We start from the raw sequence: 70,282 nt of genomic DNA, 5'->3' as shown, positions 1-70,282 counted from the left end.
TGGTGATTTTCCTCAATAGCAGCCCTCATTCTGAGAGACCAAAGCAGCAGCTGCACCTACAGACACAATCCCTGCAGCTCAGCGCTGGGGTGAGGACGGGCCTGGGGTGGGCTGTCCAGGGATCCCGGAACTTGTACACACCATGCTGAGAGCTACCCCCCTGCCCATGCGCTCCCACAATTTTCTGGATTCAACACAGCTCTACCCTGAAACCCACCGCAATGTCCCTCACTCCCCCGCCCTACGGAATCACGGGGAGCTGGAAGAGTGGCTGACCCTGTGCAGGCGCGGAGAACACTTGACCTCAGAGCAGAACCATTTCTCGGGAACAGCTATTGTTTCCTTGTAAACTCCAGAGGAGAGAAGCCTTGTTCATTGGAAGGGTGCTGGCAGCAGGTCCGGCCCAGGGTGAGGCATCTGGCTGCACACACCCAGGTCAGAGCAGCTGTTATCACTGCGGGAGCAGAGACCGACCCCTCCCCACCCCAGATCCTTGCCCTGTCTAGGGCAGCCCCCAAGACAGAGCCTCGGGCCAGCCCCACCTGCTGACCATCTAGGAGGGAACGCTGAACAGGCAAGCAGCACAAAGCGCTTGGCACGCCACGGGCTCCTCCACACCATCTGGGGCGACGCGGGGCCCAGAGAAGCTGCAGAAACTGCAGGCTCGGTTGCTGGGTTGGGGCAGAGGCGACTCTGGCCTCAAGAGGGTTAAAAACCCACTCTTTGTCCATGGCTCTGTTCCAAAGGGTCTCCGTTAACACCAGAGGTCTCCTGATATCTCACGCGCTTTAATAGATTTTTCCCATTGACGTCTCAGTTTATTGACTATCATTTCCTTTTCTGCAGGGGAGCTATTTTCTGGGTCACTGATCCAACCAACTTAAAAGGGGTTGCATTGATTAGGTTTTATTGGCGGTGACTTGCACAGAGACTGAGCCAACTTGCTCCTACCTGCTAAGGGCTCTTTTTTTTTCCCACCATCCCCACCCCCACCCCCACCGGTTCTATTGACTTATGGGAGGAACAAAGTTGGAGCACTTAGGTGCTGGGCGTTATGGAGTGATGGAGAACTTCTGGCTGCATGACCTCACACTCCTGGTAGCATTGGGATGAAGGCCCTTAGACACACACAGACACACACACACAAGGGAATTAACATTAGCTGAGTTCAAGTAAACATAGAGGTAAATCTATGAGTGTTTACTGAGACCCCACTGCATGAGATCATCACAAACAACTCTACCTTAACACTGACAGGTTGCAAAACCCTTTTGAATGTATTTTCATGCTCACATCTCTGAGAGATCAGAAGACTGTAGTATCCCTAGTTCAAGGAGGAACCAGCGGCTTCTAAAAGAACCTGCCCTAAATCACACAATTAGCTAGTGGCGGACTCAAAAATTAAAACCTTCCTTTGTCGGGCTCCCTAGGTGGCGCAGTAGTTAAGAATCTGCCTGCCAATGCAGGGAACACGGGTTCGATCCCTGCTCCAGGAAGATCCCACATGCCGCAGAGCAACTCAGCCCATGCGCCACAATTACTGAGCCTGTGCTTTAGAGCCCGTGAGCCACAACTATTGAGCCCATGTGCTGCAACTACTGAAGCCCACTCACCTAGAGCCCATGCTCCGCAACAAGAGAAGCCACGGCAATGAGGAGCCCACGCACCACAAAGAAAAATAGCCCCCACTCACCACAACTAAAGAAAGCCCGCGCACAGCAAAAAAGACCCAACACAGCCAATAAAATAAATAAATAAATTTATTTTAAAAAAAACCTTCCCTTGTCTGTCTCTGGAGTCTCCATCCTCCTATGCTGAGAGCCCAAAGGGATACCAAGAAGGAAAAGGCAAAATTAATCCTTAATGTCAGTGTATGATTATTTATGTCTATGCAGTGCATGTACCACGAATCGACAGAGAGGAGAGTGAGGCAGGAGCAGAACTGCAAAGTCTCCCGTAGTTCCACACCCTCACTTTCCAGGTGAGAAAACATGAGTCCCAAGGATGTAAAATCACGTGTCCAATTCAGACAGTGAATTCTTTCATTCATTCGTTTTCCATGCCAAGTGCTCGTCTGTTTTCTCCCTAGAGCTTCCGTGGCGAGCAAGCCCGTGAGTGCAGAGGGACAGCCGGTGCCTGTGGGGACGCTCAACCATGGAGAGATAGCATCTGTCCAGTCAGCCTTTGATCCTTCTCTTTTCTGGGTCACTGATCTAATCCTTTTCCCCACAAGCCTTCCTACCCCAGCCTGTGACCGCGTGCAGAGCAGCCCGATTCCGGCCAGGCTCCCAAAGCACCACGTCCTCCGACTTGGTCTTGCTCCCACGTCGGAACGCCCCACCAGTCCCACCTTTCACCCTCACCTTGTGCTGTTTTAGACTCAGGTAGACCTTGTCCGAAAGGACAGCTGCTGCTACCCAGAGCCCTTCTGAAAGCCAAGGGCCGTGTACAAAACAAGAATTGACTGACACGGGACTTCCCTGCTTCCAATGCAAGTTTGGTCCCTGGTCAGGGAACTAAGATCCCGCATGCCATGTGGCGAGGCCAAAAAGAAAAATAAAAAAGAATTGACCGACACAATTCAACTCAGCGAGTGAGGGATGGGGAATGTGTGTTTGCCCAGCCATGTACATCTGTGTGTTTGCATTTGAGGTCTGTAGAGTTCGTTCAGTTCCCCCACCCCCACCCCACCCGCTTGTGTGCTCATTCATTTGTTCAGGAAGCTTCTATTCACCCAGCATCTCCTCTGTGGCAAGCATTACCCTGGGATCCGGTGATTCAGAGATGAACAAGACACAGTCTCTACCCAGGAGAAACTTGTGGCCGAATGTGGGAGAAAAACACATGTGCAAAGAATTACAGCTGTGTGCGGTAAGCACCAGCGTCGAGATATTTGCAAGGGAGAGGAGACAGAAAAGCGTCTCATAAAAAACCACGTCTGAGCTGAGTTAAGGACAAATAAGGGTTCACCAAGTGGGCTGAGGGTGAAGGAGGATGTTCCAGGCAGTAGAGAGAAACATGCAGGGGCATGGCTTGCTCTTGGAACTAGAAGAGTCAAGTTCAGGGGAGGGAGTGAGAGGTAAGCAGAGGTGGAGCTCAGCGGGCACAGTCTGCTGCTGAAGGCTAGGACTAGGGAACCTCAGTCTGGAGGAGTCCAAAAGGGTGATATTGGTGGAAGGACAGGAATGTTCTTTCTCAAATCTGGTCAACAAGATCAGCTCTTTTTCACAGGAAGGCCCCAAAGACCAATCCTTTTGGTCCAAGTGTGAAACTCCTTCCAAAGGAGAGACGTTCTCTTCCAGCTCTAGCTGGAATCACCATGTATTAATCTTCTCCATCCCTCCCTCTCTCCTTCAGGCCCCTCTAATGCAAAATCTGTGTTTTACGCCCTGTGATTGAGAGAATTTAATCATCTGAATTAAATAAATTAAATCAATTTCTTCTCCTAGGCAGGAAGCTTGGCACATTTCAGAGAGAATTCCAGCAAACCCTCCAGAAACAAACAGAGGGCCTGAGATCCACGCATATGAGCAATGGCTAAAAGGGTCAGCCAGTTACCAGAAGTCATTTTCTCTGCATAAACGTGCAGCGTTACAAAAACACATAAAGGCTGTTCACATGAGGAACAGCAGCAGGTGTGTGCCAAGCACTCGCACCCGCGAGATGAGTCCCAGAACCTCCACATGTGGCACGCGCTAAATACATGTATACACGCACCCCTGCTAGGTCCCGTACCCAAACTCCAAAGGGAGAGGAAAGCTTCTGGGGCCCGTTTTGAAGTGGTGCTCACACACACACACAAACACGTCTCACATACTCACACTCACAAGCACAATCACACCCACCCACACTTACACTCCACACTCTCACATACATACTCACACATCTTCTGTGCTCCAGGGAATCAAGACTAGCACCTTATATGTTAAGATGAAAGGTGCGTATGGGCTGGTGAACTTCCGGTCTCATCAGTAGCGTCCTTTGCTGCCCAGCAGAGCAATAAGGCTTGGGTGACACCAGCAATGCCTTCCTGTTCCCGCAACAAGACTCACTGAACGTTTGCTGTTTTTCCCAAGATGCCTTTGGAGCTATTTTCTGTACAGTTGATTGAAGTGGAACATCTGCCCAGAAACGTGCCCAGGTCATAAGTGTAGGTTCGATGCCTTTTCACAAAGATCATTCTCAGATCAAGAGGCAGAACATTTCCTGAACCCCAGAGGCCCCCATGTGCCTCCTGCCAGGGGTAACCGTTCTCCTGGCTTCTAACAGAACAGATAAGCTTTGTCTGGTTTTGAACTTTATGTAAATGGAATCAGAAGTTCACTCTGATGCCACCTAATAGCACCCACATCAAGAAATTCATCACACTGACACCATAGGGCAAAAGAAGACTAGGAAACAGGAGGGTAGAGTAGCGTTTGTCACTCCATTTAGACAAAGGATGACCAAGGACTTTGAAGGGTAAAAATGCACTCCGTGGATACAAGGGTTTCTCCGATTCATCAGGCGAAACGAGCTACCCAGACTGAAGCCAGACTTCTTGCCGCAAGTTGTGGGTCCTGGAAAAAGGGACATAGGTACTACAAGACTCTTCCCTCCTTGAGCATTTTTCTAAGTGGGTTGAAACCACCACTCTGCATGTGGACTTAGGAGATCTGGGTCGGAGTTCCAGCTCTGCCACTAACTCCCCAGTGACCCTGGGAATCCACTTTGCCTCTCCACATCTGCTTTCTCGCCACACAGTGAGGGTAAGAATGGTAATAGCGAAACTTTCCTGAGCACTTGCTGTGTTTCAAGCCCAGCTCCAACACACTCTACTCCTCTAGACCATGGCTCAGCAAACTACAGCCGGTGGGCCAAATCCAGCATGCCCCCCACCCCCGCCACCTGTTTGTGTACAGCCTGCAAGCTAAGAATCATTCTCAAATTCTCAAATGGTTTGGGAAAAAAAGCAAAAGAATGATCTTTTGTGACCCATGAAAGTTATACGATATTTAAATTTCAGCGTCCATAAATAAAGTTTTATTGGAACACAGCCATGTACATTCATTGATATATATGACTGCTTCCCAAGTAGCCGTGACCAAGACCTTATGGGTCACAAAGCTGAAAGTATTTACTATCTGCCTTTCTACATAAAAAGTTTGCTGAGGGAATTCCATGGCGGTCCAGCGGTTAGGACTTGACACTTTCACTGCCTGGGTTCAATCCCTGGTCGGGGAACTAAGATCCCGCAAACCATGCAGCAGCCCGGCCAAAAAAACCCCACAAAACAACAAACAAACAAAGTTTGCTGAGCCCTGCTCCACACCCTCAACTTGGACCCTCTTTTTATCATCCATGTAACAGATAAGGAAGCTGAGATCCAGAGAGGTTAAGAAACCTGCCAGGGGGGCTCAGCTGGGAGCGGGAGGTCTGGGCTAAGTGCCGATGGGCTGGCCCCAGTCAACCCATCGTGGAGATCTGCCCACCACATGTGAGGTCCTCTCAGGCAGTGCGCATGATGGTGTCACTCAGCAAACAGCAGAGAAGGATAGAAACATGAGACAGGTGTCTCCCTGACCCCCTAGCAGGCATCAGTGCCTGGTTCTACACTCACCCCTCAGACCAAAATGCCCCAATAGCCCACACATCCCACATCCAGCCCAAAGACCTCCTGATTAATTAACTAGTAATTTTCTCTGAAAGTCTACCTCAGAGGCAGAAGGTTAAGTTCACCATACTCTCCTGTTATAATGACCTGTTGTTATAATTAGTCTTTGCAGAGCCCTATTCTTTGTTTCATTCATTCTCCTTTATCCCCACAGCCTATGTCCAAATGATAGAGGCTATCTTTACTTTTGCTGAGTCCTTGCAGGATGGGCAGTGTTGTTTCACATGCATGTGGGGGTTTTATTTACATAAGTGGTATTGTGTCATATCTCCATGTTTCCTACTTTTTTCCCTCAGCAACATTTTTTGCTCTGTACTCTCCTTTTAAGGGATAACATGCATACAGCCAAGTATGTAATGTGTGCTGGTCTGAAGTATAAAACTCAATTTTTTTATCTATGTATACAACCTGTGTAATCACCATCTAGATCAAAAGATAACACATTTCCAGCACCCTAGAAAGGTTCCCCCTTTGCCTCTTCCCAGTCAATGAACTCTTCCCTTCCCCCTTCTGCTGCCAGGGGTAACCACTATTCCAGCTTCTGTCACTACCCGTTTCTTCAGCTTGTTCTTAAACTTCATCTAAATGGAATCATACAAAGGGGCCTCTTTCATGTCTCGCTTCTTTTGCTCAATTTGTCTGGGAATTCCTCCATGTGGTAAGCGGTCGTGTGCTCTTTTTTTTTACTGCTGTGTAGCACTGAGTTTTTAAGATCTAGCCAGGTGGTTCTGTGTGCACGCAGTCTATTGTTTCTTGCTGCTGCTTTGTGACACATGCATCCTGTTTTACCTTTCCACTCTGCCAGTGAGGGACACGCAGGGTGCCTCAGAGATCATCCTCATTTCGCTGAGATGAATACCTAGGAGCGGAATTGCTGGCACAGGGTCTGGGCAGGCTGAAACTGACAAGTTCTACCAAAGCAGAGGGAGCCAGGAGAAGCTGGAGCTGCTCTGGTGATCCTCTCCTGACCCCATTCTCCCCTCCCCCATTCCTCTCCAGGAAAACCTTTCAGCCCCTCCTCTGTATCTTCTTGCAGGACCCAGCTAAGCATCTCGCTTCCTGAGTGTCGCTGCCTCCGTGGCAGCCCACACCATCCTGCTGCATTATAACAAGACGATAATCAATGAACTGCTAACTCTATTGCAATAAAGAGCGAGCCCAACCTTATATAATTCTTTTTAATTGTTTTCTCACATTACAAGGGTTTTTTTTTTTTTTTTTTTTTGCTAAACTTATTCTGCCATAAGTTACATCGTTTAATTTCTCAAAGTGCTAATAATTTAATTGCTTCCTTCCTGCGCACAAAGTGCCTATACTGTCCTCCCTCCCCGGCACGGAGATTATAAAACGGAGTTGGCAGGAATACCTAAGAAGGGAGTCTTTTTGGCGGTAGGATTTGATGGGAAGCAGCTTTCTCAGAAGTCTGTGTGTGGGACTGGGAACCTGGCTTTGGACTTGAAAGGGGCATGGGGCCCAGCCAAGCCTGCATGCTAGCTAGCTCCTAGGAGTTTATAATAATCACAGGGGAGGAGAGAAGGAGAAGGAGCTGAAATTAGAGGGGCGGGATGAGGTAAGAGAGCACTGAACATTGGAAAGCTGAGATTCATCTACAGCAGGAGGGATTTAGATCAGACTCACAGATGATCCTGACAGCACACAAGATGCTGGCTGGACCCAAGCCAGGGTACTGAGGTGACATCAGATAGCAAGAAATAGCGTTTACTCAGCCCTTACTGACAGCCTGATACTGTGCTCCCCTATATTGTCTCATTTTATCATCACTCCCAGCTCTCTGAGGTCGGTACTATTATTACCACTGATTTACAGATGAGGAAACCGAGGGAAAGAGAGGTTCACTTGCTCAAGTCCCTATAGCTTACTGGTAGTAGAGCAAAATGAGTCACCCTTCCAGGACTGTGCTTTCATCTGCCACAAAGTAATGCCTCTGCCATCTGTCTGGGTTGGACAGCATCACATCTTATGTGGCAAGAATGGAGAGAGGCCTCAGGACAGAATCACAGATGAACTACTCTTGAGGGTCCCTCCCTCCCTCTGCCCAAGGTCTGATGGGTCAGAACTGCTTTAACACCCCTCCCCCTCCACGAGCCCCCTCTAAGAAAGTCTAAGATTGTACCCAAGACAGCTGGCACTTTCCTTGGGAAATGTCTTTCTGGGGTCTGGGGAGCTGGGTAAAATAGAACAATCCAATCTGTTGGGTCCAATTCCCATCAGAAATTTTTGTCATCCTCTCCCCTAACCCCAACTTCAGTTCAGTCTTAGCAAGCATTTACCAAAATAAACTTTGTGCCAAAAGAAGCATGTTCTGCGGGGTCCAGAGGCTCAGAAATGAATTAAGCCCCTGCCCCTGCCCTGAGGAACCCACCATCTAGTGATCGCATTATGGAGGGGGGGGAGGAGCTATATGTCCTCAGTGTTTTTATGCAAATGTCAGAAGGCTGTCTTTCACTGGAGGCAGACTAGGGGTGAAGATCAGTCCTAGAGTTCTGATTCCTTCAAGTCTATCTCTAATGCCATTTCCTCCATGAAATCTTTCCTGCCACATTTATTCTCCCATTACTCTCCTTCAACTTTCTCAACTCAGGTTGCAGAGAACTCTTTTTTTATTATTGGAGTAGAGGTGATTTACAATGTTGTGTTAGTTTCAGGTGTACAGCAAAGCAATTCAGTTATACATAAACATATATCTATCCTTTTTCAAATTATTTTCCCATATAAGTTATTACAGAGTATTGAGTAGAGTTCCCTGTGCTATGCAGTAGGTCCTTGTTGGTTATTTTATATAAAGTGGTGTGTACATGTTAATCCCAACCTCCCAGTTTGTCCCTCCCCCACCCCACCTTTCCCCTTTGGTAATCATAAATTTATTTCTGTTTTGTAAATAAGTTCATTTGTATCATTTTTTTAGATTTCACATAGAAGTGATATCATATGATATTTGTCTCTGTCCGACTTACTTCACTTAGTATGATAATCTCTAGGTCCAGCCATGTTGCTGCAAATGGCATTATTTCATTCTTTTTTCTGGCTAATTAGTATTCCATTGCATATACGTACCACGTCTTCTTCATCCATTCATCTGTCGATGGACATTTAGGTTGCTTCCACGTCTTGGCTGTTATAAATAGTGCTGCAATGAACATTGGGGTTCATGTATCTTTTCAAACTATGGTTTTCTCTGAATATATGCCCAGGAGTGGGATTGCTGGATTATATGGTGACTCTATTTTTAGTTTTTTTAAGGAACCTCCATACCGTTCTCCATAGTGGCTGCACCAATTTACATTCTGCAGAGAATTTGTTTATTCACTGGACAAGGTAAGGTCTCTCTCATGATGCCAATCTTCCTTGACCTTGTATTAGAATCTCCCTTGGACTTGTCTCAGATCCCCCCATTGGATGAGAAGTTCCTTGAGGGCAGGCTGGGCGCCTCACTCCTTTTCTGTGCCCCTGTGATTCTCAGCCCGGCCCCATCCAGCAGCTGAATGGAAGACGCTGCTTTGCGCAGCCCCTAGGACTGAATTGCAGCCAGAGGATGCTCTCCTGGGAGACGTGGAAGGACCAGAGCTTCGAAAACAAGGCTTCAAAAACTATGGCTTGTGGGCCAAGTTGGACCCAATGCCTGTTTTTGTAAAGACGGTAAGCTCCAGAGGGTTCTTACTTTTTTTTCAATGATTGGAAAAAGTCGGCAGAAAAATCATATTTTATGACATATGGATAATATAAGAAATTTAAATTTTAGTGTAAGTTGGATGAATAACTTTATTGGGACATAGTGATGCTTAGTTGTTTGGGTGTTGTCTACGATTGCTTTGTGCTGCAATGGCAGAGCTGCGTAGTCGTGAGTGAGATGGTATAACTCAGAAAGTCTGGTCCTTTACAGAAACAGTCTGCCTAGCCCTGCTCTAACGTGTAGATGGAAGACCTAATTCCCCAGCCGTAGGGAGGTTGGGCAGCCAAGGGAGGGGGCAAAGCATCTCTGAGCAAGTCAGGGGCAGAGGCAGCCCACGACCCATCCTTCCAGCCAGAACCCTGCCCAGGGGGCTGAGAAGGACCTTTGCAGGTCCATCTTCCCCGAGTCAGGAGAGCCAGGAGGTGGAGCAGAGAGTTAGGTGACAAAGAGACAGGGGCTTTGGGGTTTGCTTCCATGTGGCGTGGCCACCTGGCTCCAGTTCCCTGCTGCCTCCCAGAATCCTCCAGGGTGTGGGAAGGGGAGACCTGCACAAGGAGAAGAGGAGCTCCAAATACATCATCCTCTCACCTTCCTGAAGACTGACTTCTTCAGAATGGGATGGAGAAGCAGGTTTGGGAATCCTCAGGGGAGAGCCCTGCGCATCACCACGGACTCTGGACCTGAGGCTGCAGGGTGAGACGTGACAGCTTCTCCCAGGGCAGGGCTCAGCCACGGTGCCACTGGGGTCTGCCCTGGCCCACCCTCCTATGAGGAAGGGGTTCAACCAGTGAGCTTTGTATTCCCCCCTTCCTTCTGCACCCACATGGAGGAGGCCAGACAGCTCAAGACACGTGGGAAACTTGCCTTGAAGAACAGCCAAGAAGCAGAGAGAGGAGCAGAAGACCCTGTGCCTGCGTGGCATTTCCTCAGGACCAAGGAAGGAAGGGTCACTGTCGAGGTCAACCCCAGGAGACCACCTTGAGCAGCACTGACAGCAACTCTGCAAACTCACACCTGTGGTGCTGGCCCAGCCCCTCCGCACTTGTTCATTCATTCAATACGTGTTCACGGGCTTCCTTCTGTGGGTTGAGCTTACTCTCTGGTAGAGAATATTCTCTGCTATGGGGAGCATGCTATAAGTAAAATAGAAATAGCTAACATTGATTGAGAACTTACTAGGTACCAGGCACTATTCTAAGCCTGTATAAAATCAATTAATCCTCTCAAAAACACTGTAGGGGAGGAGAGGTACTGTCATTATCCCCTTACAGTAAGTACCCGACATACGAACGAGTTTCATTCCAAGAGCGCGTTTGTATGTCCAATTTGTTCCTAAGTCCAACAAAGTTAGCCTAGGTACCCAAGTAACACAATCGGCTATATAGTACTGTACTGTAATAGGTTTATAATACTTTGCACACAAATAATATATTAAAAAAAAACAACCACAAAAACTAAACATTTTAATCTTACAGTACCATACCTTGAAAAGTACAGTAGTACAGTACAACAGCTGGCATCCAGGGGCTGGCATCGCGTGAACAGGCAAGAAGAGTTACTGACTGGGGGAGGGAGAGGAGGTGGGAGATGGTAGAGCTGAAGGATCGTCAGCAGTAGGAGACAGAGGGCAAGCTGCAGTTTCACTCACGCCTTACATGATTGGACATGCGAACGCTTTTCACATCTTTGAAAGTTCCCACAACTTGAAGCTTCATATGTAGCGGACTTACTGTATTATAGATGGGAACACACAGGCTCGGTGAGGAGAGGGAACTTGCCTGAGGTCACCCATCCGGGAAGGGGCAGAGCCAGCCTATGAATCTAGTCTTATTTGATTTCGGAAGCCAAAATCCCAACTTGGGTGTTCCAAGGAGAGAGACGCGTGCTCTCTGGGAGGATCAAGGGAGCCTTCTTGGAGGAGGTGGCACTGGAGTTGGCATTGAAGGGGGTAGGATTCAGGTGTGCAGCTGGGGAGAGGGTGTTCCAGACTTCAGGTATATCAGGACCAGCAGCAGGAGCCTGGGAAGCATGAGGCTAAATTAGGAGAAGACTCCGGGGTGGTGTGGAAGGAACTGGGGAAAGTGGGGAAACAAAACCTCTGAGACGTTTGCCTTGGAATTTTCTCTTTGGAATCTTGTCTCTGCGGTCCCAGGCCCGATGTCCACAGCTGGCCATTCACAGAGCTGGGTGAGAAATTGTAAGAAAGAAAGAGAGGCTCCAGTTGGCCCTGACCTTGCCCAAGCCTGCACACACCAGTGACCTTGAACATGTTTCCCAGGGCTCAGGCCTGGTCTGGGGGCCTGGGATTCCCCTGAATGGAGTCTGGGCTTGCTCCCTGACTGAGATTCCAGATCCTACCTGTGAATTTTCCATGGGACCATCACCCCTGGTACTGTGGAGAGGAAAAAAGAGGGAATTGGTTTCCTTTGCAAGCATGCAGCTTGTGGCTTCTCCTTACCAGGCCAGACCCACTACCCTCTTCTAGGTTGACAGTGGGGGAAATTTCACCTTGGGGAATCTGGGAGACCAAACTGGGAGATTTAGCAGCTGACACCCCAAAAGAATGAACCTCAGGCCTCCTAGCTGGGTCCCTGGCACAGACATCAGTGCTCAATAAATGCCTAGGAAGGAGGGAAGAAGGTGCGTGGGTACTGAGGGAAGAGGTTTGTCCAGGGAGGTGTAGAACAGGCCTCTACCTGCCAGAGGCTTCCTGTCTAGTCAGGGAGGTGGGAGAGCGGGGCACTGTAATGTTATAATACTAACATTTTCCATAACTCAAATCTGAGGCACCAAAGGCAATATGGGGGAGGTGTATGTCAACACGGGGGTGGGGGAGACTTTCCCAGAGGGGACTTCCCTAATTCCAGCCTGAAGAGGCTCTGAGCTCCCACTCAGCTCAGCGGTGGCTTTTCCGGGAGGTCCTTCTGAGCTGAGCCCCTCTCACCCAGTGTAGCATCTCAGGCCCTCATTTGGTCTCTGCTGCTCTCTGCCGAGGATGGAGACTCCAGAACCACACTGATGTGTGTGTCCTCCCTGGGACGGAGGGAGGGGGCCTGGGTTACTTTCCACCCCGGCCAAGCCCCTAACCTCTACCCCTACCCCAGGAGTTGTGAAGCTTACTTTCTCTGCTCAGACAGTGGGGAGGGAGTTGTGCTTTTTGCTCAAACCCAGCTTCAGCAACTGCATGTGAAGGGAGAAACGTGGCAGCCCCAAGCCACAGTCATGGGTGCCTTGTCCCATGGGGACCCCCAGGAGGAGGGTATCCGCCCATCCCTCCAAGTCACCCACTCTTCCATGGCCAGGGTAATAGTGGTGGTCCATCCCGCTTCCCTGGTCCCCTCAGAATCTCAAACTCTGGAGACCCCAAGCTCTGACCCTGCCCTGTCAGTCTCCAAGGGCAGGCAGCTATGGCAGGCAAGGGGGACCACCAGAACAACCTCCGTGCAGCTTTACATTACTGAGTCTCGCCCATCTCTACATTTTCATACCACGACCTGGGGATTCAGAGAGATTAAGTGACTTGCCCAAGGTCACACAGCCAGGAATGGCAGTTGGAGCCTGACCTCCTCTGATTCTCTGTCCAGTGCTATTTCATTGTATCAGTGGCCTCAGTAGACTGAGATAAGGAGATACGAGGCTTAGTCCAGACACCCCCATACTGAGGAACAGGGCAAGGAGGCAGAGCATCCCAATTGAGGACTCCTGGTTCCAAATAATAGAGATTGTGACTAAAGGCAAAGAAAGGAAAGTGAAGAGGTGGGGAATGCTGGTGGCGAAGATTTAGGTTCTCCACATCTGGAGACAGGACATCCTGGATGAATATTCACACCTTTGTTTGGTGACTGCTGCTTCAGGATGCCCTCGGAGGCCGGCTCTCTGGGGTGGAGTGGGGTTGGGGACAGGTGTCAATTTTTGTGGAACCCTGGGGGCCCTGCCTTCCAGAGGAAGCACCAGACTAATGGAAACAGCAAACAGATGCCTAAACTTGGAGAAACAGCAGCATCTCTGGGGCTGAGGTGGGGGAGGTGGTAGAATGTAAATGATTAATTAGTTAATCCATTTTATTAATTCATTTATTCATCTACTGCCACATGCCAGGCACTGTGCTAGGAGGTGGGAGTACTTAGTAAGTGACAGGCAAAAATAATAGCAAAACTTTCTTTCAGCCTCCACCATGTGCCAAAGCCAACCGTTTTACATGTGTTACTCATTTATTCCATATCACACACACGTGAGGCTCAGAGAAGTTAAGTAACTTTCCCAAAGTCACAGAGCTAGAAAGTAGCAAGGCGAGAGAGCTGAGTAAGCTCATGCCAACAATGCAAGAGACCAGGTCTCCCTCCAGGAGAGGTGTGCTCTGAGTGTCCTGCGGGATTTGAGAGAGGGCGCTCTGTTTGGAAAAGTGGGGAATAAACATTCCATCTGGGCTTTGTGAGATGTCATCTGTAGGGGAGTAAAAGGAGTTTCAGGTTGAAGAAGTAGAATTTGCAAAGATGCAGAAGCCCGAAAGGAAATATGTGTTCCGGCATGGTAATGAGCTTGGGTGTTAAGCGTGGGGCTGGGGAGTGTGAACATTGTGGACACCACATTTAGGAGCGGGGATTGTATCTTACAGACAGTGGGGAGTCATGGGGCAGGGTGGGGGTGGGGAGGACTCCTTCTGAAGAAATTACTGTAGCCTTCTGACTTCTTGGAAATGAGAAGTGAAGCAGTGACTATTATAGCTTGTGTATGTACACACACACACAAGGACCCACAATCCTGCCTCCCCTGAACTGCCTCTTAATTGGATCCCTACTTCTCTGCCAAAGAAGACAGAACCCCTTGTCCCTGGAAGCATCACATCCCAACAGCCACTGCAGACTAGATCCTGGGGAGCTCAAAGCCTCTTCCCCTAGAAGTCAAATGAACCTGTCCAGGCCTTCCCTGATGGTCCAGTGATAAAGAATCCGCCTTCCAATGCAGGGGACACGGGTTCACCCCCTGATCAGGGACCTAAGATCCCACCTGCAGCGGGGCAACTAAGCCCATGAGCCACAACTACTGAGCTGGCGCACCTCCACTAGAGAGCCCGCATGTCACAAACTATAGCACCCATGCACCCTGCAGCCTGCATGACACAACTAGAGAGAGAAAACCCACATGCCACACCTAGAGAGAAGCAGGTGCCACAGTGAAAGATCCCACGTGCCTCAACGAAGATCCTGCGTGCCACAACTAAGACCTGACCTGACGCGGCCATAAATAAATAAAATAAATATCCAATGAACCTGGCCACCAATACCCAGTAAATGAGAAAGGTCACTGCCTGTAAGCCAGCACACGCAGATCCATGGCCAAGCAGCTGCGGAGGCTTCCCCAGAACAGCAGCGTGGAGGAGATGGAGAGGAAGTGGGGGAATAGTCAGGAGGGCTGAAAAGATTCCCAGCCCCACCCCCCTGCCCCCACCTCACCTGCTTTCTCCTTCTCACCCTGGCAGCGCACCTGCCCAATCTCCCTGAGAGGAGGTCTCAGGTTACTGGGACTCAGCCCCCTCCCCACCATGGGTGCCTTTGACCCCATAGCCCAGCTCTGCCCAGAAGATCTGACACCCCATTCAAACATCAGTCTATACCCTGGGAGCCAGAGAGGCCTAAATGGAGGAGGCAGTGAAGTGAGGGCGCGCTGGGGGAAGGAGGCAGCCAGAGAGACCTTGCACATATATTTACAGAGAGACTGAAAGGGGGCTTGTTCATGTCAACTCAGCATTTTCTATCCATTGTCTCTAGTCCTGAGCCAAGGTAGATCTTATTGTCCCCATTGTACAGACGAGGAAACTGAGTCTCAGAGAGATTAATTGACTTACCCAGATCACAGAGCCAGTCAGAGGCACAACCAGGATTTGTTTGTATCAAAACCCTTGCCAAATAATCAGACTCAGATTGTGCTTAGGGCTCCAGCAAAACAGAGGCACCAAACTATTTTTTTCTTTTAACTACTTTGGTATTGGTAGTCATGATGAAAATCCAATCTTGTCTAGATTCCCTCTAATTTATTCTATAGTTTATTTTGTTTTTAATTTTATGGGCGGTAGGGGAGAGGGGCACAACTGAAACCGTGCACCTCAGATTGGGACTTAAACCCACGTGCTGGAACTTGAACCCAGCCTGAACCCAGACTGGGACTTGAACCTGGCAAAACCCAAGGTTTTCCAACTGAGATCACACACCTGGTTTCAGCATTTAATGAAGCTCAGGTTCTTGGTGTCTCATCGCAGAAAGAATTCAGTGAGAGGCAAAGTGATAGGTAAGAAGTGGATTTATTTAGAGAGAAACAAACTCCACAGACAGAGTGTGGGCCATCTCAGAAGGTGAGAAAGGCCCCAGGGTATGGGGTTGTCAGTTTTTATAGGGTGGGTAATTTCATAGGCTAATGAGTGGGAGGAGTATTCCAGCTATTTTGGGGGGTGGGGGGTGGCTTCCAGGAATTGAGCCACCCCCCCAGTTTTTGATCCTTATGGTCTGGCCTTGGAACTGTCCTGGCAACTGTGGGTGTGTCATTTAGCTTGCTGATATGTTACAATGAGCATGTACTGAGGCTCAAGGTCTAGTGAAAGTTGACTTTTCCGCCATCTTGGATCCATTTGGTTCTAATCAGTTTATGTCATGTCTCCGGGCTGTGTCACTCTTTCAAAGGCTGTGCCCTGCCCCCTTCACGCCTATTTCACAACTATCTTAATAGTACATATAACAACCTCTAGAAGTTCTAGTCCATAATTTTTTTTTATAAATTTATTTATTTATTTATTGGCTGCATTGGGTCGTCATTGCTGCACATGGGCTTTCACTAGTTGCGGCGAGCAGGGGCTACTCTTCATTGTGGTGCATGGGCTCCTCATTGCGGTAGCTTCTCTTGTTGCAGAGCATGGGCTCTAGGTGCTCGGGTTTCAGTAGTTGCAGCACATGGGCTCAGTAGTTGTGGCTCGCGGGCTCTAGAGCACAGGCTCAATAGTTGTGGTGCACGGGCTTAGCTGCTCCTGGCATGTGGGATCTTCCTGGAGCAGGGATCAAACCCGTGTCCCCTGCATTGGCAGGCAGATTCTTAACCACTGCACCACCTAAGAAGTCCTTCTAGTCCATAATTGAATGACTCATTCTCTGGTTAGGCCAGGCTGTCAGGATGAAGTTTCTTTGGCTCTTATACATTCATGCCCTTGTGCTCACAAGTCTATACCATTTGTACAAACAAAGGAGAGGAGATTCAGGCGTGTGTGTGAGGTCTGCAGTTGTTGTGTATATGTGTATTGTTTGCCTTACCAAGAATGCAGAAGAAATTGAACATCGCAGCTGCCTCTAGTAAGGCAAAATGTGTCGCCAGGGGAGAGATTATAAAATTACACCAGAGAACATCATATGACTTTTGAATTTTGTACAAAGTACATGTCTTACCTATTCAAATAAATAATGATTTGCAACATTTACAACCTAATTTTAAGCAAAAACAACATAAAATGTGAATTCAATAGCTTCTGTTTTCAACTCTTCAGATACAACTGGGACAAGAAAAACAAAGGTCTGGTTACTACCTTGAGGAGGCAGAGAGAAATTTACAGAGAACCAAACACAATTTAAAATTGCACCAAATGATCCTGAGGATAAGGATCCAGCCTGGGGAGCCAGGAAAGCCAGAGGCACAGAATTGGGTAGAGAAGTGGTGGGTACCAACTGGGGAGGTGGGGAGAGGGGCTCCAGAAGCCAAGCCCCTCCCAGGAGAAGTTTGCATGGGAGATGGGGATGGGAGGGGAGACATTTAAAGAGAGAGGTGCACAGCCAGGAGATTCCTGCCCTTGAGATACACCAGTAACATAAGTAGGGAAAGAAGGGAGGGCCATGAAGAACAAGCTCCTCACACATCACTGGAAGTTTAGGGGTCCTTTCCCCAATCAAGACTCAGTTTCTTTGTCTATAAAATGAAAGGTTGGCCCAGAAAGATCTCCAGGTGCCTCACAGCTCTAATATTTTCTGATTTCATGGCTGCAGCCTTCTGCAAACGTGCATAAAATAGATTAGTTTTAGCAGTAGTAAAAACAAAACTGAAAATCAGATTTATCATTTTAATTAAATATACTTTACATTCTCAATTTCTAGGGAGCAAAACACTCCGCCCCCCCCATTAGTTTTCCCTTTGTGGGAGACATTCGTGTCTGCTGTGCAATTTAAGAAAATGCCAAACCACCCCCCAAGAAGATACACAATTAACAAGACCCTAACAGGTATTAACAGGAAAGTGGGACTTGTAAGGGGGAAAAAAAGAACATAAAAAGGAAATGTCAGGGAGGGAAGGGTCAGGTGGGTGAGGATATCAGAGGACTGGGAATCAGGCTGGCAGGAACCATAGGCTTTTGTCTCTACCGGGCTCTCAGAAGCAGCTGCCCCTGGAGCTGGGTGGAACATGAACAGGAATCAGGAGATGAGAGTTTGGTCCACTCTCCCATCCCCCCACCCCCCACCCTTGGGTGACAGGCCCATTGCTCGCTGAACTTTAGAGTACTCACTATAAAATGGAACTAAAACTACCTACTTTGAAGAATGCTGGGAAAAGGCAATTAGATAACATATCTGAAAAGGTTTAGGAAAACAATAAAATGTAAAGCACACAAACACATGTGAAAACACCATATTCTGGAAACTCAAATTGGGGTCCAGAATGCCTAGGTCCCATCTGGTAAGGTACTGTGTCCTCTCAGCATGCGTCCCCCTTACATCCTTCCTTTCTGCCAGCCTCTCTCCACCCAGGTGCTTGGTCCCCCGGAGTGAAAAGAAAGCAGCACCTTCACCCAGGAGGAGCATCATCTCCTGGGCTCTGGGTCCCATGGCCGCAGATCATCAATTAACAATCGTGGCTGTAAACTATCAGATAAATCTGGGCTGGGGTTGCCAGCAGGGATAGCTGAGAATCAACGGGAGAGAGAAATCTACAACAGCAGCTCCCCGAGTTGCAGGGAAGCCCTTATGATGCCTCACAGGGCAACAGGGGCCCCGGGGTACAGAAGAGTTTCTGATTTGGGAAGAAAAAAAAAACCAGGGGAGTCAGGGGCCCCAGTATACAGAAGAGTTTTGGGGAAAAAAATCAGTTTCCCCTGATTTGGGGGGAAAAAAAAAAAGCACTCAGAAATAAAACCAGGAATCCCTACCACCACCACTGTTTCCTCCAAAAAGAGTCCAGGAGAAGTCAAGCCCCCAGGCTTCTATCAGCTGTGGGTTCCCTGCCGCTGCCTTAGCCAGCTGGGGCGTCCACTCAGTGGCCCATTATTCGTGATGACATGAGCAAATATAGACACTCTCAGAGAACTGAGGAGAGACTAAGTGGGATAAACGACATTTAATCTTGAAAGAGAGAAACTGCCTCCCCTTGGCAGCGCCCCACCCAGTGGGAGCTATGGCCCCTCATAATTCAAATCCACACTTAATTAAAAAGGGGATCATCCTGGATTCTGCCCAACTGGCACCGATTCCACCCTCATCCTTCAGGCTGCTGACATTTGTCCATTTGTCTCTCGTTGACAGAAAGCGAAAAAAATTCAAAAGGGGAAAAAAGAATGTAAGATCCTGCAGCTTTCAGAGAGGGCCTGTTCTTAAGCTGGACTGCTTTGTCTCGAGGCTGAGGGTTGAAATCTGAACTAATAGGGGACGAGAGAGAGCAAGACAAGAAAGACTTGGTGTTTGGGAGAGTCCTGAGCGGCTGCCGCAGCAAAGAGCAAAAGCTGAAGTCATCAGCACCTTCTAAAAATAAAAATGACTTTCCTTGGGGGCACACTTTGACCTCCCAGACTCTTCCCAGCATTAGCCTCAAACTTTCCTCCCGGGACAAGATTCCAGATGAAAGGAGGACACAGTGGTTTAGCCTTGTTTAAAAATATTGAAATGTTCCTCACTGGGTGTCTGACCAGTTCTTATACGGCTCCCTAAAAGGTGACTCCCCAGGAGCAATCCTGAAATCAGCACCCCCTCCCAGGGACTGGCTTGGCCCCACAGAGGTCACTGTGTCTGTCCCTCTACTCCTGAGAATCTCAGAGCTGTCTACACCCAGATGAGGGGCTCTTGGGGGAAGCAGAACCTCCCATCTCAGATTCCTGACACTGGGCTCTATCTGCTGCACAAGATCTGGCGAGAGTCAGGCTGTGGTGGTCACCTCCTCCTGTTTCTCCCAAGGTTCCTGAGTACATCCCACCCCTACAACACCCGAGGGAAAGAGAGGTCCAGTTTCCACCCATGGCCTCATCTTTAGGACCAGGGCACCCTCCGGAGTTGCACAAGACATCCGTTTTCCCCTACCTTTCCTCTAGCCCGACATGCTTTCTGCCAACTGGCTGGAGGGAGGAGGCCCCCCTTTTCTGTGGGGGTCTCAAGAGAGTTCTCCAGCTAAGTGGAAGGTGGAGAGGAACAAGGGAAGCACTTGCTCCTCCCCCTCCCAAGCAGAGTCTCCAGAAGTGCTGCCTTTCCAACCACTTTTACAATCACATATATTGACAAGATGTTTGTGAAGACATCTAGGATAAAAGACATTCGGGCAGTGGTTCTTAACCTGGGGAGGTGGGGGATCACAGACCCGTCTGTGATGGCTCTGATAAAAGCTCTGGACCCTCTCCTCAGCAAAATGCAGACACGTCTGCATGCACCAATGCAGGCAGTTGGTTTCAGGGTGTAGCACATCCATGGACCCTGGGCTCAGAACCGCTGCAGCTTAGAGGAGGCAATGTGAAAGAGTGGGACTGTGAGACAAGGACAAAAGGAAATCCAAGAGTGGCACTCTTTTTTTGGTGACCCACCAGCCCATGGGGAAGACCCCATGTTCCCCCACCCCCAGGACCTGACCCTATTCTCTGGTTCATTCCCCTAGTGACAGCTGCAGTTTGGGAGACACTAAAGAGACATAGGTTACCACCTGACCCTGTTTATCTCATTCATCTGGCCTTACTGTTAAGCTGGGTTACCCTCTAAATTCTGCCCTTTAAGCCTCTGAGACTTAGCTCTTCCAGACACTGAGGAAGCCAGACCTCTGAAGACATTTCTGTCTTCCCCTCACAGTCGGGCTGGCAGGTCACCCAGCACCCATCACTACACTCTAAAAGGCCACCTAGGAGAGCCTGCTTCTCTGATGGCTTCTGGGCCTCCTGGTCTAATCCAGGTGTCTCCCCCTTCTCATCCCAGTGCTCCAAACTTCCAGCTCTCAGGCAAGTCCCAGGCTGCCTTTGTTGGGCATTTGCATATCTAAAATCCACATTTACATTTTATAATTTAGACTCCTAGAAAACAAGTCAGAGTCCAGCCCCAGGATTTTAGAGAGAAGGATGCATTTACCTGCGCAGCCCCCACCAAACATGTGTTGGGGGTGTCAGGGAGTATGTTGTGTGTGTCCTCCGTGAAGCTGTGTGTCCGGGAGGGGACTTTGAACTTCCTTAATCCTTGTATCCACGTATGGTCTCTGGCTCACGCGTATTCTCCACCTCTCCTGTTGTGTGTTCACTCAAGTGTAGTCTTTGGGCCCATGAGTCTGTCGGGGGTGCCCTCAGTCTGTTGAGCAGATCCTTGAGGTAGATGTGTGTTTACAAGGCCCCAATTTCCTCATTTGTAAAATGAAGATGACGCGTCACAGGACTGCTGTGAAAGTTGCATGAGTAAATACAGGTCAAGTCTTTGCAGCAGGGCATGTCATGTAGAATTTCTCAGTAAATGTTGATTATTGTGATGTGACTGCCAACAGAAAAAAGCTCTGGCCCCTCTCCTCAGCAAATGTGATTTCCAGCCCCTCTATTCCTTCCTCTTCCCAGCTACCTCAAGCCCTGGAAGAGGCTCAAATGTTCACCCTGGAGATGTCACTGCTCTGAGCCTGGATGTTGCATCAGAGGCCAGTGACAGCAGTGGCGACAGCAGCAGTATCTTCTCTTACTGGGCCAGCCTGCTGAGCCAGAGCCAGAGGAGGAGGGCCCCTCAGCCACGACCCTGGTTGAGGAATGAAAAGGAAGCACTTACTCTCCAGGGAGCCTGGGGCCTCCAGAGAAATGGAAGAACTCAGAACCAGAGGAGCACCCCTAAGAGAGCCCTGGACTGGAGTGCCGTCTCCAGGACCTTTCAGAATCTTCTTCATTGTCATGGAAACTACATCAGAGCTGCCTTCCTGGAAGCTGCCTTTCCTCCTCCCCCACTTCTCTTGGCTCAGAGATACAAGCTCCTCCCTAAACCGGTGCCATCCAGCTTAAAGCTGGGATTTGCTTGGGCTTGTCTCTCCTTCCCTGGGCAGGGTTCCTTGCTAAGCTTGATTAGTTTGGTCTTTATTGTACCTACTCACTGAACAAGTATTTCCTGAGACCCTCATACGCATGAAGTAGGCTGGGGGAAGACTTAAAGAGGCAAATGAAATCTTGTCCAGGCCCTGGAAAGCTCCCCATACAAACGTGAGGCAGAAAAAGACATGAGAGCAGAGCTATAGGCAAGAATGTTGTAGGGTCTTTAAGGAACTGATTCAGGCACTCTGGAAGGTTTCCTGGAGAAGAGAGGCAATAGGCATGAGTCTTAAATATTTCTGCAGGAAGAGAGGGAAGTTTATTTTCATTTGCCCAGGACGATCTCCTGAAATGAGCCCTAAACAGGTGTTCGAGGTTTGGTGTTCTAGTTCCAGTTCTGATTCTGACAATTGAAAGAGCTTGCACGTATCATTTCCTTCCTTGAAGCTCCACAGCCTCAGTTGTAAAGTGGGGGCGTCAGATGAGATGAATTTTGAAAGCAGGGCTGAGGTTTGGTCAGTCTCTTGTGTTTATCACAAACTGGCAGGAAACAAAATCAGGTTTTCCTCAAAGGAGGGCATAGACTGTAGATCCAGATTGCCTCAGGAAAAAAAGAAAAAAAAAAAGCCTGCGGGACTTCATGTCCTGTGTGCTCCCATGGCTCCACCCTAAGCAGCACAGCACATCAAGTGTCTGTCTTGTTCACAGCTGCCTGCCTGGCACCCAGCACTGTGTCTGACACAATAAATATTTATTGAATGAATTGGTAAATGAATGAGGTGACAGATTATAAGTAGCTTTTTGGCTAGAACCGAAAGCAGTCCTGCCCCCAGATCATCAGATCCCTTGGAGCTTTTGCTCCCCAACACCCTGTGTTTGCCCTCAGAATAAGAGGAAAGATGGCGGAGAGAGAACTGCACTTTCAGAGTCCATGCCGGGCCTCTAGTTTCTGCTGCAATCAATAGAAAGTGGGTCACAGAACAGCTCTGCAGAGAACAGACCCTTGAGAAAAAGCCTGGATTCCGTGCCAACTTACGTTTATTGAGCGCCTACTGTGTATCAGTTGTTGTCGCATAGCTTTAACTCATTTAACTGTGACCTCAAAGGGCTGTACTGGAGAATTTAGGGGATTGCGGGCTGTAAACCCCAGCCGCGCTGACTGAGTGACCTCCGCCAAGCCACCGCCCCTCTCTGAGTTTTCATTTTCAGTCTCTGTAAAATGGAAACAATAGAACCCCGTCGCCAGCTTATGGGAATGAAATGAGCACGTGGAAGCAGAGCGCTTCATAAATGCTCTTTATTATTGTTCCTCTGGGCATGCAAGTCCGCTCGCCTTCCCCCAGGGCGCACACGCTGATATAGTCACACTCCCACGTACACGCAGATGCACAGAGACGAGTGCAGACGCAGCCGGAGGAGCTAGCCGAGCCCCAAGGGCCACTGCCGAGGCCCGCAAAGAAGCCGTCGAGTCCTTGGCTTCCCTCGATTTCTCTCAGCTCTTTATGAATGAACTCCGGCCGCGAGGAGTTTGTTTTTTTATGAATGGGAGCCCAAGCAGTGAATGAAGCCGGGAACGAGCCCCTGCGTTCTGATTGGCCCCCGCGGCTGGGAAACTCCGCCCCTCCTGCTCGGCCGGGCAAGTCTCGGGATTGGCGGGCGTGCCCGGCCCTGGGGTTTCATTCACAAAAGTCAATGAAACAAAGGGAACAGGGAGGGGGAGAGAGAGCCGAGGCCGAGGCGAAGGAAATGCACCAATCAGCGGCTCCCCCGGGCTCACAACTGTCGGCGGCGCCCGGAAAACAAGCGGGTGCGCGGGGGACCCGGGGCCGGGGCCACCTCGCTCCGGCCTAGCCCCGCGGCCCTCAGTGAGGCCCCGGGGTATGCTCGGGACCCCCCGCGGCTCCAGCACTGACGCCCGGGCCTCAGGTGAGGCTGCGGGAGGGAGAGGGAGGGAGAGCGTCTGTGATTCCCAGCTCGCCTCCAACACACATCACACTCTCACCGCCGCCTCCACAGATTCCAGGGCAGGGGGTGGGAGGCGCTGGGATTCAGGGTTGGAGGGGGCGCAGGAGTTGTGGGCGTGCGAATGGTGCACGCCTCTCCCTCTCCTCCGCGCGCGAGCGCACACACACACACACACACACACACACACACACACTCGTCTTATGTAACCGAGCCTGGGCCAAGCAGGGCTGCAGAAAGCAGCCGAAACGGCGAGCCCGGCTCCTAGGAGCAGGTGGGACCTCCTTTGGCGGGAGGGGAGTGGTGGCGGCGCTAAGCTCGGCAGGCGGAAACCTCCCCATCGCCTGAGTGAGTCGGAGAAGTTTTGCCGTCGGACCCAGAGCCTCGCGACTGCCCCTCCCCGTCGCCCTTACCCACCCCCACCTCGCTGCCTTCCCCAGACGGTGTGCGAACGCAGCTCCCCCTCCCCCCCCGCCCCCAGGTCTCTGCCCCCGCGCGGGGCCCGGGCCGTGTGGCCGGAGGGAGCGGCCGGATGGAGCGGAGGATGAAAGGCGGATACTTGGACCAGCAAGTGCCCTACACCTTCTGCAGCGTGAGCGCCGCGCCGGCCTCCACGCCCGCCCCCTCCCTGCACCCCGCCTCTTACCCACCCCGCGGCCCCAACGGGGTCCAGGGCTGCCCGCCCCAGAGTCACCCCGGGACCCCAGCCCCGCCCCCCAGACCAGGAGGCCTCAGGGTGACTCGGGGGCATTCTTACCCTTCCCCGCAGAAATCGCCCGGAAATGGGAGCTTGCGCGAAGCGCTGATGGTCCCGCAGGGGAAGCTCATGGACCCAGGCTCCCTGCCGCCCCCCGACTCCGAAGGTAAAGAGACGGAGAGACAAACCGGGACCCTCCCCACCTCACACATCCTGAGCGCTGACCTTGGAGCCCCCGCTCCCCCCAAAATAACTCGCCCTCCAAGGGACTCTGGTCATTCTCCGCCCGTACCCCTAAGGGGGAGGTCACCGGCCTCGCTAGGGCTCCCTCTCTCTCACCAGCACCTCCACTTCACCTTCTCCAATTCCATTATTCACCCCTCAGATCTGTTCCAGGATCTAAGTCACTTCCAGGAGACGTGGCTCTCTGAAGGTGAGTAGTTTTGTGACCTTTTCTATTATTGGGGGAGAGGATGCTCTCTACCCCTAGTATTCCAACCTAGTCCACTTCCTCTCTCCCTGGCCTCAAGGGCCTTTCTAAGGCCCCTTCCCCAAGTCCCCTGCCTGTCCGCTCTTTCTAGCACCCAGTGTGGATACTTATATTGATATTTATTTTCTCTGCCCTGAGCCAGGCTTGTGTAACTAGGCCTGGGGATGAATCAGACCATTGTGTGGGGTATTTGCTTATTTGAATGGAACTTGGCCCCAGGCCCGTTTTCCTGGTTGAAATTTTCATTTGCAAAGTTTGTTTGGCACCAGCCGCCAGGCTGGGGTGTGTGTAGGGGTGGCGGAGGGGCGGGGGGGGGGGGGTTGTTTAAGGAACAGGAGAAGGAGGAAAAGGAGCAATGCCTTTGTTACCTATCTTCTGGAATTGCCAAAACATTAATTTTTACTCCTTGGTTTCTCTTCTTCCCAACCCCCAGCGCCAAACAATTTACTGTCTGAGCCAAAAGAACAACAAAAGTTTAAATAATTCTTTTTTGCAGCACTTTGGCAAAGCAGCCCAGGGCTTCTCCCCCAAATAGCCTTGATTGTCATTCTAATGGCAGCTGATCCTCCCTCCTCCTTCCCTCCTGAGTACCTCCCTCGGCGGGCAAATTGCCCCTCCAGTTTGCTGGGGGCCGGGGCAAGGGGTGAGCTGCGAGCTAGCTGGGGTGGGGTCAGTAGCTGTGCCTCCTTTGAGTATGGAGGTGTGTTCTGGGGGTCTTCTGCTTGGATTCCTTGGTGTGTTTGGGTGGGGCCTGAGGTGTTGCCAGTGGAGCTGCAGGTAGGAGGCTTATGATGTTAAGACAGTCTCTGAGAGGGAAGGGTTAACACCCCCATCTGAGAGTCCTTTCATTGTAACACTGAAAACCAAGAAACTGAAGCACTAGGAACCCCATCTGGAGGGCTTTTCTCTTCTTTGGGGTCTCCCCACGCCTCCACCTGGGTATCTGATGATTTTTTTAAAACTCAAACCCAGCTCCTCTAGAACCGTCTTGAAAAGCTTGGGGTAGAAGGGAAAGACTCCTGACTAGATGATACTAGATCTGTCTTGACCACTATAGGATCCCCCAAATATGTACGTTAACAGACTACTTAGCATACACCAGGCACTCAAGACTTTTTGTGGAATTGAGGCTGAGTGGCCTCCTGGATGCTGGAGGGATCTGGGGGTTCTGGGGGATTGTGCACGTCTCGTCTTCCCCGATTCTGCAAGCCCTGTGTGCCCAGCTGTGAGTTATAAGCAGAGCTATGCCCAATCCGCCCATCCTCCGCTCAAGGCTGAAGAACGCAGCAGCGGTGTCAGTTTCCACGGTCTCTCAAAGACTTCCTTTCCCAACGCCTGATTTCCGTCTGGGTCGCCAGGCTCCTTGTCTGTCAGCTGAGGGTCCCTAGGCTCCCCAAGTGGGCAGCTCCCTGGTCTGTGATCTAGGGGTAGGCTCAGAGGTTGGCATTTTGGAAGCAGCTGGGTTTGGAATGGAAAGGGGAGGAAAACGTTCTCATCTTCTCTCAACCTTGGAAGCCCCACCCCTTGGCGGCGGGGGTCTAGAAATTGTACTTGTGTCTATCTGCATGTGTCAGTGTGACAGCCAGTGTGTGTGTTTCATGCTGCTGTCCTGGAAGTCCCTGTACATTTAAATCCAGTGGCTGGGGAGGTGGGGGTGGGGATCGCAAGACGGAGGTGGGGGGGCTGCTGGGATCTCCTTGGTTCCCTCTCCTTCCTTCTGAGGGAGCAGCTCAGGTTCCCAGCTGGCGATGGATGGCCAGGCCTGAGGGGGGGATGCTGAGGCCGATTGCTCCTTCTCACTCTCTCTGCGGAGACAGATGCAGCTGCCGGGGCCCTGTCCCCCTGCACCGTCCCAGCACCACCCCAGCCTCCTCTCCTGCCTCTTCCCACCAGGTCAGTGACGCCTGCAGCCCAGAGGGAGCTTTGGGGTGGCAGGGAGGGACGAGCTCCTTTGGAAACTTGCCAGTGGTGGGACGCATAGGACTGGGGACCGGAGCCCAACCGCCCTCAGCCTGGTTTCTCTCTAACGCCCCAATTTGGAGAGAAGCAGTGAGTCGTCCTTGAAGTGTGGGTGGGGCTGTGAAGAATTCAGGGGATACCAGGTTGGATTCTGGCAGCGATGGTTGCGGGTGCAGTGTCTGATGTCCGGGAAACGTTGGGGGTGAGTGTGAGTGGGGCTCTGTAGAGGTAGCTCAGACATCTTTGGGTTGGGGGTTTTCTAGATGGAGAGGGTGGGGGTGAAGTGAGACTAAGAAGGTGTGTCTGTTTTCGGGGTGCCTGGGATCTGTTGAATTGCTGGAGATAGAATCAGGCTACTGCAGGGAAACCCAGGCTCAGACAGGCTGAGCCCAAGCTGTGTCTGATTATGGTCAAAGATGTGCTTCTTCTGGTCGAGGGTTCCTTTCTGGGCTTGTCTGGAGCCCTCAGGAACCCTCAGAGACAATGACTTTGGTCTCTTTGGTGGTAAGGAACGTTGACTCTGGGTCATGTATGTCCTTTGTATGACACGGGGGTCTACAGCGGTGTCTGTGGATTCCCAAGAGCTCTGTGGATAGGTTGCAGGGGTCCTTGAGCCCCCTGATATGTTTATAAAATTGCTGGGGGTGCACCACACACAAAGGAATGTGAATCTTTCTAGGAAGAGAATGGTCCACAGCTTTTATGAGATTCTCAAAGGGGTGGGTCTGTGCTCCCCTTTCCATCAGCATCATTGCTCCCAGCCCCCTTGCCCGTTGATCTTCCCCCATTGTATTTTGAAGTTCAAAAAAGAGAACCTGTGTGGGAAGGGTACGCGTGGAAGATGTGTCTCACCCATGTGCTGCCGTGAAGTAAAAGGCATTAGGGTGTATGTGAATCTGTGTGTGCGCTCGCTGGTGCCTCAGCCTGTCTGTGGGGAGAGATGGGGTTAATCCCCTCCCTGGTCTTTTCTAGCTACAATGCCTCCTTCTATATCTTTCTGTCTCCTCCCCTTCCAGAAGGCTCTTGGGGACAAATGTCCCCTCCATAGATAGAGAACTGGTTCCTTTCAGTACACTGCCAGGGTAGGGGCGGGGTAAGGGTGAGAGACAAGGCCAGTGGTGACACACGGAACAGAAGCTCCCCTCACCCCACCCCCCGCTTTCTCCTGGGGCTCCTTAAGAAGCCCTTTCACCGTGCGATTGGACCCTAGGAGGGGGAGAAGGTGATGGGGCATATATTGTATAGATGGGTGGTTTACCTGAGGTGGGCTTAGCTACTTGGCAGTTTTCACCTCCCAGTTCTCCTGGAGCCCAGCATGGGAGGCCCCGAAGCCCCTTCTCCTCTACTGACCTCCCCCCATTGGAGCAATGTTCCCTAAAATTCTCTCTTTCTGGGCATCATGCTGGCTTGGCACCTTTCCTATCCCCTCCTTAATCATCTGCCATGTTCCTAGACAGATAAACTCCACCTTAGTGCCAGGATGGAGTTGGGAGCAGACCCTGGCACGTTGGCTTGGCAGCCAAAGGTCAACAAACAAAGAAAAGTGGCTGACACTCAAGACCAAACATGGTAATTAGAAATTCTCCTGCTCTCCAGGAACGCGAGGCTCCGTGTTACTGTTCCTGTTTCCATCCTTGACAGTCTCTGAGCGACCGTGGCCACGTCCTGCCCCTTTGGGAGAAGCCAGTGTTCTAGGGAGGGGCCGAGCAGGGACTGGGATTCACAGCCCAGCCCATTCTCGCCTGGGCTGATTTCTCCAGGTCCTGGAATGAGGATGGCGCCACCTCTTTTGAGGGGTGATCAGTGTGCTGGGGTGGCCTCTGGGACTGTGAGGGGTACTGGGGGTTCTGGCCAAACCTTCAGGTCTGAGCCAAGAGGAAAGGCAAGATGGCCCCAGGGCTCTCTCGCATCATGTGACCTGGCCTGTGACGCCAGCAGGAGATGCCCCCATCCCATTACCACAATGGAAACTGGCAATTAATGAATCCCCAGAGGGGGCCCAGAGTGCGTCAGCCTCCCCCGTGTTCTGCACCTCCCCCACCCTCGGGACCCTCCTTGCCCAGGTAGCAGGGAGAGAAATATTGTTCATCTTGCTCCTATCACCCCCGTCCTGCCACTTTGGGGGTCTCACCTACAGTTGGGCCAGAGGGGACAGCAGGGATGGGCTTGGGTCTTGCAGGGATGGGCTTGGGTCTTGCATCCCTGGGCAGCTGAGCAGGCTTTACATCCTTCCCTTTATCCAGTTTTCCAAACCTGCCTAATCTTCAGGGCTACCAGGGGCTTGCGTTAAAATACAGATGCCTGGCCCCCATCCCAGGCCTATGGAATGAGACTCCAGGGAAGGGGATTGGGACTCTGTTACCAATGCCCCAGGATTCTTGATAAGGGCCATTTTGGAAACAGTTGCCTTTGTGCCCTAGTTGCGCTCCTGAAAAGATGTGCTGTGTGGGTTTTTTTTGTTTTTGTTTTTGCCAAGGGATTTCATGCCCTACTGATCTATTTGATCACTTTAGAATTGTTCTATGTTGACTTTTCTTTCATAAGTTCTTTAGCTACTGGTGTTTCCTGATTCTTAAACCCCTCAGCCATTGGGTTCTCTCTATCAAGAAGTTACCTACCTATAAATGTGTATTTTATTTTATTGTATTTTTTTATTAAAGTATAGTTGATTTACAATATTGTGTTAGTTTCAGGTGTATAGCAAACTGATTTGGTTGTACATGTATATATGTGTATACCTATATTCTTTTTTTACTCCTTTCCATTACAGTTTTTTTTTTTAATTAATTATTTTATTGGCTGTGTTGGGTCTTAGTTGCTGCACACGGGCTTTCTCTAGTTGCAGTGAGCGGGGGCTACTCTTCCTTATGGTGTGCGGGCTTCTCATTGTGGTGGCCTCTCTTGCTGCAGAGCACGGGCTCTAGGCATGTGGGCTTCAGTAGTTGCAGCACATGGGCTCAGTAGTTGTGGCTCACGGGCTCTAGAGCGCAGGCTCAACAATTGTGGCACACGGGCTTAGTTGCTCCATGGCATGTGGGATATTCCTGGGGCAGGGATGGAACCTGTGTCCCCTGCATTGGCAGGCAGATTCTTACTCACTGCGCCACCTAGGAAGTCCTCCATTACAGTTTAGTACAAGATATTGAATATAGTTCCCTGCGCTATACCATAAATCCTTGTTATCTATTTTATATATGGTAGTGTGCATCTGTTAATCCCATACTCTCAATTTATCCCTCCCACCTCCCATAAATGTGTATTTTAAAGCACTTGGCACATATTTAAAGTAAGTTGGTGAAGAATCCACTTGCCAAGCAATTGATTACAGCCTAAAGCATCCCTTGTGAGATGTGCTTTCCCCAGGGGACCTTCCTCTAATGTTACCTGGTGGTGGGAGGGAAAGGCTAGTTGGTTAGAATCTCTTTAGTTCTTGCTCCCAGGCTATGTTGCTGGCTCTCACCAGCCTGAGGACAGGGGTCATTGTACGTTTATTCATATAGTCGACAAATAATGCATTGAGTGTCTATCCTGTTTTTTATTTATTTATTTATTGGCTGCTTGGGTCTTCGTTGCTGCACGCAGGCTTTCTCTAGTTCAGCCAGCAGGGGCTACTCTTCATTGTGGTGCGTGGGCTTCTCATTGTGGTGGCTTCTCTTGTTGCAGAGCACGGGCTCTAGGCATGTGGGCTTCAGTAGTTGTGGCAGGTGGGCTCAATAGCTCTGGCTCATGGGCTCTAGAGCACAGGCTCAGTAGTCGGGGCGCACGGGCTTAGTTGCTGCACAGCATGTGGCATCTTCCCAGGCCAGGGATCGAACCCGTGTCCCCTGCATTGGCAGGTGGATTCTTAACCACTACGTCACCAGGGAAGTCCCTGAGTGTCTATTCTGAAAGAGCCTGTTCGAGGGGTGCTGGGGAGTCAGACAAAAAAGGCAGGCAAAGCCCCTGCCCTCAGCAAGCTTAACTTTCTGGTAGAGGAGATGGATGATAAATGATGCATAACTTACATGTACATAGATTAGTAGGTTCAGGCAGTCATATGCGCTAAGGAAAAAATAAAACAGGAATGCGATCGAGAGCCAGGAGGGACCACTTTGGTTTAGGTGGTCAGAGAAGGCCTCTGAGGTACCAAAGTGAGCTAACACCGCAAAGGCCAGAAAAAAAGAGGCCAAGCTGTGGGGAAGAGGGAGCAAGCTGGTCAAGTTTGAGGACCCAAAAGGAGAGCAGAGCTCTGGAGAATGGGCAAGAAGAGGCAGATGAGAAAGGTAAGCAAGGGCCAGAAACTTTGGGGCCACAGAGGCCAAGGGCAAGAGTTTGGGGTTCATGCTTTCAGCAAGGGAGAGAAGTGATTGGATTTCTGTTGTAAAAAGATCCCTCTGATGGTTATGGGGAGCGTGGGTGGTAGGGAGTTCTGATAAGAGGTCATGGCTGAAATCCAAGGAAGAAACGACGGAGCCTTGGCCCAGGAGGGAAGCCACAGAGATTGGGGTGTGTACTTGGATGGACTAGGACCAGTGGCGGCGTTCTCCAGCCATCTCCTTGTATCCCTCACCCTTACCAGTCATTCTCAACAACCCGGTTGTTTTATCCATGAGTTTTCCCATTTTCCAATCCAAGAGCAGTCTCCAGGGAATGAAAGACCCGTCTCTGTAGGTTCCATTGCTTCCTCTTCGAGCCACTCTCTTCCCAGTCTATCAGGGAGTCCTTCTCGGTATCTACCCTTCCTGCTGTGATCTATTTATTCTCGAGAGAGGGTCACAAAGTGGGCAAAGAGTCTGGGGTCAGGAGAGGTACTCAGCCATATCCCACCTGAAGGAGCTGGTGAGGCCAGGATAAGAACCAGAAATCAAAGCCTGGATATCCAGTCTGGAGGCCATGAATGAGCTGCTGTTCTATTTTAGTTTTCCTGCCTAATCCCCAAGCCCAGCTCCACCCACGCTGGCACCCTGGGAGTGCTCCTCAGAGCTCCAGGCTTGGGAAGCCCTTCTCTCTCTCCTAGTTGCACATCAAGGGATAAGGCACCGTGACCTGCCAGTGTCCCCAGCCTCCTCCTCTCCCATCTTCATCCTCTTATCACCTCTCTTGAACCATTCTCTTTCTTCCATTCCATCTCCTTTCCCAGGCTCTAGATTTCTACTTTCACCTGGGGGGTTCTACAAAAGGCAGATTCCTGGGTCCAGCCCAGATTCAGAATCTGCCCATGTGATTCTAAGTCCACAGAATCTCACTCCTTATTGTGCCTGCCCATCCCAGATGTGACTCTGCTGTGAGCTTTGAGGGAACTTTGTAAACTCTGAGGGGCAGGGCTGTCATCACTTCTGAAAAGTTAAGGGAAAAAAGAGAAACACCTAAGGACAAAACTCTGGAATCTGCTCGGACGGGTTCTGAGAACTTGCTGCCTTCCCTCCAGGGTGTTAATGGAGCCCGGAGATGGAGGGCGCTAGGACCTAGGGTGGAGTTGCCTTCGGTCCTAGGAAAGGTGTTTCCCCTTTCGGGCTGGGACTGGTGCTAATCTGCAGGGCTGCAATAATGGTGTCTGCCAGGGGCCGCCATCTAGGGCCCCCACCCCAGACTCACCTCTGACCTCTCTCTGCAGCTCAGGTACCAGACAGCGATGAGCAGTTTGTTCCTGATTTCCATTCGGAAAACTGTGAGTAGAGGGCCCTGGGTAGAGGGAAAGGGGAGTGGGGGAGGGCAGGAAATGAGTCATAGGGATAGAGAATCACAAAAGATCAACTTGTTCTCTCCTCTAGAAAAGGGTGAAGGGCAGGGCTCCCCATTCTTGGGTTTGGACTCAAAGACCAAGCAGTAACTGGGAGATGAAGACCTTGATTCAAATCAGGGCTTGTGCATCCTGGCTTGGAGCAGACACTTCATCTCTCTGATCCTCCATTTCCGTATTTCTGAAACGAGGGACTTGCGCCAGTGCAGCAGGGTCCAGTTCTACCATTCGAAGTTACTTGCACGCAACTAGGGGCGATTTTGCCCCCCAGGAGACATGTGGCAATGTCTGTTGACATTCGGGGTTGTCACAACTGAGGGTGGGGTGCTCTTGGCATCGAGTGGGTAGAGGCCAGGGATGCTGCTAACATCCTACAATGCTCAGAACAGCCCCCATGACAAGGAATTATCTGGCCCAAGTGTCACTAGTGCTCCTGTTGAGAAACCCTGCTTTAATGTCAGATACTTTGCTCTCAACTGTCTTCACCAATGAAATGAAACAGGGCACAAATAATCGACAACAGAGCAGTCGATTGCAGGTTTTGACTCTCTCCACACTTTCTGCCTTGGAACCAATTCTTTGCTGCTCAGCCTGGTGGCTGGAGTTGGCGGACGCAGCAGGGGCCACAGGAAAGGCCAATGTTCTTCACGGATAATTAGGAGCATGTGTATGATGTTAGTCAGCTGACATGCAAGTGGGCTAAGGTCCAGCCTTCACCAGAAAAAGAAAGAGTCTTTATAGCGCCAAATAAGAAAACAGTTTTCTCCCTTGGAATTTTCCAGGGCAGTCAGGAAAACCACAGGCCTCTGGTTGGAGGTGCTTACTCCTACAGAGGTGTTGGGGGGGGTGGGGGAGTTGCATTAAATGTTGAACTTTAGACAGTTTCTTTGGTTCATATTGGACATTACCCTGATGTATAAAACTAGACATGATATAAATAGCCAAACTCTTCTTAAAAATGTCTGACTGTGGTTCTCTGACAACTGAGACCCAGGGACAGGGGATGAGGCTATACCAGCACCCAGATGACCCTTAAAGAGCAGACGGTGTCAGAAGCTCTTCCTGCCTCTTCTGTGACGCTCTCTGGCCTTGCTCTGCCTCCCCCGACCCCCGCAGTAGCTTTCCACAGCCCCACCACCAGGATCAAGAAGGAGCCCCAGAGTCCCCGCACAGACCCGGCCCTGTCCTGCAGCAGGAAGCTGCCCCTCTCCTACCACCATGGCGAGCAGTGCCTTTATTCCAGGTGAGCCCCAGTCCCGCCCTGGGGAAGGGTTGGATGGGAGGGTGGAGGTGGGCACCTGTGAGCAGGAGCAGCAGTCGAGATGCAGGCTAGACAACAAAAAGGATTTCCGAGCTCCTGTAATGGAGTAATACAGCTCAGGATTTCCTGAGTCGTCAGGATGAAAAATGCAGCAGAGGGCTCAAGGGATGTGTGTTAAGACCAGGGCAGAGTGTTTCCACTGGCGAAGCCACTGTCCGACCCAACCCAGTTACTCTGAGCTGGGGAGAGGTGTTACACCCAGATCCAGGATAAAGAAAGGAGAAAAAAAGTTCATTTGGGGCTGAGTGTGGCTCATGCCATTCCTTTCCCAGCACCCTCTACTCTTCTGCCATAATCCCTGTGACCTGACTTCCCAGGGAATGAAGGGTTCAAAGATGCTCGCCCAGCTTCTCTGCCCCCTCACCCCTGTCTCCCCCTCACCTCCAGTGCCTATGACCCCCCTAGACAAATCGCCATCAAGTCCCCCGCCCCTGGTGCCCTTGGACAGTCGCCCCTGCAGCCCTTTCCCCGGGCAGAACAGCGGAATTTCCTGAGATCCTCTGGCACCTCCCAGCCCCACCCTGGCCATGGGTACCTCGGGGAGCATAGGTAAGGAGACAAGAACCAGGTCTCACCAGTTTCTTCTCAGTCCCTAAGTGTTCTTCACTGCCCTTAAGAGACCTGGCATGGGGGGAGGTGGGGAGGAAGGGATGTTGACATCCCCCCACCCCTTCATTCCGCCCTACACTGGAGCCCACTTTGCAAGCTCTGGGAGCGACGGGCATGAGGTGGGCTTCGTTTAATGTTCTCTTCTTTTCTTTCTCCATCCAACCACATCCAGCTCCATCTTCCAGCAGCCCCTGGATGTCTGCCACTCCTTCACACCCTCTCAGGGAGGGGGCCGGGAACCTCTCCCAGCCCCCTACCAACACCAGCTGTCGGAGCCCTGCCCACCCTACCCCCAGCAGAGCTTCAAGCAGGAATACCTTGACCCCCTGTATGAACAGGCCAGCCAGCCCAGCCAGCCGGCAGTGGGCCAGGGTGGAGTCAATGGGCACAGGTACCCAGGGGCGGGGGTGGTGATCAAACAGGAGCAGACGGACTTCTCCTATGACTCAGGTAAGAGATGCTCCTGGGAAGGGGATGGAGGAGTTTTGGTGGGATTTCTGGGTGGGTTGGCTTGTGATCGATTGGACAGTTCCATTAATCCCAGAATGTCTCCCCACAAGTTTGTTTACCTTCCCATCCATTTACCAGTTCCTGTATTTAACCCACCACCTATCAGTTTTTCATAGAGTCAAAAGAACTGTCACTTTTCTCTTTCTCTCTCTTTTTTTTTTTTTTTTTTTGGCTGTTTTGGGTTTTTGTTGTGGTGCACGGGCTTTTCTCTTGTAATGGAGCACAGGCTCTAGGCACACGGGCTTCAGTAGTTGTGGCTTGCAGCTCTAGAGCGCAGGCTCTGTAGTTGTGGCACACAAGCTTAGTTGCTCCGTGGCATGTGGGATCTTCCTGGACCAGGGCTCGAACCCTTGTACCCTGCATTGGCAGGCAGATTCTTAACCACTGCGCCACCAGGGAATTCCCAAGAACTGTCACTTTTCAGTCAGCAAATTTATATTCACATAAGAGATAAGTGAGATGTGCAGGTCCTTGTCCTCAGGTTGCTTGTGACTTAATAGGAAAGTTAAGGCATTTCTTCCTATTTCTATTTAGCAGGTGTTTGGGGGTTTAATTACCTACTGAAACGGAAGTACTGTGCCAGGAGCATGAGTGTGTGCAGTTGGAGGACACAGAGATGAATAGGATGCATCATTGGTCCCTGTCCCCACAGAAGCTTAAAAATGCAAAGGGATTTGGATGAGGAGAAACATGAACTTGAAACTAGCGAGTCTCACAGTTCCCAGTTGGAAGGCAGGGTTCACGTGTGCTTTCCACATCCTGTTAAGAGCCCCCAGGTTGGAATGACCCACCACCCTGGCCAGAGCTGGGGACCGGAAGTAGGGACTGCTTTAAATTCTAGTTCCACCTGACTGTTGACAGGAGTGAGATGCACTTGGCCACCCTGTTCACAGACAGCCACAGCTCAAAACCCCAAGCCCCAGGAAAGGCCCAGAAAACCTTGTTTCCTGTTACAGTGTTACCAGCTCCAAATTTTAGTTTATCTGCAAAGGTGCCTTAGAAAAAATAAAGTCAGAGATTAGAGTAGGCTCAGAGCTGGCTAGAGCTTTTGAATTTCATTTTGCCTGGTGCCCCGTCTTTTAGGAGTGGGGGGTGGGTGGAGTGAGTCCCAGATCTCCCGGTGTGCCTGAGCAAGAACCAGAAGGGAGCAGCTCTCCTCAAGCCCGGGCCCTAAGCCTGAGCGGTGCTGGCAGTGAGATGGAGGAAGGAGGAGGGAGCTGCTCTTGCCACTGACCTTCAAAGGATGTGGACCGGAGGAGATCATTTTACATGCCCTTGAACTCCTGCCCCTCCCCCTTCAGCTTCCTCTGAATGGAGTCAGGAATTCCATTCACAAAATGGAGGCATGAATGAGCCCACCCTCCCGCCTCCTCCCGGAGGTGTCGGGTTTCACCATCTCATTCATAGGTGGGAGTGGAGGGGGTGGGGCGGGAAGGGGCTGGCACTGGAAGAGTTGGCTTTGCACCAAGGCCTCCTCCAGGTAGGGTGAGGAGGTGTCAATCCTGTGGAATGGAATGATATAGAGTGGACGGTCTCTGCTGTCAGACCTGAAAACACATGCCCCCCCCACCGTGTGCCCACTGCCTCTTCCACAAATAGATGCATGGGTGTTTTCTCTCTCTCTCCCCCTCTCCCACCCCCCCCCCTTCCTCCCCATCTCCCTCCCTCACACCCGCACTGGGCTGGAACCTGCCCTGCTGACCGGACGTCAGCCCATTCCAAGGGAATCTGAGGCTGGGACACTGGACCCTTTCCCCGGAGGTTCATCTCTAACCCTCCTCCTCCCCCGAAACTCACAGGAAACAGCTGCTCCCTGGAATCTTGGGCCTTGTGGAGCAGCTCTGCCCAGGCCCAGCTGCTGCCATCCAGGCCCTCTGGCCCAGCCCTCAAGCTGAGGGCTTGGCGACTCACCCCTGGGTGAACTTCCCCTGGGATGTGGGGGTAGGCAGGCCTCTGGGGAAAGAACCGGAAGGCAGGCTGGCAAGAAGATGTTCTCGAATGTGTGCGGGACTGCTGCTCCCAACCCCACCCCAGCGACTATAACATCGCCCTTTTTCTTTCTTCCCCCCTCCAGATGTCCCTGGGTATGCGTCAATGTTCCTTCACACAGAGGGTTTCTCCGGGCCCTCTCCAGGTGATGGGACCCTGGGTAAGGCAGCCTCCTCCCTCCCCTGCCAAGCCTCCAAGTTTGGAGGAGGGAGTCGTGCCATGGGGGAGGGGCTGCTGGCCAGGAGTCCCTCTGGACTCTCTGGGGTCTCGTATCCGTGAACCCCCAGATCTAAGTGACCCCCCCCAACTTCCTCCTCAAGGCTATGGCTATGAGAAACCTCTGAGACCATTCCCAGATGATGTCTGCGTCGTCCCTGAGAAATTTGAAGGTCAGAGAAATGACTGTTCGTGCCCTCTGACAGTGTCCCCCCAGCAATCACATCACATTTCATGAGAAAGTGCCTGGAGAGACCCCTGGGGAGAGCAGACAGGGTTGCTTGGGGGGACCAGAAGGCACAAGCCCTCCACCTCCTGTTTCCCGTGTTTCCCAGGAGACATCAAGCAGGAAGGGGTGGGAGCCTTCAGAGAGGGTCCACCCTACCAGCGCCGGGGTGCCTTGCAGCTGTGGCAGTTTCTGGTGGCCCTGCTGGATGACCCAACGAATGCCCACTTCATCGCCTGGACCGGCCGAGGGATGGAGTTCAAACTAATTGAGCCTGAGGAGGTGGGCCTCTCAGATGTGCCCACCCCTCCTCCCAGCGGTTTTGGGGCCTGGAGATGAGAAGACATGGGAACTGGTGGCATGTGCCTTCACCAGCACCAGTGCTTTGTTTAACCTGAATTCCTGCCAGATGGGTTTGTGGGCTGGTGCTTAGCTGCAGGGCCAGCTGAGCATTTGCACCAAGAATCTCAAGTCCTTTTTCTGAGCTGCCATCACTGTCCCCAAACTCTGTTTCCTGTCCCCAGGTCGCCAGGCTCTGGGGCATCCAGAAGAACCGGCCAGCCATGAATTACGACAAACTGAGCCGTTCACTCCGATACTACTACGAGAAAGGCATCATGCAGAAGGTCAGGGGTTAAGGGTCCAAGGACAAGGGGGTGGGGGCCAGTGGCTGTTGGAAGGTTATGGAGACAGGAGAGCATTTCTCAGCAAGTTTGAAGGAGCAGATTATTGAACCAGGAGGAGAAGTCAAGAAATTGTAGACAACCCCAAGATCTCCCTCTCCCAAAAAAGTGAGACAAACAGTAACCAAAAAGCCTAGAGCATGGAGGATTTGAGATTAGAGAACACAGACTTCTTAGAGGAACCAGCGGGAGGAGAAATGTGTCCCAGGCATCTCTGCTGGAGGTGGGCTGCTCCCCCCACCCCCACACTTACCCAGCCCTCTCTCCCCACAGGTGGCTGGAGAGCGTTATGTGTACAAGTTTGTGTGTGAACCAGAGGCCCTCTTCTCTCTGGCCTTCCCAGACAACCAGCGTCCAGCTATCAAGGCCGAGTTTGACCGGCCGGTCAGTGAGGAGGACACAGTCCCTTTGTCCCACTTGGACGAGAGCCCCGCCTACCTCCCAGAGCTGGCTGGCCCCGCCCAGCCCTTTGGCCCCAAGGGTGGCTACTCTTACTAGCCCCTGGCAGCTTCTCCCCTGCCGCCAGGGGTGATGCCCTGTGTACATAGAGATGAATTTGGTGTCGGGGAAACCCCCACTCTGAAACCCACAGATGTCTTTGGAGCAGATCCCCTCTGCCCATCAGTCACTCTGGCCCAGACGCTGAGCTGCTCCCCAGTCCACGGGAAGGGAAAGTGGAGACACTGCGAGTGTGAAGGTGGTGTCTCAGAAACTCCTCCGGGGGCTCCACCTCTGGCCTCTTCCTAGGTCCTGCTTAGAGGCCAAGCCCCACTCCCTCTCCCCCATCACAGAGAACAAGAGATTGTTCTCTTCTGGGGAGCGGAAAAGGAGCTTCTCCACTTCATCCTGGTGGAAAGGGGGGACATTGAGCTCCTCTGATCTCCCATGGTGGGAAGAAAGCAGCCAGATCCTGCGCTCCACTCCAAGCTGTGGCCCTGGAGGGACCTGCTTGGCAGTTCTTGGTGCTCTGTGTTCCCAGAGGCAGGGGGAGGCTGGAGTGAGGAACCTGGGATAGGGGAGGGCTTGCTGGGTGTAGGCCGGGAGGGCTGGGCTTTGCTCCCGGGACCCTCTGCCTTTTCCTAGGCCCAGGCCTGGGATTTCACCTCCACCTCCACTACATCTGCCAGACCCTAATAAAGGCCCCTGCTTCTCCTGTGAGTTCTCCTTTGTCCTCTTTGCCGATGTGGGAGAAGGGCCTGGGGTTAGAAGCTCTGGCTTTAGGGACACAGAGTTTGGGGCCTGGTCCCGACACCTAACTTTCCGTGTGGGTTTAGGAAAAAACAATTGACCTCTGTTTTTCCTTTTTCCTCTGGAAAATGGGCTCAGTGATAACGGCTTTCTCCCCCTCCCAGGATTATCGTGTGAGGATCGTCTTAAATGATGGACAAAAGGTACTCTGTAATCTGGCCTAGTGCCCACTGGCCACCTGCAGCATGGTTCCTGCAGCAGGTGGGGGAGTGGGGGCCAAGCAGAGTTTTGAGGTCCTCCTGGGACCTTCCTCAGTCAGGCTTTGGCCTGTGGTTTCTGTGATCACAGTTGCTCCCATGACCATGCTACCCACGTGTACCCCAACTGTGTCTCCCCTCCTTCCGTGGCTCCAGGTTGCTGTTTTTGCCGAAGGTGGGGACAGAGCTTGTGTGGAGAGGATCTGTAGAGCGAGGAGAGAAGAAAGGCACCCAGGCAGGAGGGTGCAGGGAGGCTGGGGCAGCCCTGAGCCCTGGGTCCTGGCCAGTGGAGAAAGAACACGCCAGACCTTCACAGGAAAAGGGAAGGGGAAACAACATGGATTCTCCTTGCCCAAATTTGGAGGAAACCAGATCCCTGGGCCGGACTAAAAAAGTGACACCTGGAGAGGAAGTGTGGGCCAGACTAAAAAAGTGACACCTAGAGAGGAAGTGTGACGGCAGGGATGACAAACGGGTGGCTGTGGGTGAGGGAGGGGCAGGATGGGCAGCTCCAGCCCCAGCGTAAACAGCTTCCTAGGATCCAGGCTCAGGTGACAATAGGTGCTCTCCATCCAGTTACATCAGAACCGCAGGGAACCGCAGCTGCACTGAGGCAGGGCCAGCCCAACCCGTTAATGCTTCCTCAGCTCCTGCCCAGTACTTACACTGAGACCGCAAGAAGGGATGCCTCCTGACCCCCACCCACAAATAAAAAGAATGTTATTTTCCCCCAGAAAAAGAAAACGTAATGTGCTTTCACAATTTAAAGCAAGAGACAGAAAATTTTAAGAAAAGTTTTTTAAACTATATGATTTAGTTGTACATGAAAGCCAGGCTATCACAGTGGGAAGAGATGTAAAGGTCAAGTGGAAGCCCTGAGGTCCCCAGTAGGCACAGGCAAGGAGACCGGGGATTTAGGTGAGAACCAGCATCCTGGGAAGGGCTCCATGGACCGAGACACGTGACCTCTGCTCTCTGAGATGCGCATTAACAAGCCACTTCTCACAACTGTTCAAATCCTCACACTTGGAGGGCACTGCTCTGAGGAGAGGAGACAGCTACCAGATCACAACCACAACCACCAGCGAGAATTCTCTGGTGAAGGAGAGACAGCCAAAACCAATTCATGCTCCAGACTGGACGAAGGTGAACCCTGGACCAATGTGCCTGACCCAGCAGGAAAGCTCACACGTGCCCCATGGGGATGGTCAGACTCAGCACATGTGCAGGGGCAGTAAACTCCTGAGCTGGGCTCCCACAGGGGTGGGGTAAACAGCATACTTTAATGACCAAGGAGATTCCAGCTCCCTGCAGGAGACTCACATCCTCTCCTGGGCTGTCACTCAATCTGGGGAAATACTGGTTCAAGGAAGAGAAACAAGGGCCCCCTTGTGTAGGAGCAGCAGGTGAGGCCTCCTTCCCAATTCGGCCGGGAGCCCCCTTCTCCCCCAGGCAGGCACAGCAATACTACCTACGTGCTGTCTGCTGATGGACAGTCAGAGGTCAGATCTCAGCCATGCTGTCATAGCAGAGACGTGACCCCAGCTCTTCGGGGAGATGTTCAACCAACAGCCAGAGCTGGGGTCCTTCTTTTTGCTCACCTAACCCAGAAAGATGATCAGCCTGCTGTGTCTCACCCTTGGCCTGTTAAACATACCCTTTTCAACTTCAGCTTAAAACCCAAACCTCCTTCCTTGGGGGCGATGACTTCAGAGATGCTAATGCCGTCAGTGCTGGTCACCCAGCTGGGACAGGCGGGCTGCCAAGCCCAGAGTTTGTTCCTAAACTGGAGAGACCTGGGCTGGAACTAAGACTGGGGAGTTGGATACCCATCCCCCGCTTCTGCTTCAGTTTCCTCTGTTGGCCCCTGCACTCTCTCCCCATAAGGCCTTAAAGGTTAGCACGTAAAGATCCCCTGCCCTTAACTGCTGGCCTGGGCTTCCTGAGAGGCACACTCAGAATGGTAGGAGCTCACTCAGCTCAGTAAAGGGGCAGGGACCTACAGCCAGCAGACTCTGCTGGGTTGTTTCTGTGTTTAGGGTGGTTGGTTTGCCACCCAATGACAGCCTATGTTGCTTTACATTCCAGTATGTTGTATGGTCTCTTCTAGTATCTAGCATACCACTGAACAGCAGTTTTCGTATTTACATCATTTCAGAACTTGCTAGTGCGGGGACGTAGAAGGCAGTGTGGGCCATCACACAGGATGTGCCCAATCCTCGGGGGCTTCTCTACAAGACCAACTTTCCAGAAGTTCCACAGCCTGGCCCAGCAGCATCTGCCTGATGGTCTTCCGAGTCCAGAGGCTTCTCAAGGAAGTGTGAGAGGGGCACTTGGAGGTGGCCATTCCCCAACCAAATGCTAAGGAGAAAACCACCAAGCACGAGGCTGGGAGCACAGATGTGGGGCCGCACAAACAGGCTCTGAGAGGTGTAATGTTGATTTTCAGTTTGGGGCAGAGGAAGGGAGGCTTTGACCCAAAAACCCTTTGTCAAAGACCTCAGGGGGATAAAAATCAAACCAAAATAAACTGAAAGTTGTGTCATTACTTACATGTTTCAAAAGGAAATAGGACACGCTACATGTTGTGAGCGTGGCGGGCGGGAGAGGGAGCCAAGGAGAGCCTTCTGTACTCAAGATGCAGCATCTGTAACCACTCAGGACCCAGAGCTGAGCAGCTGTGCAGTGGATGTGGTTAATCACGGGGCAGTCCGCACAGAGCTGGACCAGTGCTGGTGCTGAGAGATAAGACTGGAGGTCTGGCTGTGCGTCACCTCCCAGACCAAAGAGGCCCTGGGCTCTGGTTTCAGGGGACTCTTCACTGAAGCCACAGATACTACATCTCCCCACCCGCAGCCCAGGCTAATACCAACCTTTCAGCTGAAAGAAACAGCCACAGAAAACCATTTTTGTTTCCTTAAGAAAATAAATATTTGCAAGAGGTTAAGCAAAAGTACAGGGGCTGGACAGGGAAGGGAAGGGGGGCCAACGCTCTCAGTGAGCGTCACGGCTCCCTCCTCCAGAGCAGCAGCCAGGGCCTCAGAGCCCTCCCCGCGTCCAGGTATCCGATGCGCGTGACCCCCCTCTCCCAGCCTAGGGCTGCAGAAGTTTCCCCTTTCTTGGAGATGATGCAGGGTACCCCCATGTTGGCCGTGAGCCCTGGCTGGCCCAAGTGCCTGGAGGTGGCGGGGCCTGGAGGCTCTGATCAAACCAGGCGTAAATCCCTGTTTCTATTTTACCACCAGGGAAGAAATGAGAGACAAGTTTAGGAAATGCCCAGTTAAGATACTCAGTCACTGGACAGCTGTACCCTCGGGACCAGCTTTTCATCAAGAAGAGCGAGGCCAAGCCCCGGCCCACTGCTACAGGGGAGGCAAACAAGACTCTTGCATCTCAGCGCCGCCGGAAGGCTCGGGATATTCTCCAGGCGTTGGGTTCCTCGTAGCGGTTGTACAAGGGTTCAAGCCGCTGCTGCTTCTTCTGCTTGCTTAGCTTGGTTGGGTCAGAGACCTTGAAGAAGGCTGGAGCAAACTCCACGAGCCACCGAGGGTCGATGGTGGTGACCTCACGCATGTACTCCTTTGTCGTCAGCACCAGCTCGTGGTACACCACCCTGAGGGGGGACAGAGAGAGGGCTCAAGCCTCTGATACAGGCCCCGCTCCACTGTCACTCTGGTCCCTGGTGGGCTTCAGCTGTACTTGCTTTTGACCCTCTGACCCCTCCGTCCTGACCCCTGAGGAGACTGCAGTCTCTGTGTATGACAGCCACATCCCAGTACTCAGGAGCCCACACACCTCTAACCACAGAAAACTGCTGGTTCCAATGATTAAAGTGACACATAGCCAATCACATCGCTTCTCTGGACTTCGGTTTCCTGCTCTGTGAAATGGGTGGTTTTCTGGGCTGTGTTCATAGAACTCTGGGGCCCTGAAGAGGACCTCAGAGGCTGCCACAAGGGGATGGGGAAAGCCAAGTAGGCAAGGCTCTACATCTCCAACCCTCTTCTACCACCATGATGGCACAGTGGTTTTAAATCAGTTTTATGTTAGGGTGGGTGAGATTCCAATTTTTTTTTTAATGCTACTTGAAAAGAAGAATTTTTTTAACCACCTCACTAGATGATCTCTAAGATCCTTCCTAGCTCTCACCCCCATGATTTTATTTCTCTCAAAAGGGCCTGATACTGTGTCTAATTCAGGCTTCTGCTGCTCTAGAAACATAAGCAATGTTAAAATAGGAACTGCTGGGGGTGGGTGAAGACAAGAACACAAACGGCCAGTCGATTCACAAGTCCTCTCTGCCCACCTACCATTCGGGCTGTCTGTTGAAGAGAGCACTGGAAGGATGGATGTAGACCACCTGCTGGTCAATCAGCGTCCGGTAACCCTCCTGCGGGTCTTTCTTGGCAGCGTTCCGGAAGAATCCACTGCAGATGGCCTTCTGCACTCGGACTGTGGACTTACCACAGGAGACCACGTCCAGCTTGTGTCTAGCAGGAGAATAAATCAAGAGAGGACAAAGACGTGAGACTACTCTGCTCTCAGAGGTTCTATCTTCCAGAATGATGGTACCCAACACACCCTTCTTGGGGTCCCCGGAGTTGGCACCAGGACCCTGCCTCCAGGCCTAAGTGTCCTACAGGGGCCACTCTACACAGTGGGCAAGAAGGATGCCATAAGAGCCAAACACTCCACTTAGGTTATAATTCAACCCAGCTAAGAGCGCTGCAGATGCCTGTAAACAAAGAGCATTTTCAACAGCTAATATATCATCTTCCTCTCAGGAACTTTCTGAAGTGAATCTCAGCCACACCCTTTCCTGGGATGGAGCACAAGAAAGGAAAAGCTGGAGGAAGAGAGTTACGTGAGGGGCAAGAGTACAGGTGCCTACCGCTTCACAGGTACACACAGAGACACGCAGACATGGTATTCAAGGAGGTTCACCGTGCACATGAGCAGTCACCGGCTGTTACCTGTCCATGATGCCCAACATCTGCTTGCGAATGTCCTGGGCCCGGCGCAGAGAACGAGCCTGGATAAAGTTCTCATAGCACCACGGGTTGGAGAACTTGTTGTTCTTCCAAGAGTTGTACACGGCCAGCAGGGTGAGGTGGTCCCCTTCGGTTTGGTGGAATTTGGCCTTCTTCTGATCTGCGAGGGCTTGTTTATCCTGCAAGCAGCGGGGAGAGGATCATTTTCCACCCAACGGCTACTAAGTGAACGTCCGCCAGTGCTGGGGAGCCCTCCACGGCCCCATCAAGCGTCCACATGAAGCACTGTGCTGGCAACAGGCTGATTTCACCCAATTTCACCTGACCCCTATCTGAATATGGGCCTGAACGCCCTACCTTGGGCCTGTAGAAGACGTTCTGCACAGACAGCATGGACACGATGGTCAGCATTTCCTCACTGCAGCCCAGATGCACAGACATGATCAGCATTTTGCACAGCATTGGCTCCAGAGGGAACTCTGCCATCTAGAGGGAGAAAAAGAAATTACAATTGCGTCCCTGGGGAAGACCCATCTGGCGTCGCCAGCGTAAAACACTGGTCAGAGTGGGTAACAGACCTCAGGAGGTTTACCCAAGCACGATGGTGTGGGATGCCTGGCTCTAGCAGAAGAGTTTTTTTTTTTTTTTTAATTTCCCAAATAAACCCAACAAAATGTATGTGACCATGAATATAACTACCGCTGGGGTAGATGGGAATTTTGCAGACATCTTTTCAAATTAAGACTAAACTTAATAACATATCATGAAGTAAGATTAACTGAATAAAATTTCTTTTTCTCTAAAGGAAGAGTTTTAAGTGATAGTGGAAAAATCCAGGTTAAAAACAGGCATACAGAATTCTATTCAAAGCTTATCCAGGGCCTCAGAGCTTAATTTCTTACACAGAACAAAGAGTATGGAAGGCTAGCCAGGGAATCTTCCCCAAAGCACCAGAAGTTAGGTCTGTCCCCTACCCTGCGGCCCAGGCGGGTAAGTAGGCCCTCGTCGTCCAGGGCCCCCAGCGTGTACAGCTGCTCCATGGCTGTGATCAAGGTTTCCATTGGCGGGGCGTCCATAAAGTCAAAGGACAGCAGGTCATTGATGCCCATGGCCTAGAACAGAAGGGAAGAAAGTGTGTGACGGAAGGGTCAGCCTCACCAGTGTTAACATGGAGGGAGACTACCTGTCACCTTCTCTCTTATTTCTTCAACTGCAATTAGGAAGCCACCAGCGGGATTAGCAGGAATCTCCAGGGCTGGGCCACACAAAACTCAAGACTGTTAGAAAGCATATACTTTCTCGGGAAACTTTAAAAAACACTCTCTCAGAATGACAGTATATACAGCTCAACAACAAAAAGACAAAAATTCTTAAAAAGGCAAAGGTAGACATTTCTCCAAAGAAGATGTAACCATGGCCAAAAAGCACATGAAAAGATGCTCAATATAACTAGTAACTAGGAAAAGGCAATATCAAAACCACAATGTGATACCACTTCAAACCCACTAGGATGGCTTTAGCTATAGTTGAAAGAAAGGAAGGAAGGAAGGAAGGAAGGAAGAGAAAGAAAGAAAAAGGGAAAGGGAAAGAAAGAAAGGGAGGGAAGGAAGGAAGGAAGGAAGAAAAAGAAAGGGAAAGGGAAAGAAAGAAAGGGAGGGAAGGAAGGAAGGAAAAATAAGTGTTAGCAAGATATGGAGAAAGAGGAATTCTCAAACATTGCTGGTGGGAATGTAAAATGGTGCAGCTGCTGAGGAAAACAATTTGGTGATTCACCAGTAAGTTAAACACAGAATTACCAAATGATACAGGAATTCCACTTTTAGATATACGCTCAAAAAGAACTGAAAACGGACTCGACAAATACTTGTATGTTAAAGTTCATAGCAGCATTATTCAAATAGCTAAAAGGTAGAAACCACCCAAATGTCCACCAAGAGATGAACGGATAAACAAAACACTGTATATATATACAATGGAATATTATTCACTCTTAGAAACAAATGAAATTCTAACACACGCTACAACATGATGAACCTTAAAAACATCATGCTAAAAAAAAAAAAAATCATGCTAAGTAAAAATAAGCCAGATCAAAAGAACTATTACTGTATGATTCCATTTATCTGAGGCACCTAGAATAGGCAGATTCACACAGACAGAAAGTAAAATAATGGTTACCAGTGGCAGGAGGGAGCGGAAAAGGGACAGTTTGGTTCCATGGGTACAGAGTTTCTATTTGGTGTGATCAAAAAGTTCTGGAAACGGATAGTGGTGATGGCTGCACAACACTGTGAAAGTACTTAATGCCACTGAGCTAGACATTTTAAAAAGATTACAATGATAATGTGTTGTGTATTTTATCATAAAGAAAAAAAAGACGACAACCAGCTTGCCCTGTCTCTTGCATACATGATTTCTCCTGTGCCTCTAGGAAGTACCTTGTACCATGTTGGGTGGCAGGGATATTAAGGTGATTAAGATATGGTCCCTGCTCTCAGAGGTCACAGTGGTGAGCCACGTGGACACAAACCACCTGCAATGTGCCTGTGCCTGGCACAGAGGGCATTCGACACATATGCTAGCTACGCTGATGAATAAAATAAACAGATGATGCACTATCCAGTGTGTACAAAGGGTGCTGTGGCAGGACCTAAGCCTTCTGTTTCTTTCCCATAAAGTCATGGTGACCATAAACACAGCAGGTGTTCAATAAACGCTTCTTGTATAAGAACCACAAGGAATTATGTTAGCAATCAGTAAGCACTGTGCCAAGTGCCTTTACCTGCATTACCTCATTTATGTTCACTAGATAGACGATTAACAGCTCCCCCTTTTGAGACAGGAATACAGAGTACAGGGCTGAGAAGATACATTTGCCAGGGACACACAGCTCGGAGCAGAAGTTTGAGCCACAGATGTCTCTCTGTCTCACTCCAGAGACTGGAGCAGGGTTTTTGTTTTTGTTTTCGGAAGCTCTGTTTTAGCCTCTCTTACAGGGAATGAATAATGAATTACAACAGAGCACTCTGCATCCGTGAAGTGCCAGGGCTCCAGGGCAGCATCAGTGTTGGGGGCGGGGGTGGGGGTGCCATCATCTGGGAAACTAGTCACGCGGCTCCCCTGCCAAAAGACAATGAAGGCCCTCAGTGGGGACTGAGAGAGGAAGAGCGGTGATTCAGAATGAAAACCAAGCCCCCAGGGGGCCAGTCTGAAACCTGCACTGACAGTTCCCCTTTTTGGATCGGGGGTTTTGCTTCTATTCTAAAAGAACAGAATTGGATCTGAAAGTTAAAGGGTTGAGGGAAGTGCGTTTGTCTACAGTTCGGCACCGATTTGATTTTTCTAATATCCTGTTCGAAAATGCTCCTAACTGAAACCTTTTATAACCAAACACCCTGCTGGTTGTGATGGCGAGAAAACAATGTCACAGCACACACGCCAATTTAGCCCCAGACCCGCGGTGGAGAGGCTGTTATCACAGCCGTCTGCATTCAACTCACAGGGACTGGTTCCATGAGGTTACTGAAGTATTTAACAAGGTTCATAAAACTGAGATTCATTTACTAAGGCCATAAGATTGGACTGTTCCACCAACCCATTCTAACAAGACAGGGATTTCTACCTTGAGCGAGAGCACTGTGCTTGCTAAGTTGGTTCTCTGGATCTCCGGCACGTTGGTGGTCAGCATTTCATCTCGGTAGGCACGTTCTGTGTACAGCCTGTAACACTTCCCTGGGCCTGTTCTCCCAGCTCTGCCAGCTCGTTGCTTTGCCTGAGCCTAGACGGGTGGGCATATAAAAGTCACATATCTGTTAAACATTGCTTCACAGCTTTACCCAGGAAATCTGTTCAGAGGGGTCACGTAGCAACAGTCAAAACCTAAAAATGGGGTTTATTCACTTCCTTTAGGACCATTTCCAAGACTACCTACCAACGCCCTTATCAACCCTCTCCAACACTCAGAATTTTAGGAAAGTTTGTTCAAGTGAGGCCAAGTACAAGCAAGTAAATAGAAGAAATATTATAAAGATCACAGAAATATACCTTCAAAATAGTGTGCCACAACATAAATGGGAAAGCATAAAACAAAATGACAGAACTCACCCTCCACAGTGATGACCAAAAATGTAAGTGAACTGAATAAATATAACATTACTCATAACACTGAATGAGTCTTCAGCTGTTTTCAAAATCAGGTTTGAGATGCTCAATGACAGAAGGAAATGTTTACTCACAGAGGTGAAAAGCAAGCTGCCAAACAATGTAATGCTAATTTTATTTTATTTTTTAAATCTTAAGACAAATATACAAACTACCAGAAGTAAAAAAACTAGGAAAAACTGCCCTAAAATGTTAACTGTGGCTAACTGATGGTAGGCTTGTAGATGGGTTCTATTTTATCAAATATCTGATATTGAACATATATTACTTTAATAATCAAGAAAATTAAATACTTAATCAAAAACTACATACTTACTATACTACTAGAATTGCAACCTAAAACAAACATGAAAATAGATAGGCAAGAAAAACATCAAAATGATGAGTGGTTAGTGGTAGTAGGACTATGGGTAATTTCCAAAATAATGTAATATTACTTCCGTACTTAGGGGAGAGGGGTGCTAATTTTTGAAATTAAAAACAATATGTAGGTTAGCCCGAGGTTGCTAGGAAACAGTGAATAGCAATCTGGAGAGGGCCGTTTTCTGACAAAACCATCTGTCTTATAAATAGTATCAGGGTTTACAAATTCCTATGCCAGCTCCAAACCAAAGGATAGCATATGAAAGGTCACTACCCACTCAAATGACAGGCAGCAATCACACACCGTGGCAGATTCCAGAGCATTCTACAGATGTCTCTCCAAATCAGGGAGGACAGATGTAAATAATTTCTCCATCACCGCAAGTTGCATGTATCCCCCCAGAAGAACTGGTACAGAGCACACATGCTTGGGCCAGACTGCCCAGGTTTAAAGCCTGGCTCTACCAGCTGCGAAACCTTAGGCAAGTCACTTAACCCCTCTGGTCCTCAGTCTCCTTTGCAAAATGAGGATAATAATATCATCTACCACAAAGGATCGACTGAGATGTAATGAGTTCATGTACGTGAAAGTACCTGGGATAGTGCCTGGCACTTAGGAAGTACCCTGCAAGTGTCAGCTATTATTACCTAAGTTTCAAAAAGAAAACAGCCTTATGGTATTACAGATTATGAAAGTAATACATGCCTCTTAAAGAATATTAAGACAATATATAAAAGTATAGGGAAGAAGATGTGCTTTGTGTATCAGCAGTAACCAGCAGCACCACCGAGAAATAACCTTGGCTAACATTTCGCCCACGTGCTTTCGGTCACAGACACGTTCACAACACTGTGCACAAGCGCACACCATCTATTTTTAAACAAAAATTGGATTATACTACTCGTGATTTTTGTAGATCACTTTTTTCAAATAATATATCAGAGTTATATGCTTATGCCATTAATTATAGATACGCACCACCATGTTAATGTCACACAGCATTCTATGGCATGAATTTACCATATTTTATTAAACTACTTCCCTTTTGAAGCTCATTTAGAATTTTTCCAGGTTCCCTCTAATATAAACAGTGCTTCAGTGAACATCCTTTTCCATTACCTTTGGATATGTGTTCAGTCATTTCTAACTTTCAGATATATTTCCAGAAGCAGAACTGTTACGTTAAAGAAATGAACTTTCAAATTTTGGATACACTGTGGCCAAACTGCCTTCAAAAAGGATGAGTTGGCTATTCATTTTTAAATACAATTTAGGCAGGAAATCATTCCATAATTACCAAAGAAACACATTATCATCTCATGAATTATTACTATCTCAGCTATTTGTGGCTAAGTGCAGTACTTTAAAAAATATGTTCTCACCACTTATATAATCTAGGGTGCTGCGATTCAACTCCTTTTTTTTTTTTTTTAAGTTCCAGTTTTACGGGGCTTTTTAATGTTGAAACACAATTCTAAAGATTAAAAACAAACAACACAAAATCTCTCTTATCTCAAGAAAGCAGCCAGTATCTTAAAACAATAGAATTCAAAATATAAAACCATAAAAAATTTCAGAAAAGCCCTAATCAGTATTTTCAGAAAAGCTGCCATACCTGAGAAATAGGAGTCACCACAAGCTGGTCGATCCCTGTCTTAGAATTGTAGACTTTCTGCTTCACGAATCCAGGGTCCACCACATAGTAAATGCCATCAATAGTCAGTGATGTCTCCGCAATGTTGGTGGCAATCACGACCTGCAGGCAAGAGGGACACAGCTGGACTTGAGCTGCCCAGACTCAGCCCTGAGGTGTGAAATGAGACTTCTGAACTCAGACACCTTCCCACAAGGATTGTGCGACCCTCCCTCTCTCTAGACGACTGGAGAGCACTTAATCTCAGTTTGGCTTCAAATGGGCGGAAGGGGAGGTGCCTTCACCTTAAGGGTTAGGTTGGGGAGGGAATAGTACCTGAGAGAAGTGGAGTAGGAAAAAGCAACGGCTAATCAAAGCCAATTTCATTTGGTGCAAATGGCTACATATCTCATTTTCTAGATCCAGTGTTGATTACTACAATTTTAATTTTCTAGCACCCTGGGAAAGCAGAGATTTCCTGGCATCACATGTGCCAGTGCAAAATGAGATTTTCCTTCCCCCACGGGGACATCTGGACTACAAAATGGGCTGTTTGTGTATGTGAAACAAGAGGAAGATTTTTTTTCTGATCATAAAATGAACTACGAGGCGGCAGAGGAATTTCACGGTTTGTGTGTATGCAGCAGTATATGTGATCTAGAAGATTATTGGTCTCAGCTTGGCACTGCCACTGTTCTTCCACCCAGAGGTTTAGACAGTAAAACACAATTGCTTGGAAAAATCACTGCGAGGAGGCACCAGAACATCTTGCCTCATGCCAGCACCTTACCGGCCCTGAAAGCTTCTTCCTGCCAGCGCTGCAGAAGCCCTCTTGGAGAGAAGTGCAACACCAGGAACAGGACAGAGGAGGAATCACCGTCTTCCCGCCAAACCTGCTCCTCTCCTCCTCGTTTCCCTCAGCACCATCTTCCATCCAGCTGCCCAAGCCAGAGACCGGCAGTCATTCCTGACTTCTCCCCTCTGCCCTTCCCTAAACCTCCAGGCACCCACTATGTCCTGACCACTCCAACCCTTTAATGTTATTCAAATCCATCTGTCTTCCAGACGGTTACTAGATTCACTGTGGTGATCATTTCACAACGTATGCAAATGTCAAATCACTCTGTAGTGCCCCTGAAGCTAACATAATGTTATACATCAACTATATTTCAATTAAAAAAGAAAATCCACCTGTCTTCCATTCCTAGGTATATACTCAAGAGAAATGAAAACATATGTCCACAAAAAAACTTGTAAGCAAATGTTCATAGCAGCATTATTCATAACAGCTAAAATCTGGAAACAATCCAAATGTCCATCAACTGATGAATGGATAAACAAAGTGTGGTACATTCTGTTCCACAACAGAATATTACTGGACAAAAAAGGAAATGTGCTTATACATGCTGCAACACGGATGAACCTTGAAAACATGGTAAGTGAAAGAAGCCAGTCCGCAAGGAGCACATATTATATGATTCCATTTATATGAAAAGTCCAGAACAGGTGAATTCAGAAACAGAAAGTAGATTAGTGGTTCCCAGAGGCTGAGCAGAGGGGTGAATGGGGGATGACTGCTAAAGGGTGCAGGGTCTTCTTTGGGGCAGTGATGAAATTGTTCTAAAAATTAAGTGTAGTGATAAATGATTAGTGATTAGTGATTAATGATTAATAATGGTAACGGCTGCACAATTCTGTGAATATACTAAAAAAATTCTGTGAATGTACTAAAGTATGTATCGTATGCTTTAAAGGGACAAGTGTATGGTAGATAAATTATATCTCAATAGAGCTATTATTTTAAAATCCATCTGTCTTCTTTCCCACTGTCTCATACACACACTCACACAGTCAATTTCAGCTGCTGGAACTACAAAGCTCCCTGACATGGCCACACTCTATTACCCCTAGGCTATCACAGCCTGTTCTAGCTACTCAGAATGCATGTTCTCCTGTCCTTCTCATCTAGATGAACATCCACGTGTTCTTCAGGACTAGCTTAGATCCTCACTTCCTATAAGAACACTGGGTTGGGTGCTCCCCCTCTGGGTATCCAGTGCACCAGTAGCACTTTCACACTATATGTTAAACGCCTGTCTACTGGTGGATGTCCCACACCAGATAGAAGCCTGTCCTCAGACTGTAGCCCTGGTGTCTATCCCAAGGCCTGGTAGATGCTCAAAAAAATATCTGTCAAATGAAGGAAAAGAGAGGAAGAAGAGCAGGGATCACATACAAGACCCTCATTCCTTAACAATCCGGTTGGACTACTTTCCAAAACATAATAAACAAGACTCGCATACGTGAGGGCCAGCTGCATACACCACATGGTTTCAGAGTACAAGAGCCTGTTACCTTTCTGCTGCCAGGTGGAGCTGGGTCAAAAATTCGGGTCTGCATCTCACTGGGAAGAGCAGAGTACACTGGGAGGATAATCAACTCTGGAACATCAGGTCCCAGGGATTTCATTCTTTCATACAGGATCTCACAAGCAGTATCAATCTCTTCCTGACCAGTCAGGAAGACGAGGATATCACCTGAGAGAATGGGGGCATTAATTGACTTTCTGTGTGTGTGTTCTATACAAAGGCCACAGTGACATTCACCGAACTCCAAATGATGGAAAACACACTCATATTCTGACCTCTAGCAAATCAAGAGGTTTTCATCTATCCATGTTTATTCCTTTTATTTGTTTGTTGTTTTCGGTTTTTTAAATTTTTAAAAACTTGTGTCTGTATTTAAATAGATGTGTTCAAACCCTGCAGGCCCTTATTTATATTTTCATCACCACCATTTCAAACATGCAAGCCTGAGACTTACAGACAGACCAATATTTAAAAGGCATTTTTTTAAACGTCTAAACTACCGATGGTTTTCTTTTCTTTTGGCCACATCATGTGGCTTGTGGGATCTCAGTTCCCCGACCAGGGATTGAACCCGTGGCCCCTGCAGTGGAAGCACAGAGTCCCAACTACTGGACCACCCAGGGAAGTCCCTAAAAGGCATTTTTTAAAAGATAAGTAAAAATACCCATATTAGGACTTGGCATAAGAGGAGAAGATGCTCTTTGCGCCCACCTGGTGGTTCTGTTAAATGGACCTGCATGACAGTGATCAAGCTGGCATCCAGGTAATCGGTTTCGGGTTCCTTTGTGTACAATATTTCCACTGGGTATGTTCGACCTGGGATGGTGAAAATGGGCGCTTCATAGAAGTACTGAGAAAACTTCACTGCATCCAAGGTGGCCGAGGTGACAATCAGCTTCATGTCCTGCCGTTTCTGAACCGTCTGAAGGGACACACGATGCGGCTTACTACAAAGCACTGCCCAAAAAGGCACCAGACTCAATTCCCATCCCCAGAATTCAGCTCCCAGCAGGTAGAAGAAGGGTCACCAGAGAGCACCTAGTTACCTTTTTCAACAATCCAAAGAGCACGTCGGTGTGAATCGTTCTCTCGTGCGCCTCGTCCAGCATGATGATGGCGTACTGGGTGAGGTCGGGGTCGATCAGGCACTCTCGGAGCAACATCCCGTCCGTCATGTACTTGATGACTGTTTCGGGGCTGGTGCAGTCCTCAAATCGAATGGTGTAGCCCACCTAAAGCAGAACAGAAGCTGAAAACCTTAAGACACAAGCCTCTCCTTTCTGCAAGATTTTCACCCAGATTATTTATTACCCATAATCTTGACAGATAGAATTTGACCAAGATGTCATACAGTGATTTCCTCAAAGTAAAATCTGCCTTGGATTTGATCCTGAACAGATCAGTGATGACCATGAGAAGCCTCTCTCTCTCAGGAGAAAGCTGAAAAAAGGTCGCAATATTCCCATTTTATAGATAGAGATCCGGGCCTTTACACTTTCTTCAGACATTTCCAGAATAGCTTCGCCACCCACTTACCTCTTGGCCTAAGCAACAACCAAACTCCTCCGACACTCTTTTGGCCACTGACATGGCCGCTACTCTTCTGGGCTGGGTACATCCAATCTTGCCTCTGGAAGTGTAGCCCGCCTCTGCCAGGTACTGGGTGATCTGCGTGGTCTTCCCAGATCCTGTCTCTCCAATAACAATCAGGACCTGGTTGTCGTGGACAGCCTGAAAGCAGCCAAATGTAAACATGGTCCCTAAAACCGGCCCATGTTATTAGGGAGTAAGTGTGCGCTAGACTATGCTCTAACACTCAAGGAGAAAAGGGGCAACAGTGAACACATATGGAAAACGACAATCAGGATTAAGTTATTTTTAATTATGCAGAGAAAAAATATTAGTGGTGATTTTCTACAGGCAATGCTCTTTCTTATTTTAATCACATGTATAACAAATCAAAAACTTTAAACTTTATGAGTATTCTTTTTACATTTTATTTTTTAATTTTGTTTTTTTTGGCTAAGCCATGCAGCAGGCAGGATCTCAGTTCCCTGACCAGGGATTGAACCCGTGCCCCCTGCAGCAGAAGCGCACAGTCCTAACCACTGGACAACCAGGGAAATCCGGGAGTATACCTTTTTTTTTTTTAAACTGACTCAATTTTTTAAAACTTATTGATTCCCTTAAATTCATAAAAACACAAAGATGATGCTATAACCATCAACTATCCAGACAGCCCTATGCTTTTTCAAGTATTACATGCACATAACTAAAGAATTCAGGAGTAAATAAAAAAGATGAATAGTGTTCCTTTCTACTGCCATTCCCAAATCTCTACTACCTTACCCCCGAAAGTTACCCGAATTCTATACTGTTTGTAATAGCAAAGGATTGCTATCAACCTACATGCCTATTAACACAGGCCTAGTTAAATAAGCCACAGCACATCCATATGACAAAGCACTAAAAAAAAATACGGAACAGTGCTGAGCTGTATCACTCAGGGGAAAAAGCAAAATACGAAACAGTATATATAATATGCTGCCACAGAGAAACACATATGGTTCATATAAAACACATGATATCTCTGAGTGCGTATATACATATTCGTACTTGCTGGTATATGTATATAAGATGTCATTGAAAGCATTTGCTGGAAACTAGTAAACTCAGTTGCCTCAGGAAGGTAGTGGCTTTAATCAGATAGTGGCTTTAAATCAGATCTCCAGAAAATGAAAATAAGTCCCTGAAGCAAAGACTTGCCTGAATGGAAAGTCAAGCATCCCCATTCATCTTACTCAACACAATACTCTGTCTACTTGCTCTAGGGAGCCCCAGTTCAAACAGATTTATTTCCCCATAGGAAAAAAAAAGGTACAGACTAATACATACAAATTTTTCAAGTACTTGGAAATGTGTTTTTTTTTCCTATCCCCTTCGGAAAAGCCACTTCAAATGTGCTAATTTCAACTAAAACATGTCATCCTCCTTTTAGAAAACACCCTGACTTCCCCACCAACACATCATAAAGGGCTTCTTACCTGGACCAGCTGCTCCTTCAGTTTGTAGATGGGCAGGCTCTCTCTCTGTTCAATGATTGACATCTGGGTCTTTTTTCCATAAGAAGCTTTATTGCCCCCAAAGGCATGCTTCTTCCACTCGGGAATGTCATTGGGCATCATCCCAATACCCCTCATGTTAGCAGCAATCTGCCTGCCTTCCGCTGCAAAGGAAAACAGGCAACTTATTATCATCCTCTGCTACCTCACTGCCCCCTCCCCCACACTCAGCAAATCACATTTCTCCAGTACATCCCTCCCCTCTGCTACCTCTGTCTTTAAGTCACCATCTCTCTCCTCTGAACTATATTATAAAAGCCTCCTAATTCATTGCATGTATCTACTCTTTTGCCCCATCCAACCCATCCTGTAGGGGACCCTCAGTAATCCTTTGGAAATGCAACTCTCATCTTGCCACTCCCCTGCTTAGAACTTTGCAGCATTTCCCAGTAAACTTTACGATTGAGCCCCAAATCCTAATGCCATCTCCAAATTCCTGGCAGCCACACCTCACCCTCCACCACTCTGCCCATCACTCTCTCTATTCCAGCCACACAGGTCTTCTTTCCCACCTCACACAGGCTTTTCCTCAGCCTGGAACATACTCCCCAATCCCCATGCCACGATGGACTAAGTCCTATTTATCCTTCAGGTCTCCCCCTTCGCAGGGAAGTGACCTACCATAACCAACTACACTACCTGTACATCTTATCTAGCACTCATCATGATTTGGTTAGTTATGTGGTAATTATTTGGCTAATATCCATTTTCCCCAAGAAACTGTAAGTCTCATAAGAGCAGGGATCACGTCTGCTTTCTTCACAGCTGTACCCCAGGTACCTAACACAAACAGTGAGTATTTGTTATGACTGTATCCAGCAGTAGTTAATATTTACTACACAAAGAATTGCATGAGGGACTTCCCTGGTGGCGCAGTGGTTAAGAATCTGCCTGTCAATGCAGGGGACACAGGTTGGATCCCTGATCCCGGAAGATCCTACATGCCGCAGAGCAACCAAGCCCATGTACCACAACTACTGAGCCCACACACTTCAACTACTGAAGGCCTAGTGCCTACAGCCCGAGCTCTGCAACAAGAGAAGCCACCGCAATGAGAAGCCCATGCACTGCAACAAAGAGCAGCCCCCACTTGCCACAACTAGAGAAAGCCCGTGCGCAGCAACAAAGACCCAACGCAGCCAAAAAAATAAAATAAAATAAATGAATACATAAATTTATTTTTAAAAATTTACATGAAAAGAGAAGTTTCAAAGCTGTATTATCTTTAGAATAAAAAATTTTAAGTTATTCAGAAGAAAACAGCCAGTCTAATGATTTGACCACAGATATGAAACATTTAAAAAACAAAACAAACAAAAAGCATGCTCTAACTGAAGGGAAAAACCAAATCACCAAAGCCAAGGCTAAATCTTCAGTTATGTGCTGGCAGTGCCCTCTTGCTGTGTATGTGAAAGTTCAGATTTTCTCTTTTTGAAAAGTCCACAGCACCCTCCCAGAGACCTACCATCAGGCAGAGGGTCAACCCAATGTTTGTTGAGTCCCATGGGAATAGAATCCATCTCGGCTTCCCGCTGGGCCTGCTTGAGTTCCCGCCTTTCTTTGGCGAGGGCACTCTGCATCATCGCTGCTTGGGAGAGCGAGCCATCCGGGTTCTAGTGCAACAGAGGACAAAGCAACATCAGAATGGGATCTCAGCATGCATTAAATACCCGGGAGATAAAATACAGATGTTAAGCCACTCAAATCTAAAAAAAGAGGCCCACCCAGAAGAAAGTTCATTATCAACATACCAGACCACATGAAAGAAATGGATACATTGCACCATATTCCGAGAAAATAAACAAGGACAATGATAAATCACCGAAGGAATTGACGATTTGGGGCTTGAAGAGGAGAACCCTGAGAGAATGGACATGTAAGAAAAGGATAAGAATTCTTCTGTATGGTCCTGAGAACTAAAATTAAGACCAATGTAGATGCCTCAATAAGATATATTCAGCTCTATCTAAAGAAGTCGATTGATCAGATCCATCTGGGGATGGAATGGGTCTCCTCAAGGGCTGGTGAATTCCCTGTCACCAACACTGTTAAGCAGACATGAGGAGACCACGTGGGAGGAACACTGCAGAAGCACACAGGGGTGGACTACAAGCATCAGCTGGACCGGCAGATCTTTAAGATACCTTTTTCCAAACCTAAATTTTATCATAACTACTCCATGAATTCTCTTCACAGCTCTGCCCTCCACAATACCCTATACTATAGCCTTCTACCAGGGGCCCCAATTGGTCAAGTGAACCCTTCACATTTGCCCTGGAATCTGCAATTGTGAATCTCAAGCCCTAAAGCCTGGGCAAAGGCAGTGATGGTAGATTCAGCACTCATATTTATCTCTGCTTTCTCCCAAAACACACTAAAATGATAGTAAAAGAATTTAAAAGGCAAAAGCAACAAAACCAAGTCAACCTCCCTCTAAAATAAAAATGTTCTAGACCCTGACCAACAGTCACTACTACCTCCTGTGGCCTGAGTTCTGCTTACCCAGATCTAGTAACCTGCTCTGAATAACTGAATTGTTACTTTAGGAAAAGAAGTCCACTTGACACATCCAGGTTAGAGTCCCAGTGATTCTCACCTTAACGATTTTGATAGGGCTCATGTCCATGCTTTGCTTGGTGTGCCCTCTTAGGAATGGAGGCTCTTCTTCAACCAGTTCGATCTCCAGGTCCTCATCTAAAAGTCCCCCAAAAGAAGAATTAGCCAAAAACAAGAGAGAGAAATGACTGCTCGTTTTCACCAAAACAATTTCCACAGGCATCAGCAATCTTTATCAAAGATAGCTCCCAAGGTCAAAACTCTAATGCAGAAGACTGTTTCCCCCATCTCCCCTGCCATTTATAGGGCATCTGTGTTCCAGCCCAAGAACTGATCACAGCTTTTTTCAAAAGAAGTTAAGCCTGTGGAAAAACGCTCTCTGACACTCTAAATGGCACTAAGGCATCTGCCATCCAACTTCATATGAACTCCTAACTCACAACAGATTAGGGAAAAAAAGTTTAGCTGAACAACTGGACAATACCACATGCGGGCAAGGATGTGGCGCAACAGAAACTCACACTTTTGGAAGAAGTGTAAATTGCTATAAAAACTTCAGAAGAAAACAATCTGGACTGCCCGGTAAAGTTAAACACACACATTTCCTACCAACCATATTTAGGAAAAAGAGACGGTCTTGCACATGTACGTTAAAAGACAAATACGGGAGTTTCATAAAAGAACTATTCATAAAGGTAGACAAAAAAATCCAGAAGACAGCCCATACGCCCATCAAAAGTAAAATGAATAAATTATGGTAAATTTATATACAGAAAAATTCTATAGCAGTGAAAACGAACAAACTATAACTATAAAAATCAACACAGATAAATATTGAAAGAATGATGACTCAAAAAAAAAAAAGTTCAAAAGCAGACAAACTAAACAATACAATGTTTAGGGATAAATACATACATACTAAAGAAAAACAGGAAACAACGCAAAATCTAGGATTGTGGTTACCTAGAGGAGGAAGGAGGAAGATCTACTCAGAGAGTGGCACGTACAGGTTTCAAAGGTGCTGGTAAAGTTCTACTTAAATGGGTGGTAGGTACACAGATGTTCATTTGTTTTTGTTATATAAACTATATAGACTTCATTAAGGAATTATTTCACAATTTTAAAGAACTGCCTACGGGCTAAGTTAAAAATTGTTTCCAGGGCAACTCAGAGGTAATCTAGATGTATCCTGGGTTTACAGAACAATTACTAAGAACATTAGATCAAATTCACTCGCCAGAATACAATTATAGCTTTTTATATCCCCAAATCTGATTATAAGCAACAAGTATAACAATACATAAACATATATCAGAGAAATGAGGTTTTCTGCTTCCATTAGAAAGGGACTCTTGTCCTTTGAGAGATGAGTGGTGAGATGCAATGAACAAGTGAGTTTAACCACTGGGTTCAACTACAAACAAACCCGATCCAACGGCTCAACTTGCCGACTGTCCTCCCCACCCACTACCCTGCGCCACCTAAGTGGCTGCTTACCTTCCTCATCGTCTACTTTAGGGAGAATGCCAGTCTCTTCATCAAAGTCTGGAAATTCTTCTTTGGAAAGGACATTGGCAGCGATCATCTAGCCAAAGGACAGAAGGAAGCACTTGTCACCTGCTAGATTGAAACTCTTCTTTTGTAAGATAGTTAACACAGAGATTTCACATAGGAAACCAAGGTTTTCTCCTCTGCTGACCCAGGACTGCAGGGCTTCAAACACCACATACCCCATCCCTCGGGGGCACGACAACACGGTGCCCAAAAGCATGGCTCAAGGGTCTTATCCCCAGGACGTGTTATCTGCTCCTGCCCTTGATTCCAAAGCACTCTGCACACTCCTTACATGTAATATGTAAATCTTCCCAGTTATCTGCTTCAATTTGTCTCCTCCACTGGACTTCGAGTTCCTCAAGGGAAAGAACCATGATGCATTCGTCCTCACAGCCCTAGCATCTGCACAGTGGCCTGGCACACTGGGGTTTTGATATTTACCGATGAATGATGAAAACAAGAATGAACATTTACACAGCACATACGAAATGCGGGCACTAACCTAAGAGCTTCACTTCTACTAACTCACTTAATCCCCACAATGCCACCACTGGCCGTTTACAGATGGGGACGCTGAGACACAAAAAGGTAGTGTCACCTGGCTCAGATCACAAGCTAGTAAGTGGACTGAAGTCACTACAGGCTGTCGTACTCCAGGGCCCACACTCCTAACCACTGAGCTACACACTGAATGACTACATGGCCATAAAAGCAAAGGCCCCAACCTGCTTGATCTCCCACTTCTCTGGGTCAGAGATGCGGGTAAGGCGCTTGCGCTCCAGCGAGTCGTCCTCTACTTCAGGGGCACTGACGAGGGAGAGGTGGGTGGGTCTGTCTGGATTCCTCATAGAGGTCTCCTCATTGGTCTCCCCGACAAGATTCCGTCGTCGATTTGGATTTAGATCTTCTCCAGTCTCTTGATCCACATCCTAAGGCAGAAAAACAAGGAAGACAGCCTACTTGCTGTCCTCTTATGTTTCCGTGGCCATCAGAGGTGGAAGCTGGCTGGATATCTCACCTACCTTCATGCTCAAGCTGGTCTTGGTCCCGGTGAAGGACAGCACTTTGACCTTGACCCTCTGGCCTTTGCTCACCACATCAGCCACATTGGCCACACGGCCTTCCCGCCGGAGCTCAGAGATATGCACCAGGCCTTCCCACCGCTTCCTGAAGGAGAGTCACACACATCTGGAACATGCCTAAAATACCTTTTCCACAACCGATTTCCATCCTTGTCGGAAATGAACAAAGGGAAATGGTCTTAAACTCAATAGGAAAGTTCCAAGAAGGTGGCCAAACAATAAAATAGGATTACCACCCTCCCAAAGAAAAAGTTAGGGGCTGGAGGGCCACAAATTCTCATCTGTCTCAAAGAGCAAAAGGGTAGATCTCCCGAAGGCAGGGGAAGGAATAAATAGCTCTATGACATTTCAAATAAAAAGTCAACTTCTAACAACCTGACACAGTAACTTTTAAGAACGTGAAAACCCCCAGTGATAAAAGAAATTCTGTCCTTCAATGGTGTGAAAGAAGAGCACCAGCCACTACCTTAGCCCCTCCAGCTGCACAAAGCATCCAAACTGCATGATGCTGGTAACTTTGCCGTTGTAAATGTCCCCGATGGCGGGCTCTTCTGGGGGAGGGCGGTCCACATGCTTATCCCGCCATCTGTCCAAGTTCCTCTCCCCATACTTGTCTCGGTCCTTCCGGTCTCTGGGGGGACTCTGACTTCTGCTCCTGGACCGATACCTAGACTTTCCCTTATTCCTCTCCCGGGTCCGGGAACGTGATCGAGAGCGGGACCGGTGTCTCCGCTTATGGTCTCGCTCTCGCTCTCGCTCACGGTCTCGCTCACGATCCCGCTCTCGGTCTCGGCTCCGGCTTCGCTTCTTCTTCTTTGTCTTGTCCCTAACAAATCAACAAACACCTGTTTGAAAGACAAACCAGCCCAATTCCATCTCTGCCTCCCAAGTACCCAGCACAGTGCCATGTACATGGCAGTACCCACTAAATGTTAAACTGAAGTTTCAATAACTATGACAGGGACTTTCCTGGGGACAGAGTGGTTATGAATCCGCCTGCCCACATATATACAATGGAATATTACTCAGCCATAAAAAGGGATGAAATTGACCTATTCGTAGTGAGGTGGATGGACCTAGAGACTGTCATACAAAGTAAGCCAAAAAGAGAAAAACAAATACCGTATGCTAACACATATTTACGGAATCTAGAAAAATGGTACTGATGAACCTAGTGGCAGGGTAGGAATAGAGATGCAGACATAGAGAACAGACTTGAGGACACTGTGGGGGAGGGGAAGCTGGGATGTAGTGAGAGAGTATCATCAACATATACACACTACCAAATGTAAAATAGATGGCTAGTGGGAAGCTACTACAGAGCACAGGGAGACCAGCTTGATGCTTTGTGAAGACTTAAAGGGGTGGGATAGGGAGGTTGGGAGGGAGGCTCAAGAGGGAGGGGATATGGGGATATATTTATACATGTGGCTCTTTCACTTTGTAGTATAGCAGAAACTGACACAATATTGTAAAGCAATTATACTCCAATAAAGATTAAAAAAAAAGAAAAGAATCCGCCTGCCAATGCAGGAGACACAAGTTCGATCCCTGGTCTGGCAAGATCTCACATGCCACAGAGCAACTAAGCCCATGGGCCACAACTACTGACTTGCGCTCTAGAGCCCACAAGCCCCAACTACTGAGTCCACGAGCTGCATCTACTGAAGCCCACACACCTAGAGCCTGTGCTCCACAACAAGAGAAGCCACCACAATGAGAAGCCCGTGCACCGCAATGAAGAGTAGCCTGTGTTTGCCACAACTAGACAAAGCCCATCTACAGCAAAAAAAACCAAGGCAGCCTAAATAAATAAATAAATAACTATGACAGCCCTGCAGGCCAATAAAAGAGGAGGCCACAAACACATTCAGCCTCTTTCAACCTGGATATTTAACTTCTGAACATCTCAGCATTTGCTGCCTAAACGCTCTCGGCAGGGAGCAATGAAAACAGATGCAACACTATGGTACGTGGCCAGTCTAGATTTTAGAAACTTGCCCAAAATTTTGCTTGGCTGGTCCACAATTCAACTATCATCATATCCTAAACTTCCAAAGGATAAGGACGCTAGGGACAAACCGGTGCTCAGCATCTCTGTGCTTCTCCTGGCCTGCTGCGCTGGGCATCAGGGCCTCCAGTTCTTTCAGGACGTCCACGGCAACTTTCACATCATCCTCGTCCAGCATGGTCTATAGGAGGCAGAGACAGCCAAGTTAGGAGAAGAGGGGACAAGAAAAGTCACTCAAGAATCTGTACTTCAGTTACACCTACAAATCTAACAGCCCCTACATTTCTGACCACTTATGTGAAGGGAGCAGAGCAGACAGAGATTTCCAACACAATTTGAGACAGTGGAAGAAGGAATGAGCAAAGGAAGTCATTGCTACACTTGGCAAATTCCCTTTGTCCTTAATACAAGCCTATAGAAAGCAATTAGATATCACCCCTCCCATGAAAGCATACAAGTGATGATTATAAACAGAAAACACATGTCAAAATTTTTACCAAGCAACGCTCCCTCTACACTCCCTTCCCTCTTTCATCTGCTTTACTTTTTTCCATAGTTCTTATCGCTATCAGCTACATCATATACTTACTTATGTGTTGCCTGTCTCCACCCCACTAGGGGAGTTTACATGTTTATTTCCTGCCCCCGCACTAGTACTACGAAGTAATCTCCAAGAGAGCACACACTCTAGTCTGTTTTGTTCACCGCTGTACCCTGGTACTTATAACAGTGCTTGGCACATAGTAGGAACTCAATAAATACTTGCTAAAATGAAATCAAAAAATCAAAACACTTCAAAAATAAGACCTTCTATATGTATTAACATAGAAAGAAAAATAATTTCACACATCAAGCATCTGTTCCAGAAACTTAAGTTATTCCATATCCCTAATCACTGCTTTCCACAATTCCCAATCTCATTTCTCTGGAATATCATTCTCTGAACCCTTTATCACTATTCTATACATAGTATGTGCTCAGGGAGTAACCAAACACTTCCACTTTGAAAAATTTTACAGTGAAGGCAAACTTAAAATTACTAATGAGACAAAGAAAAGGAGTGAGACGGGGGGGAACATGCAGTTACAGCAGACATCTTCAAAATGGTATCAGTACCCGAACAGAAGGGTTGTCTGGTTGGCAAAGGACTGGGAAGAGCTCCTTCAGCTTTTCTTTTTCAGTTTTGGGTTTAACAACTGGATCTTGTTTCATTAAAGAGCATGAGGGGGTTAAAAAAAAAGATATATTTAATATTCTTAGTGGTTAACAGAAGAAATTTAACATTAGATTTGCATCAAACTAAAAACAGAACATTTTTCTACATATTACTCATATACATTACTATAAACATAATTCAATTTTCTAAAAAAACAAAACAAGACCAAAAAAACCCCACTGATTACAAAACCCTTAAACTATCCCCACATCAGGGTGGGGAACGTGATTCAATATTCATTGGATTGGTTATGCCTTTTTAAAAAATTTTTATTAGTTACATATTAGCATATATATGTCACCCCAATCTCCCAATTCATCCCACCCCACCCCGCTTTCCTCCTCTCTGCATCTCTGTCTCTATTTCTGCCTTGCAAACCAGTTCACCTGCACCACTTTTCTAGATTCTACACATATGCGTTAATATACACTATTTATTTTTCTCTTTCTGAGTTACCTCACTCTGTATGACAGTCTCTAGGTCCATCCGATTGGTAAAGTCTTATTTTAATTTTGTCTTAAGTCATCTGAAAATTTTACTGGGACATTTACTTGCTCAGCAGCTGCCACAAGGGAAACAAATGCAACTTACAGGACACTTACAATCTAAACCATTCTGGGGATAAAGCTTGGCTAGAAGCTCTACTCACCTTTGCTAGTGGAAGGCTTTGCTGGAGGCCGCATGGTTTGTATGAGACGCAATAGGTTACTAATAAGAGAATCCTTTGAAAAGAAACAGAACAAAAATTGTCAGCTCCTGGATCAGTGCCTAAAAACACTAAGAAAAGGGGTGTCCTTTAGAAAAGGGGAGTTATGCACCTGAATTTAGCTAGTTGAGACAAATGAAGCACAGAGTGTCAACCTAATATGGCACGAACTGAGTAACGTAGCCTCAGAGAAAGATGACGTTTAGGACTCTCTGAGGGGAAGTAATTTAGTTCTCTTCAACCATTGTATTTCCCATGGTTTAAAACTACCTCTCAAACCTAGACTCTTGCTTTTGACTTCCTGATTCACAGGACAAGAATGTAAATACCCATAAAGACTTAATAATGGAAATCCTGCCCCATTTTCCTAGAAAGGTGTCACAGGCAATTCGGTTACATCACCACTGTTTACTGGCATGAAAACATCACACACTTAATGGCTTACTTGACTGGTGTGTACTATCAAATTTTTTTAATATATAAATAAATTTATTTATTTATTTATAATTTATTTATTGGCTGCATTGGGCTTTCTCTAGTTGCAGTAAATGGGGGCTACTCCTCATTGCGGTGCACGGGCTTCTTACTGCAGTGGCTTCTCCTGTTGCGGAGCAAGGGCTCTAGGCACCCAGGCTTCAATACTTGTGGCTCATGGGCTCTAGAGTGCAGGTTCAGTAAATGAGGCACACGGGCTTAGCTGCTCCTCAGCATGGGGGATCTTCCTGAACCAGGGATTGAACCTGTGTCCCTGGCATTGGCAGGCGGATTCTTAACCACTGTGCCACCAGGGAAGATCTGTACTATCAAAATTTAAATCCAACAGTGACATTACAACAAAACAGGAGTCTCTACATAGACATACCGTGAATTCTGCACCATTTTTGACCAGCGAAGCCTTAAAAGTATCAAAGGTGGTATTTTTCTCAGCAAGACTGATCACAAATTCAGCTGCAAATGAGAAAAGGGATTAAAACAAGAAGAGTAGAGACTTGAGCAAGAAATCAGTTTCAAGTATGTTAAAAATAAAACCAGTTGGGCTATCCAACAGTCATAAAAACTGGAGACCACCATGCAGTAAGGGTAAAGAAGAGAATTTAGACTATCAAGATTATCCGTGTATGTTCTTGTTAATTTTCTTACATAAAAAGAAGAAATGGCTCATCAGGCCCTTGAATGCATGTAAGGGAGGAATCCCAAATCACTGTACTCTCTTCCTGAAACTGCTAGGTATGAACTCCACCATATGGATTCTAGAGGCAACCACGTCCAAGAGCATGAGGTCACCCACGCACACATGGACTCACACACACAATAGGTTGCTTTCCACAGTTTCTGAAAGGACATACCCAATCTATACATGAGGGCCAGGCAGCTGCTGGATGGTACAATATCAAAGTTGGTGAAAGACTCACTTGCCCCCCACACCAAATTTTTCTCTACATATCTGCCTAATTCTTGAAATTTCTAATATTAGAACTATTTATTAATTAAGAGACTTTGGGGAGAAAAGTGCATTTTATGATAGGCTGAGATAATAAGCCTGACACTGTAAGTCCTACAAGAAATTTTAATGATTTCATTTGGATTTTTTTTTTTTTTGCTGCACTGCTCAGCTTATGGGATCTTTCCCAACCACGGACTGAACCTGGGTCTTCGGCAGTGAAAACGCAGAGTCCTAACCACTGGACAACCAGGGAATTCCCTTCATTTGGATTTTAATCCTAAAAATAATAATAATAATAATATGGAAAATCCATGCTGAAATCTGCCTTTACCTTTTTTATGACTAAGTGAAAGCCAGATGTCATCAGGCTTTTCTTAATAACAAGTTAATAACAACAATGTCAACGGTTAAGACTTTTCAAACATCTACTACATGCCAGGCTGCCAGGCACTAAGCTAAGTGCTTCGCATGGGGTTATCCCCATGGTTCTCACAATAACCCTCATAGGTAACTACCACTATTGTCCCTGATTTAAAGATGAGGAGGTTGAGGGTTTGAGACACTGACCTACCTAATAATAATTGGTGGAGCCAGGACTGGAATCCAGAAATCTGATTTCAGAGCCCAAATTCTTTAGAGAAATGTGGAGAGAGAACTAAGTCACATGGTGCTAGTTATACAATGCTCAAAAGAGCCAATCCTAAAGCAGTCAGCAGCATATTCACACTGCAGCCATCATTAATGAGGATTTTTTTAAATTTTCAGAATTCTATGAGGACATCATTAAATTAACTGAACTATCAAAAATGGATCAGTAACTAAAAACAAGCTCATTGTTGTAAACAGGAAAAATAATGACACATTTAAATGATAATACATCAAGGTCAAATCAAAAGAATCAAGTCAACAAATAAAACACAAAAGAAGTAAATATATACCTTTTTGTTATTAAAACCAACTCTAGCAATTTAGTTGCATCAAAACAATATTACTGTCTATCACACTTTTCCAATATTAGTATTTTTGTTACTGGTTTTGTAATTCTGTGTTTAACAGTGTGATACTGTGATTTATAAGAAGAAATATATATTTGGTCTCTGTCCCTGGCATGGAGCGCCCAAAACCCTTGGAATTTCCTAAGTACAGAGAGTAAGTTATCTTTTTTTTTTTTTCAAGTTATCTTTTTTTTTATGTTCCTGAGATAACCTTAGGAAAGTCCCTAGATAACTAGGATGAGGACTAATTGCCAGGGAAACCAATCAGGAGATTAAAGGACTGGAACTTTCAGCCCCAAACTGATCTCTGGGAAGGGAAGAGGGCCTGGAGATTGAGTCCAGTCATTAACAGCCAATGATTTAATCAACTGTGCCTATACAGTGAGGCCTCTATAAACGTCCAAAAGGACAGGGTTTGGAGAGCTTCCAGGTTGGTGAGCACATGGAGATTAGGGGAGAGTGGGGCACTCAGAGAGCATGGAAGCTCCTCTCTCCTTCCCACAAACCTTCCATTTAGCAGTTCCTGAGTTATATCCTTTGATAATACACCAGTTAGTAAAATGTTTCTCTGAGTTCTGTGAGCCGCTCTAGTAAATTAATCAAACCCAAGGAGGGGGGTCGTTGGAACCTCTGATCTACAGCAAGAGAGAACTTGGACTTGCAAGTGGCTTGTGAAAGTGGGGGCGGGGCAGTTTTGGTCTCAATAACTTGTTTCCTCTAAAAGGGGCTAAGACATTAGTACACTGTAGTTCCAGAGAGAGAGAGAAACAATGTAAGCTCACTGACCCAGGTACTCTATCTTGTTCTCTACTGTATTCCTAACCCCCAAGCTCAATAAACTTTTGCTGAATGAAGGAACATATTACTCAGAGAGACAGCAAACTGATGAGAATATCATTTCATTATGATCTAAAAGAGGAGACTGAGAAAAAAAATGACACAGGATAGGCACATCTTGATGGGAGGCAAGAGAAAAGTGAACTAAGATATACAGGTGCTATATAGTAACCCTATGAAGAACACAGTATCATCCCCATTTCACAGATGGAAAAAACAGCTTAAAAGAAACTACATATCCTACCCAAGGCCACACATCTAACCTCCCTGACCCCTCTTTGTCATGCATGTGGCCCTTCCCTTCCATCTCTCCAACTGATAACTTCATCTTCATTGAGAAAATAGAACGGTCAAATTGGAACTCTCTCCCTCATCTCCCTATCACTAATCCCTAAATCCATCTGCATCTACAACCACATTCTGTCTTCCTTCCTGTTAAAATGGATGAAGCATCCCTGTACCTATCAAAAGGCAATCCCTCCACTCATGCTCTCGACCCCATCCATCCCTTCACCTTCCTAAGGACTCCACCTGCCTGTGGCCTTAGCTGTAGGACCCTAGTCTTTTCCATTTCCTCAGTTTGGGTTCTCCTCGTGTACAGTCTGTCCCAAGACGTCTAATGTTTGACAGACACTAGACACTAGTGCTTGAGAGGCAGTATAAGCATGAATGGTTAAGAGCAAAGGTAAAGCCACAGACTACAAAAGACTTGGATTCCAGACCAGGCTCACTCACATTTGATATGTGATCTTGGGGAGGGTTACTTAATTACTAGGAACCTTATTTTCTTCATTTAGAAACAGATAATACTACCTCACGGGTTGGTATGAAAACCAAATAAGATGATGTAAGTAAAACACTGAGCATAATGTCTGGCATGTAGTGAAAACCCAATAAGCGTCTGCCGTGAACGTCGACATCATCATTATCGCGTGGCTGTACGTTCTTGTTGTTAACGCTGTTTAATTATCTGGGGATAGGAAGAAAAGAAAAAAGAAAAAAAAAAAAGCAAGCAGCGATGGCCGCTCCAGGTTTCGCTGACAGCTCCGGGAAATGGTTTCTAACAGCTCGGCCTGGAGGGTTCTCAAGAGGCGGCGGCCACGGCCGCAGGTTCCCTGGGCCAAGTCTCTTTGACAGAGAGACAGACTCACACGGACCCACACACTCGGCCCATCAATCCCCTTTCTCCTTCCGCTTCCCTCGAGCCCAAACACAGAGGCCGCAGGGACCTCCGCGGACTCACCCAAATCCTTGTCGTTGATCCCCAAGTGATTGTCCAGCTCGGTGCAAACCTTCGACACTAAAGACAGATACTCGAGTTTGGCGAGTTCTTCCGCGGGGCCCAGCTCTGTCCCGGGTATGGCTCCCGCCATGGCCACAGCCACCGCCATGGCTACGATTTCCCCCGGCCCCTCACTGCCGGCCTTCGAAGCTACTGCACCCGCCTGGACCCCTCACTGCCAGCCTTCGGAGCTTCTACCTCCCCGCAGTTTCCTCTTCCGGGTCGGCGCACCTCGCCTTTGTTTACGGTAAATGGAAATCTCCTGGAACGCCTCTTGTCGTAACCGGATGGATCATAGAGATCAGACAGGAAGTACTTGAGGAAGGGCCGGCTGAGTGGGTTACTCTGCACGCCGATAGGCGCCCTCTATAGGCCAACGAGCTTCTTGGCCAGCTTGGCCCGGAAACGTTCACTCCCCACGCGATCCCGCCCTAAGTCGGCAGAGGGCGACCGTGGCCTACGCAGGGGAGCCGGGAAGCGGTCACAACCTCCCTCAACTCTCCCCCACCCCACCGCGCATGCGCGTT

General features: G+C 48.3%; 2 protein-coding genes across 13 annotated transcripts; one reads left to right on the top strand and one right to left on the bottom strand.

The window, feature by feature from the left end:
- Positions 1-23,319: 23,319 nt before the first annotated feature.
- Positions 23,320-39,138, top strand: ETV4 (ETS variant transcription factor 4). Of its 11 annotated transcripts, none has more exons than XM_057714356.1 (15): positions 23,320-23,532; positions 24,050-24,160; positions 24,338-24,431; positions 24,651-24,698; positions 26,573-26,648; positions 28,168-28,283; positions 32,308-32,361; positions 33,550-33,676; positions 34,160-34,303; positions 34,536-34,813; positions 36,948-37,022; positions 37,183-37,251; positions 37,414-37,586; positions 37,829-37,930; positions 38,261-39,138. In XM_057714356.1, exons 2-15 carry the CDS (start codon positions 24,101-24,103, stop codon positions 38,483-38,485), a joined length of 1,641 nt encoding a protein of 546 aa, XP_057570339.1. In that variant the 5' UTR covers positions 23,320-23,532; positions 24,050-24,100; the 3' UTR covers positions 38,486-39,138. The 11 variants fall into 11 exon arrangements, with proteins under 11 accessions (XP_057570339.1, XP_057570338.1, XP_057570335.1 ...); XM_057714355.1 differs by having other exon boundaries at positions 34,142-34,303; positions 36,948-37,007; XM_057714352.1 differs by having other exon boundaries at positions 34,142-34,303.
- A 3,198-nt stretch (positions 39,139-42,336) lies between these two features.
- On the bottom strand, positions 42,337-69,976 carry DHX8 (DEAH-box helicase 8). 2 transcript variants are annotated; one of them, XM_057714351.1, is made up of 24 exons: positions 69,717-69,831; positions 67,213-67,272; positions 66,060-66,145; positions 65,141-65,213; positions 64,392-64,477; positions 63,347-63,456; positions 61,731-62,090; positions 61,205-61,349; positions 60,908-61,111; positions 60,126-60,213; positions 58,669-58,766; positions 57,538-57,685; positions 55,995-56,176; positions 54,487-54,681; positions 53,997-54,182; positions 53,662-53,872; positions 52,937-53,118; positions 50,564-50,704; positions 48,046-48,201; positions 45,398-45,535; positions 44,781-44,909; positions 44,406-44,602; positions 43,743-43,922; positions 42,337-43,045 (listed from the first exon to the last, which is right to left on the bottom strand). In XM_057714351.1, the coding sequence occupies exons 4-24, from the start codon at positions 65,172-65,174 to the stop codon at positions 42,826-42,828; spliced, it is 3,390 nt and encodes a 1,129-aa protein (XP_057570334.1). In that variant the 5' UTR covers positions 65,175-65,213; positions 66,060-66,145; positions 67,213-67,272; positions 69,717-69,831; the 3' UTR covers positions 42,337-42,825. The 2 variants fall into 2 exon arrangements, with proteins under 2 accessions (XP_057570334.1, XP_057570333.1); XM_057714350.1 differs by lacking the exon at positions 67,213-67,272 and having other exon boundaries at positions 69,717-69,976.
- Between the last annotated feature and the right edge of the window lie 306 nt (positions 69,977-70,282).

The sequence above is a fragment of the Hippopotamus amphibius genome, chromosome 17, assembly GCF_030028045.1.
Source record: "Hippopotamus amphibius kiboko isolate mHipAmp2 chromosome 17, mHipAmp2.hap2, whole genome shotgun sequence".
Classification (NCBI taxonomy): domain Eukaryota; kingdom Metazoa; phylum Chordata; class Mammalia; order Artiodactyla; family Hippopotamidae; genus Hippopotamus; species Hippopotamus amphibius.
The sequence above is the reverse complement of the archived record's forward strand: the minus strand, read 5'-3'. Positions and strand labels throughout refer to the sequence as shown.

Excerpts from the sequence above, each read along its gene's own strand:
- ETV4 (XM_057714352.1), top strand. The coding sequence starts at position 24,101 with ATGGAGCGGAGGATGAAAGGCGGATACTTGGACCAGCAAGTGCCCTAC. Across the intron at positions 24,699-26,572 it reads GGAGACGTGGCTCTCTGAAG|ATGCAGCTGCCGGGGCCCTG; the intron begins GTGAGTAGTTTT and ends CTGCGGAGACAG. Across the intron at positions 26,649-28,167 it reads CTCCTGCCTCTTCCCACCAG|ACAGATAAACTCCACCTTAG; the intron begins GTCAGTGACGCC and ends CCATGTTCCTAG.
- DHX8 (XM_057714350.1), bottom strand. The coding sequence starts at position 69,864 with ATGGCGGTGGCTGTGGCCATGGCGGGAGCCATACCCGGGACAGAGCTG. Across the intron at positions 66,146-69,716 it reads GATCAACGACAAGGATTTGG|CTGAATTTGTGATCAGTCTT; the intron begins GTGAGTCCGCGG and ends TCTCATTTGCAG. Across the intron at positions 48,202-50,563 it reads TGGTGACTCCTATTTCTCAG|GCTCAGGCAAAGCAACGAGC; the intron begins GTATGGCAGCTT and ends CCACCCGTCTAG.